Source organism: Mustela putorius, unplaced genomic scaffold (assembly GCF_011764305.1).
Source record: "Mustela putorius furo isolate JIRA1106 unplaced genomic scaffold, ASM1176430v1.1 tig00003850_pilon_pilon_pilon, whole genome shotgun sequence".
In the NCBI taxonomy this organism is placed as follows: domain Eukaryota; kingdom Metazoa; phylum Chordata; class Mammalia; order Carnivora; family Mustelidae; genus Mustela; species Mustela putorius.
The window spans coordinates 7114988-7187076 of NW_025422002.1; positions in this window are offsets into that span (position 1 = coordinate 7114988).

Below are 72089 nucleotides of genomic sequence, written 5' to 3' on the forward strand. Positions count from 1 at the left end.
ACATATAATGTATTTTTATCCCCAGGGGTAAAGGTCTGTGAATCACCAGTTTTACACACTTCACAGCACTCACCATAGCGCATACCCTCCCCAATGTCCATAATCCCATCCCCCTCTCCCAACCCCCCTCCCCCAGCAACCCTCAGTTTGTTTTGTGAGATTAAGAGTCACTTATGGTTTGTCTCCCTCCCAATCCTATCTTGTTACATTTATTCTTTCCCTACCCCCCAAACCCCCCATGATGCATCCCCACTTCCTCCTATCAGGGAGATCATATGATAGCTGTCCTTCTCCAACTGACTTATTTTGCTAAGCATAATACCCTCTAGTTCCATCTGCATCATTGCAAATGGCAAGATTTCATTTCTTTTGATGACTGCATAGTATTCCATTGTGTGTGTGTGTGTGTGTGTGTATATATATATATCTATACACACACACACACACACACACACACACAATGGAATACTATGCAGTCATCAAAAGAAATGAAATCTTATATATATATATATATATATATATATATATATATATAGATATATATATCACATCTTCTTTATCCATTCATCTGTTGATGGACATCTAGGTTCTTTCCATAGTTTGACTATTGTGGACATTGCTGCTATAAACATTCAGGTGCACATGCCCCTTAGGGTCACTACGTTTGTATCTTTAGGGTAAATACCCAGTAGTGCAATTGATGGGTCATAGGGTAGTATGCTATCTGTCTTATGGTGATCCCATGATCTCTTAACTTGTTAATCTTCTAAGGTTCGAGCATTTGACTTCTACCACATTGTTTTCAATTTCTACTGTTTTGCACATGACCAGGGTCCTCCTCAAGACAAGGTGAGAGTCTGATTTATCATGAATGTCTTATGTGTTCTGAACAGTAACTGTATACTGTTAGTGCTCAGTATTTCCTTGTCTGAATACAGAAATCAGTTAGCATGTTGTCCCACCCCAAATGTTAACTATGTCAAACATGAAGATCCCTTATGGAATTCACAGTTCACAGTTGTGTTTACATGTCTATCAACTGCAGTGCTTTTTTGGAAGAAAGTAATACTCCTTCACTCGATTAAAGTTATGTATGTTTTTAGTAAAAATTAATGCTTGCATTTCTACACTGAAATTTTAATTTTATATGTCCTAGATTTCACCAAGAAGACCTGGTTTAAAACAACAGTTGAATGTTCTTTCATTTATAATCAACATACATAGCCCATTAAAATAGCAAAATATAAAAAAAAGCAAAATATAAAAAAGAGCAAAATATAATTTCCTCTTCTATAGATATATAAATATGTTTCTGATTTATGCATTTATATATTTATGCAATCAAGATGAACTCCATCTAGTCTTTGTCTTATCTGTGTATATGTAAGCATGTATAATACTTATTTTAGAATCTTTACTGAGTGGCAAGTGGCAGCTATTATTTGCCCAGGACAGATGATTAAAACTGAAGAAATGTTTTCATATCATGACTAATGGGACAACTTATACTGTTGAAAGTACTAAATGGGGAAAGAAATATGTTATAGAAACTATTGAAGCATGCTTTTGTTGTTAAAGTAAAGAGTTTAGAATAATTATATTAAAACTTTCAAGAGGAATAAATCATTTACATGTATTTATGGGATCTGAGGCCTCAATTACTCAGAGTATTTATCTACACAGTGCTTATTCTCTGGATATTGATTCAATCTTCTGCTCTGCCTGATGAAGATTTCAGTCTCGGCCTGACTACATCCGACTTGGTACTGAGCATTCAAAAGGTTGTAAATTCTCTATTTTTGTCAGAAGAGAATGAAATAAAGGAAAGCTTATTCAAATATATAAGGGGTTCATACCAGAGGACATATACAATTTATTATGTAAGAATTCAGTGTCCTGAGGGAAATGAGAACTGGGTACAGACCCTCAGGGCAAAGCACTAGCAAATATATCCAGTTCTGTGACATTTAGCCACACCTGGACAAAAAAAGTTTTTAAGTTGTACTGCCAGTTTTTGTTAAAATTGCTAGTGAAATAAGTTAGTTATTCAAGCTTCTCTGTTACTCAGATCTTTTGAATTGTGTATTCATTTCTATTCTCTATTGTTTTGTGTTTTTTCTGCAGATTGATGAATCATAATATCTAAATTTACAAAACTGGTTTAACTGAAATGGAAAAATGCATATGTTCATACTAAAATGCAAGGTGTGGTAAGTAATTAGGCATCCTTACTTTTTGTCAATGTGTGTGCATTATAAACAAATATATAATTTAGATATTGTAGCCAGCCTTAGCCAATATCTGTAGTTATTTCAAATGTTTTAAACTATTAACACTTACAGTGCTCGCTTCGGCAGTACATATACTAAACTATTAACACTTACAAATAGAATACCCCATCTATGAAATACAGATCAATGGCAAACAGTGACTGGTCAATGCCTATAGCAAGAAAGACAATGAGAAAATTTGTCTTCTGTACATTTGTTTACTATTCTATTGCCAGGGTTAATAGAAAGATCCTCAAATGCATAATTTTACATACCAACTTGTTGCTTTCGCACTATAAATGTGACCCAACATATTTGTTTAAGCCTTAAGTGTTTTATCCTATCCAAGAATGATAATTATTTAAGTTGTAATTGATTCATAAAATACAGGGAGAGGCAGAAAAATTATTCAAGAATTTAAATGATTTCCACTTCCGTGAACATTAACCATGTTCAGATTTAGCTGTCCAGAATGTGTCAGTTTTTTCTGCTCATTGTCTTCCAGTACGTTTCTTAACATTAGGATCTTATCAGTCTCCTACAATTATTGACTCATCTGGGTCAGCTACAATTTTTAACTTTTAATAAATCATAAAATCAGAACTTGATATGAAAGACAGAAATAATGTGTTCTATATTTACATTCGATTTATTTTCTGTTTGTAAAAAATATGAAGAACCATTTAGAAACAATAGCTATTTGTGTGAATGCCCAGCTTCTCAAAATAAAACAAACTTAATGAAAGAAACATTTAAGAAACCAAATGAGATAAACACATAGGACTTTATTTCCTTATGTTGAGCTATGTGTTTTACTCTACGTATCATATCTTACTGGTGTACTTTCTTTGGAAACTGGACTTAAAGTACATAACATTAAGATGAATCTGTTTTCAGTGAATGCTATGAGGAAAGCAGATAATCCTGTGTTGATTTACAGAGCAACAGCTATCTTTGCAACCAGAGGGCTAGAAGTAAAAACTTTATCTTATCTTAAATAATAAAAATTCCTACATATTTACAGAATAAATCAAAACAAAATATCTGAAGAGATGACCTAAGCTCCCAGTCACAATGTCCATATTGTTGGTCAGAATTCCCACTGTTGATAATGAGCTGGAATCTTTCCACACTTGCCTGGCAGGTTATCAGTTTTCTTCACTGGTTTAAAATCTGCTTTCAGATACTAGTGGGTACCAATGGAGGCAAGATGACTTCACGTAAAAGGCCAGGTTATGAGTACTGGAAGAAGACATCATATATCACCCAGGACAGAAACCATCAATTACATCTACTATAGTCATAAATAATACAGATAGTGCCCAATTAACAGTGGGCATAACTTTGATTTTGTTTGTGTAGTGACAGATTCCTGGGTATGTTGTATTTTGTAATTGTTTTCAGGACTAGAGAGCAAAGAAGAGGAAGCCAGATAATTTCCTCCTCCTTTCTCCCAGGGTAATCCTAAATCCAATTTGACAGCTTTCCTGCCATTCCTCCACTGAGGAAAAGGAAGGACTCGAGAAAGATCAAAGGAGAAAAGAAGGGAGGAGTGTTCAAGTCAAATACTCTGAAGCAGATTTTACTTGCTCAGCATCCCAAGAGGTTTCGAGAGATGTTATGTCCATTGCTTACTTTTAGGTGGCTGGCAAAGCCAACATGTAGAATGAATTTAAAATGCTCACAAGCCTCAGAGTCAAAATGTTGTGCAATGTGGGATGGGTATGGACACACACACCATGATGCCACGGAGTATACATATAAAACAGAATTTATTGTGAGGAAAACTTAGAAGCAGGAAAACAATACTCAAGTCCCCCTGAGATCTCATTATTTCACACAAAGATGTGCTTAGGCTGGGTGTGGCTAAGCTGGATGCCAGAAAGAAAGGGCTCCAACAGAAGGATCCTACCTCGTGCTCCTCATATTTAAAAGAAAATAGGACAGTAGGATACATCTATTCAATTCTGTAACAGTGGGAATTTCCTGGGGAAAGGGGTGTCCTCATTAGTAAGGAGAAACCTCTGGAATTCTGGCTGGTATCAGTCTGATCTTCGGTTAACTTAGTTTAGCTCTGCTGAGCCCACTTTTTGTTTGCCCACCCAAATGGGGAGGGATTGAACTTCCAGTGCCATATGGATTTGTCTCTCCTCAGTGTCCCCAGTCCTTGGCACATTCTAGTGAAATGAAAAAAAGCTTTAATTTGCAGCCCATCTCAGTCAATAAGGTAGCTGTGAAAACAGCTCCCTGCTCAAAAAGATGCTGTCTGTATTCTATCCACAAGTCCTCAGCAGCCCTGGCCAGCAATGGAAAGCTACCCTGTACAGTTTGGAAGACAGCTCTTGAAAACCCATTCTATGTGTCGCAGTGATGTATCACCTTATCTCAGGGATGGAATTCTGCCAGTACAACCAGTTGCTGAGAGGCAAAGCTCATCATTTTGAAGGGCTAGGTGAAGGCAAATTTAATTTCCTCTAGGAGAAAATGTCACCACCACCATTGGTAAGCATTGAGGATTTGGAGAAAAATTTGGCTACACCTTCACATAAAGTTGCTTCTGGAAGAGAGAGACAGAATTTATGACTAAAGAGCCAACACATTCCCCTAAGGGGTTATTTCATTTATGAAGAAAAAGAAAAGGTATTTAAACAAGAGTTTGATAGTTTTGTTGATTGTTAGAAAACCTCCCCTGTCATTTTGGCTATAATAAGACAAGCTAAACTGAATTAAAAAAAATAAAAAAAAACAACTTTCGGTTTCTATGCCAGTTACTGAGAGAGCTGATTAATAGCTCCCCAAACAAGATCCACTAATGATTCTTCCTTCCGCAAATAAGAGAACAGTCCTTGGTTTTAGATACCAGATTTTATTTCAGATATCTTAATGAATATTGAGTTGCAGGTCAACACACACACACACACACACACACACACACACACAATCTTACATGAGGTCAGAATTATTAAACAAGTACCCTTAAGTCAAGGAGCACTTCATAAAATTTTATTTGGGAACATCAGAAATCTGTTATTTTATGTAGGGTATCTTTTAGTATAACAGATGTTTTTGAATTTAACAAATTCAATATAGCAAATGGAAAATAAATAGGAACATCTTTTTTCTTTAGTTATGATTTGATTAGACATTTATGTTTTATAAAAACACTTTGGCTAAATGTGTTCTTAATTTGATAAATCAACATGTAAGCCCTGCTTTGATTGAGGAGACATTTTTCTTTGTGTCGGTTCCTACAGACATGCTATTAAGCATGTATCCATAAAAGATAGAAGGATAAGCCCCGTACTTTCCTTACTGTGTTGTTACAAGAATTCATACATTTGTATTTGTTTAGTGGATGGTAGCTGCTATTATTACTACTCCTTTTTCTGGAAGTTTAATGTATTATTCCTCAATTAAATGTCATTTTATTGTCTTTTTCTCATTAATCCCAGTTTGCACGGTCTGATTTTAATTCTTATTTCCAACCTGTTTGCATCTCTCCCAGATTTACGCTAGTTTCCCTTTCAGTGAGCACTGCAGAAAGGTCATGTTGAACAAGACAAAACGGGTGATAGTGCTTTCTTAAGTTAAGGTGAGGAGGCTCCTTTGTCCTTACCTAAGTAATCAGCATTGTTTTGATATATTCATTCGACATTTAAAAAAAATATCTTATTTATTTATATATTTGACAGAGAGAGAAAGAGTGAGAGAGCAAATACAAGCCAGGGAAGCAGGAGAGGAAGAAGCAGGCCTCCCAAGAGCAGGAAGCCCAATGTGGGGCTTGATCCAGGATGCTGGGATCATAACCTGAGCCAAAGGTAGGTGCTTAACAACTAAGCCACCCAAGCGCCCCATCATTCAACATGTTTTAAATCATCTGCCTATCTGCATTCTTCTCCATGCCCCAGTATCCACTATATCAATACAAAAACACCATATCAATATGAAAATAACAAATTCATGAACATTAGAACTTGGCATTCTTCTAATCTACCACTTTAATAACCCCAAACACACACATGCGCACACACACACACACACACACACAAAACCCTAAACTAAGAACAATCAAACAAAGGGAGGGACTTGTCTGAAGTAAGATATTTAAAAACTTAAATATTATTCAGTTCAAAAATTTAAATTCAGTTCAACAAATAGCCATTGCATTCTAGAAGGTGGGGAACCTAAAAAAAAAAACAAAACAAAAAACAATAGTGAGCCCACCCAAGAGTCTAAATCCTTCTGAGTCTCTCTTTCTGGGCCTAGATCCATCTGTCCTACTTTCCATGCAGTATCTGGCACTAGTTTGGTTTTGGCCATGGTATTTTCTGTTTGTATTCTGTGTACATCACCTCCTGCTGTTATCCAGTGACACTTGAGGCAAATGTCTTGGCAGCCCCCACTGTATTTTCTTACCACCTCCTCTGCTGTCTTATATACTTAATGACCTTAACAGACATGGGAAGTAATCCATTTCAGAAGGGATTGTATTATACAGTGAGTGGGTGGGCTCTCAATGCATCCCTGCTTTGAAATCTTGCTTAGCCAGTTTACAAGAAGAAGATAATATTTTGTATTATTCAGACTGGTACAATTAAGCCATGATAATAATGGAAACACTTGGAAAATGGGGAATAGGTGAATTTAGCAATAGGCTTAGTTATATTTTGGGCAGGTAGTAAGTGGCCCTATTGAAATAAGGCAAAACCAATCACTTAATTATTTGATGAGCTTGTCCTACTTGTAACCAGTTGGTCAGTTAATTCTCTGCTGAATCTCAAAACACCTTCAGAAAATCAAACTAGGGTGGAAAGAATAGAAACCAAACAATGCTTGCCTATTTTGTACATAGAGTGTGAATCGACCTTTCTCTTGCTACCTTCAAGGTAATTAAGGAAGATAACTGTATCTTAAAACACTTAAAATAAACAGACAAGTGACAGAACAGATGGGGACAGAGATATATTTTTCCCTTGAGCAAGTGGAGTTATATTATTTGTGAATGGACTCCCATGGTGCTGGGGGTGGCAGGTAATTCTTACAAATGCAGTGGCCTACACGGCATATTATATAGGTCATGGAAAGTTCAGATTTCTTGCTGTGTGGGAGAACTTTTATCCTGAAAGTTAGGTGAACATCCATGGTCCCTGTTTATTTATTTCAAAGAACAGAATGATGGCTTCTGTCATTGAATATTTCTGAGCGACAAACTATTCTTCTAAATTGAGGCAAGGGCAGGAAAATCTTTCCATTCCATTTGTAAGGGGAAATGATAGATGTTTCCTTTAGGTGCTGTCCTATTTACCTCATGCACTTTAAGAGCTTGAGTTTTAAATGGTGAGAATCTATACAACACTTGATTTCAGAATGTTGTGGACTGAATTACACTGGCAAGAAACTAATATTTGCATATTCCTTTGTGTCTAATCTTGAAACAGACACAATGACTCAAGTCATTTTGGTGTTTTGGATAGAGAGGGCTTTGATCAGCAAATTTTTGGTATATATTTCTTAAGTGAATGAAGATGATGAGCTCAAGAGTTTTATGAGTGGGAGCCTGGAATGGGATAGGCAGGCACATTAAAAAGAAGGAAGGTCAGAAAGAAAATAATGCTGGGGGATGTGGGAGACACAAGCAAGGAGAAGTTCATAATTGGAAAGTTCATTAACAAGAAACAAGCAATGACAGATTTCTTGAATTCCCCTCTCCCTATTTTAATACCTCATTGGAGAAATCTCCAGAGTGAGAAATATGGCCCCCAAATTCTATGGATAAGAAAGAAAGGCTTTTTTAAAAATAACTTTATAAATTATTTGGAAATCAAATTTGTAAAATAAGTGCACAGTTTTGAAGAGGTATCCTTTGTTGTGCCAGGTACTGGATGTGGGACTTTTCGAAGTTGAAAAATGTCTCTGTGATTCAGTTTCTTTATCTGAACAAAGAGCTAATGATAGTTCCCTCACATGATTATTGATATCCACCTAACACTAAACCCATAGCATGCATGCACTTTAAAAAATTGTTATTATGGTTAATTTCTCTCATTTATGTAGTAATATTAAAATGTTATAAGAAATTTTGAGAAAATATATAAAATCCTTAATAGTAATTTAAAGAATACTTAACCTGATTTTGCTGAGCATCTAATATTTGCTAAGCATGGCCATATCTGCTGCAAATGCAAATACAAATGATCATGGCCCTGTCCTTAAGGAAGGTATGGCCTAATAACATAGGATATTAGCATTTGTTATTTCCTTCATTTTCTCTCTTCTTATAGATTTTTTAATATGGTAGTGAACATTGTGCACAGATACTTCTTTTTTTGTTTTTGTAACTTTCCATTCCTGCTTTATTCCTATCTATTCTTCATTGAACAAAGGTAGCGTCTTCCCTGCTAACCACATAATGCTCAAATTCTAAGTGTTCTAAGTATTAAAAACAACATAATCCTTGATCAACCTGAAATATCAAGAGATGCCAAATTATTAATAAGGATGAAATTATATTGATTATATTTGTAGAGACAAAATAGTTCCATTTCTTTAGGAATAGATTATTTCAAGATTAGTTGTGAAACAAAAGAATTATAAAGAAAATGTTTTTATTTTTTACCTTGTTTGTCCTCTCATATGCTAGGAGAGTTAACCAATAGGCCCAAACATGCGAATTAAAAGCAAAAATTAGGGGCACCTCGGTGGCTCAGTGGGTTAAACCGCTGCCTTTGGCTCAGATCTTAATTCCAGGGTCCTGGGATTGAGTCCCACATTGGGCTCCTCGCTCAGCGGGGAGCCTGCTTCTCTCTCTGCCTCTCCCTGCCACTATGCCTGCTTGTGCTCTCTCTCTCTCTCTGACAAATAAATAAATAAAACCTTTAAAAAAATAAAATAAAAGCAAAATTATTTTAGAATAATTTCAGATTTATAAGAAAACAGACAGGAATTTTGAAATAAAAAATTAATAAGCATTTGTCTTGGCATGGCAGATTCCAAGGATTGGGTAAGCCCAATCCTTGTTTTAATGACTTAAGTTATTTCACAAACTAGAATCTCCCTTCCTTCCAAATCCTCTGTTTCTCAGAGTCTACAGTCTCTCATGGTTCATCTCCCCCTCTGATTTCATCCATTCACTTTTCCTTTCCTTCTTCTAATGTCCTCCATGTTATTCCTTATGCTCCGCAAGTAAGTAAAACCATATGATAAGTGACTTTCTCTGCTGGAATAATTTCACTCAGCATAATCTCCTCCAGTCCCATCCATGTTGATACAAAAGTTGGGTATTCATCCTTTCTGATGGAAGTGTAATATTCTGTTTTATATATATATGGGTCATATCTTTATCCATTCGTCTGTTGAAGGGCATCTTTGTACTTTCCACAGTTTGGCAATTGTGGCCATTGCTGCTATGAACATTGAGGTACATATGGCCCTTCTTTTCACTACATCTGTATCTTTGGGGTAAATACCCAGTAGTGCAATTGCAGGGTCATAGGGTGAGCCTGGTGGTGGATATTAAGGATGGTAAGTATTGTGTGGGCACTAGGTGTGGTGTATAAATAATCTTGGAGCACTGAAAAAATAAAATAAATCTAACATAAAAAATAGAATTAGTACATAATAAGCTTTCTGAAAAACCCTTATTTCTTTACATAGCAAACTTAGTCTCTTATTATGGTAGATAAACCTTAGTCTCACATTATGAACAAATCATTTCTATTAATTTTTATTAAAAATCAGTTGGCCTTCTAATTGACATAGGACTACTTTCTAATTCCTACCTGTGGAACGTGGACTGAAATGAGAACTACTTCAAAATATTTCAGTTGCCATCATTAGTTCTGCTAGTGGAGTAATATTTATTGTATCATTTCTGACCATTCAATTTGGAAAATATTACAATGATTACATCACTACTTATATAATTGCAATAAAAATATCCATCATGAAACACTTCTGGAATTCATTAGGTGTGTATTTGTGTGAGTTTAGTGTATACCATGTGTAATTTAATTCCATGGTGTGGCATTCCCTCCCCTTCCACATGTAGACTGACTCAATCTTAAGATTATGAGGTCTTTTTAAACTTTGCCTTCAGAGTACAATAGGATATTCTTGACTCCTGCTCATTATTGTGTCTGATGGCCAGGAAAGTTCTTATTCTCAATTGAGTGTAGTCTTGTGGTTGAAAAATCCAGCTGAGAGTTAAGGCAATCCCAGGTTTGCCATTACTTACCTGAGTGCATTGGACATGATACTCAGCTTCTCTGAGTCTAATTTTCTCAACTATAATAATGGTTTTTAACTCATGATTTTGTTAGAAGGATGGCATGAGACAATAGCATAATTCTTAGCTAAGAGTAATGTTTCTGGCTACTTTTGTACAAGTTATAGAAATACGCACAGGAAAAAAATGGAATTCAGAAAAAGAAATCAACATGAACAAATGAAAATTCAGAATTAATTTTATATTTGTGTCTAAAAACTATGTTTTTAATGGAAAGAGAAAAATATGTACCGTCATAGAGTCAACTTGTGCTTCTTTAATATTGTGTAAGGTAGAGTGGGTCATAACCTCTTTGAGATAGCATTTTCTGATCTGGAAAATGTGACTAATAATCTGTACTTCATGGCCTTGCTACAATGATTAAATGAGGTGATGTGTGTAAAGTGGGTAGCATGGTATCTGGTGTATGATATGCACATAATATATTCTTTTGAAGGGTTGTAGTATAGTCCTATGAATGGGTCCAATACATTTGAAAATGAAAACTGGTTCCCAGATGAGGAACCAGCCTTGAAGACATGAATTTGGGAAACTAGAATAAAGAGGGCATTTGTAAGAAATCTGTGATATCATGTAAGATTTTTAGAGGGGGGAAAAAGGTTCCCAATCCATGGTTCCCAATCGTGGTTATGTATTTATTTCTCATGCAGAATCCACATAAATGAAGGTTCTTAGGTTCTTACTCAAACCCATTGAATTAGATTCTCTGAGGTGAAGATCTTAGAGGATGTTTATATAGGTTTGTACTTGGGCATTAAGGGAAAATTTCAAAGATGATCTCTAAATTCAGTAGAAGTTCTAAGAAGAATGCCCAAGAGACATAAAGTGTCCAGATGTTTCTGGGGTAGACACCAAGAGAGGTGAATGTTTCAATGAAAAGTTGGACAACAAAATCATATTCTATAAAAAGGATAAGAAATGATTGAAATGAAGTGGAAGTCTTAACTAGATTTCATATGATACAACATATAAAAGATAGCATAAATAAATCAAACATGTGGATGAATTTCCCTTGCAAACATGAGGGGAGAATCAATAGAAGAAAATGTATTTGCCAAAAGATGCTTTTAAAAATTTCCCCTTTAGGGCACCTGGGTGGCTCAGTTGGTTAAGTGACTGCCTTCAGCTCAGGTCATGATCCTGGAGACCCAGAATCGAGTCCCGAGTCAGGATCTTTGCTCAGCGGGGAGCTTGTTTCTCCCTCTGACCCTTCCCTCTCATGCTCTCTTTCTCGTTCACTCTTTCAAATAAATAAATAAAATCTTTTAAAAAAATAGAAAATAAAAATCTCCCCTTTTTAGAGTTGGGCCATAAAAACTACATAATAAAGAATATGGGATATGTGGTGATCCTTAAATGCATCTGAATTGTGATTTCCTATATCAAAAAAGGGAAACTATCAGAAAGCTCATATAACTGTATCACATAACTGCTAAGCAGTGGCTATTGATAAAGTATGGAAGAAATAGAAGTATATTTTTCTGTAGTGCCACACAGGATATTTATTCTCCTGGCTATTTGAAGCATACAGGGTTAGAATATCAATAACTCCTATTTTGTTATTTGCAGATGTTCAAAGAAGGATACCATAAAATGGCCCATTCGAAATGCAAGAATCAGAAGTCTACTTGATGGTCTGACTTTAGGAAAATAATTTAAAGGGATGAGGTTTTAAACATAAAACCTCCTATAAAAAGGAGATTAAAAATGATTAAACAGTAGCTTCCCTCACTGTTCTCTGCTTTTCTGGGTGGATGCATATATACTCACATTGTATCATTGATTTATCCATCTGGTGGAAACACAGTGCTGACTCCAGTACATGCCTCTCTGTGACCAGAATGCTCAACAAGCAACTTGACAATTTCCATGTTTTAGGGTATATCATCTGAAGACCCTTGAGAGAATGTTTACAGTTTTCTTAAAATTGGTATGAATTTTCACGAGGACTACTGTCATGCCAGCCAAAAAGAAAATTCACAGATAGCACTAGCTTGCATCAAAAATTAACCCTTTTAACATGTCATTGTTCTGATAATGTTGATTCACTATAGAGACTGTGAGAAAGTAATGTGTTATTAGTTCTGGAAAAATATTGGTAATGCTCCCTGGATTGTGAATTCTAAATTATCTCTGGAACATAGCTCACTTTTTTAAAGCTAAAAGGGATCCAGATGGAGCTTAAACCATCGTTTGATTGGTCAAGTTGTAGGATATCTGATTTATGAAATACACTTCAGGGGTTATGAATTGTTCAGTATCATCAGAGGGTACTCTGAGGCTGTGGATTTCTTGGAGGTTTGACTGACTAGCTATACTCTCTCCTCTTCTCAAGGGGAAGGTGACATAGTACAGTTTGCTCCAGATGGAACTTTTTTTCTGGACCACCTTCACAGATTTCTTGGCAGAAATTGTATAACTGAAGTCAAACCTTGCTTTTTAAGAGGTTGGGGTGAGAGTCGAGGAGTTATGCTACCATGTTTGTTGACAAAGGTTGGGGTTAAGTGTTAAAACAATATCTATGCAAAAAAGAGTAAGAATTACTTAGGAATATGTCTTCTGTGACGTCCTTCTATATCTTTCTATTAGAACATACTAAATCATGTTTTAACTTTTCCTTAAGGGTGCTGCAAAGCACATTTTTGTTATCTTAAAGTAGTGCTTTGTATGAAGTAGGCACTTAATGATGCTTGATACATTTATCAATTTGTTATTCATTTTATTCTATCTAAAATATTTCATACATACCTGTTTTATTCCTATTGAAAATCTTGCAACAGAATATATAGCTATGAACTAATATGATGATGTTCCTGTTTTCTTGAACCTTCCATTCAGTAGTAGTGAGATGGGAGTAGAGTGACAAACTAAGTAAGATAAATTCAGGTGATATAAGAGTTAGAAAGAAAATATGTAGTAAATGTGAATAAATAAATGAATGAGTATATGCATGAGTGAGTGATCTGAAATAGCCTATGGGCACTTTAATACTAGTTGCCTCCTTGAGTGAGGGTAAAAACAAATGAAACAAAACAAAACAAAAGAAAAAGCTGAGCTTGTTAGAGAGTGCTCTCGCTCTCTCTCTTTCTCTCTCTTTCTTTTTGAGCTCATTTTCTTTTGGTTTATTTATTTCCTTAAAAATTAATATTCACACTCTTGTTATTATAATTATTATTTTACATTATGTTAAGGTTAAGTATAGGGTCAGTGTGGTAAACATTAAACTGTGTTACCAAAGTGGTTAAATAATGCTGATTCTTCAGCTATTTAAAAATAGACAGTACTTTTGTGAGTTGCTTGGTTTAGGTGCTAATCTGCCTGAAGGCAGGAAGATAAGCAGGATGACCTCAGAAAGGGTCCTCCAGCCAAGGCCTCTCATTTCTGCACTCAGCATTCAACCCAATCACAAACTTAAATGATCTAGTAGCACCAAGTGACCAAGTAGGTGACTACCTACGCATACTAGGTAGAGAGAGTGAAATCCTCTGACATCAATGTGTGTGAAATGGGGCACTCTTTCATTCTGTTCACACTGCAAAATCAATTCATTTGGAGGTCTTTTCCCTTTCTTCTCCAATACGTATTTCGTTTAGAAGAAGAATCCAAAACACAGAGCAATACTAATCTTTGAGATTAGTAAGAGAGGGTCTTCAAGGCTCTAGGCTTTGAACTGCATCTTTCTCGATGAACCATCACTGATAATAAAGTTCAAAGACAATGAAAATGTGAAAGCATGTTCCTTGGACAAGGGTTGCTGATCTTGTTTATGACAAAGGCCTCAGGGTTCCCCCACTGTTCATCATAACAATCTACAAACAGAAAGATGTGGTCAACTTAAGTCGTAGTCCATAATCTCAGATGGTCCAGAAAGTCATTTATCTATTTTTAAAAAATGAAAATAATTCTGACTCCATTGTTCCTTACCATCAAATAATGGGAAAAGTAATATTATGTATTATAGGAATTGGCTGCCCAGAGTTGTGCAACTGTCCTGGAGACTCTTTAGTGTCATGGGCCTGGACTCATCCATTGGACCATTGGCCATTGGGCATTCATCCACAGGGCCAATAAGATGGCCATTGTACTACGGGCCAGAACTTTGATGCTTTGGTTCTCTGATTGTAGAAAATATAATTATGGAAAAATTGAAAATCCCTGTGCCTGGTCTCCAAGCTTTTTAGAAACCATAAAACCATCTCCTTTCTGTTCCTGCTGATTGACTGAGATACTGATAACATGACCTAAAGGACCCATTTTCTTTGTCTTATTTACTTATTTCTTCGATCTCCAATGCCTTTCTAGCCTTAGTAAAATCTCTTTATCTTTCTTCTTCCTGCCTTTGAAGGCATTCACTTGCATAATTATTTAAAAGTTTTTTTTTATAAGAGACAGGAAAAGGGATTTCAACTCTAAGTGGCTTCTGACTTCCACTCTGTAAACATCTGTAACTAAGGGCCTGCCTTCTAGCTTGTAATGAGGGAATGGAAAAAGAGAGGAAGAGCCAGTACAAGTTAACATCTCAGTAAATTATTCTTGCACAAAAACATTGTGTCAGGAAAGAAGAAAGAGAAGGAAAGAACATTTGGTTCAGTCAAGTTTAAAAAGACTAGAAGAATATAATAACAACATCTTACTTAATATTTCATATTCCCCTTCTTGACTATTTTCAACTATATTGTCTATCCAAATCAGAACTGCACACATCTCTCCTTTCTTTGGTAGGCATGCTTTAAAGAGTATTAGGACAGGAAAAACTGAGTGCAGGTTTTCATTGAGGTAAATCATCCCAAAATACCTATTCATAGTGGAGTGAAATCTCTTCTCTGCTGAAAGCAGGCATGTTTCCTGCCAGTCCTCTTTAGCTGCAATTTAGTGGGCCATTTCTCCAATACTCTGTACAAAAATGTTGGGGCAGGCCATGATGCACTGGATGCTGAAACAGAACAACCCATGGATGGGTACCCATTTGTTAGCAGCAGAAGCAGCTGGGGAGGCTTGGTGGTGGCCAAGATACTGAGCCTGATGGGCTTTGTCTATACCTGGGTGGGAAAGGGAACCCTGCCACTAAGCAGGTAAATGCAAAAAAGAAGTATAGCTGCCAACACCAAGGTCTGCACTCTAGATGTGAACTCTAGACATGTGAGCTAGGCCAAATAATTCTTCTGATTGTATTTTTTGAAGGTTGTCAGTGTGATGTGGACCCATAGGCACAACAGAAAGAGGTAAAGTTTGGTTTCCTTGAGCAGACTGCTTTTCAGGAGGGGCTGAGGAGGGGAGGAGAGAAGATAGGATGAAAGTAAGAGATTACAAATAGTCTACTATTTACTGCTGACTCTGACTGAGGCTGAGATCCAAGGAGAGGTAGTCAAGGTTGAATCAAGTTCAGGAAGGAGTGCAGGTCTGAATGAAATCTTGCTCTGAGGTGAGAGTAATGTAGTCCCGACTCTCCAAGATCAAGACATCAGCCTGACAGAGTTCTTAAGGCCCTACTGTGCTTTGGAAATAGTAAGTCTAGCTGTTAAAAATGTAAGGACACTAGCTTTAAGATACCCCAATAATTGTTCTTGGTCAGGAAGACTCTGAAGAATATAATATATTTATCTAAAAATGGTTGAACCTATATAGACCAGGGATGGGTACACTTTTTTCTTTAAAAGTCTAGATTCTAAATATTTTAGGATTTGCAGGCTACATATATTAACAGTAACCTGCCACACTAACCCCATCCCCCCACCCCTTACCACCAGTTGCCTGTTCTGTGTTGTTTATTTTGTTTTGTTGTTTACAACCCTTCAAAAATGTGAAAAGTATTCTTAATTTGAAAGTTTTATAAAATCAGGCCCTGGACATAATTTTACAGCCCCTTATCTAAAACATCTCAAACCCAAACTGGATGAGGCCTTAAAAAAACACATGGTTAGGAAGATACAATAAGGAGTGAGAGTGGAAGGAAAGCCAGAATATTCTGAAAGGCTGCACTTCAGAGGTAAGTGAGGAACAACTACTGTTGTGTGAGCTCCTTTCAAATACACAGAGCATTCTTGTCCTTACAGAGTCAAAGGCAGCACAGAAGCAATTGCCCCAAACTGAAGAGGCAACCCTACAGCCATTGATCAAGGGAAGTTTGACTGTCATCTGTTGTAATAGACTATGACATCAGGTTGGCTGTAGGTCTCTTATTCAGAGTGTGATCTAGTTAATTTTAATTCTTGCCTTTTCTCTTAAAATTCCCATTGGAGATTTTGCTGGCATTTCATCAGGCACAAATAAATCGGAATCTGCGTGGACCCTAGTTCCCTACTCCAAAAATGAGCATCCTGACAGAAACAGCTCATAGGTTTATCACCCTGGAATTAGACCATTTCCTCCCACCCAAATCACATTTATTCCCATTGTAGTATTAAAGACCCAACAAAATTCCATATTTTCTTTTTCTTCTCTAGACAAGTCAATTTTTTTCTTTGAGTTTGAAGATGACTCTTTTCTGTGCCTTTTCTTGTCTGTCATATGCAAGTGTAATTTGTGGGGCCCAGTACAAGATAAAAACCTTTTGTTCTAATGTTATAAAAAATTTCAGGACAGTAACATCAGTACATTAAACTAAGCCCGGAATCATTCTAAGCCTGGGGTCATATGCCACTGCACAGGTACCATCTCCTTGAACCTGGTCCTGAATGGAACATTCCCGTAAGATTCACAGGAAAGATGTACGTAAAAATTGTAAAGCACAACATAAAAAAGTATTTTAGCAGCCTTTGTTAAATTTCTTGATAAATAATTTGTTGTTAAACTTCTTTAAGTGTTTTCATAATTTTTGGAAAACTATTTTTATCTCCCTATCTTGTAGATAAACTAAAAATCAGGAAACCAGTGTTTCATTTCTTCTACAATCCTCCCTCCTCTAGGCTCATGTCTAGCATGTTGTTGTTTGTCATCAAACAGGTGTTCAGTAAATAACTATCTAAAATCTAAATGGTCAAGAGAAAAAATATATTCTCCTGTGATGTCTTTAGATTCAGGCAATATGGAAATGTGCTCAACTTTTTATGTTTTTGATTATAAAAATTTTATAACCTTCTCTAGAACTAAATTAATATAAACACTTCTGTTTATATTTGACTTATTTAATTTTTTACAGTGGTGCTAGTACTAAACAGAAGTTCTTTTCAACAGTCAGAGGAAATTATTGTGTTCATTGACTGTGTTATTTAGATGAAATAAAACTCAATGACTAATGGAATTACTGGCCACATTATAACAGGTATTTGATGTGGGTTCCTGTGCAAAGTGATTCCTATCCAAACACCACAGGTCTGTTTTAGAGGTTGAGGAAGGAACTAAATAAACCAAAATAAGGATAGTTTATTTAAGTCATTTATGTGTAAATAAGAATGTAGTTAGTGTCAAAGGTCTATGTTTGTCAGGAGCAAATTGCTTTTTCCCTTCTAACGCTTGTAGGCAGAATTGCTGAAACACACAGTAACCAATCAAAGTCTAACTTGCTATTAAATACAAATGAGCTATACATATAGTCTAGGAATTCCTTTTCAATAATCCTGTTGGCTTTCCTGATTCTGTTATTGCTTATTATTATTATTATTATTATTCTAGTAGCCTACCTCAGGAATAATTTCAAATGAATATCCTGCAAACACAGGAATTTTAGTGGAGTGCAGACTAGCTGGAGGTGATGTTAAAAGCAAGTACTGGTAATCATATTAATATTGCTAATGCTCTGAAGAAATAAAGCAGTTGCATGTATCAGAGAAACTCTGGATATAACCATTTAGAATATTCGGGTTGTTAAATTAATAAAACTCTTTTGTGAGTTTTTTTAAAATACAAAACGAGTATGCTTTCCACATATAAAGATTAATATCAATAACGTGGAGTGTGGAAAATTCTTTCCTTTACATAGATTAAAAAATAAATACAAAAACCTGAAGACCGAAAGTTTTTTTTAATCATTTTGCTCCCTTGAACTCAAGGGATATACAGATAGTGAAAGTACTTTCCTTCCAATATATTTATTGAGCGTTTTAAGATTATAGAACTGTGTGGTGCATTTCCATAATATCACAGAAGTAAAAGATGGTGCTTGTCTTCATACAGTTTAAAATTTCACTGGAGTGACAAAACAAGCCAAATAAAAGCTAAATAACATTTTTAAATAGTGGAGAAATTTAAATGTCAAATAAGTGAGGCAGTCATATTTGTAAGAATTCTGAAGTAGATGCTTTCTAATTTACCTTGAGCAGTTAGGAAAGTTGCTATTTGCATCCTTTATGGATATAAATTCATCTCTTTTCAACTAACATTTTTTTGGTACTTCATTCTTAGATACTCATATATTACTTTCTGGACACATGGGTAATTTACAATTTTTTAAAACAGAAATTATTACTATGTGTCCATTATTCCAGCCCTCCCTTACATGATGTCTGTCTATATCATTACCAGTCAGGTTAGTTATTAAGTTTGTAGGAAGAGAGAATAATATTTACTGAGTTACTTTTCTGTCAAATCTCACCTAGAGACTTTTGAATTCCTGACACTTTTTTTTTTCTTTTAGAATAACCATCATGATAGTTAACGACGCATTATTGTTAAACCACTTCAGCCTAACTCCCAACATGACCTGCTCTAACATCCAGCTTTAAAAATTGGGCTTATCTTGTAAGATGATCCGACACATCACACAGAACGGCAACAGAGCATCTGGAAGGAATTTTTCAGTTTAGTAGGATCACAGGACCAAAGGAGAGCAACTGAGTCCTAAGTTCCGTGCTTTCTCCTCAAGGGAAAGCACTGGGCGGGTGGGAGAACAGCCCCTCGCGAGGCGAGAGAGTTCTTCTCGCGGGGTTTTGGGAACGCGCCATGTTCTGAGGCTCCCAAGCAGCTGCGGGGTAGCGGGGCAGGATTGGCTGACGTGGCTGGAGTTGCCTAACCTTATTTAGAAAGCTGGAGGAACGGAGGAACCTAGACTGTGGAACCTCGAGTTGGCCTGGCATTTTGAGGATTGGCTGACGGGTTACATTGCAGTTCTGGTCAGGCGGAACATTTAAAGGAACACGGAAGTTTGGCGTGCTGAGGCGACAGTCAGGGGCGGCTGAGTCTTGGCCCTCGGGGTTTATTCGAGCAGAACCCTCAACCGTTTCTTCACGTATTCCAGGTGCACGTGTGGGAGACGCACGGGCCGGGGCAGAGTAGAGGTGGAGCTGGACAAGTTGGCGCAGCCAGGTGGGTACCTTCGGTACTGCCCTCACAGGCCGGTCCTGGAGACCAGCACTCAATTAACGGTGACACAGAGCGAAGTCCATCCGGTGATGAAGAATGCACTTAGGAGGCTCGGGAGCAGGACTGATTAATTCTTCGTGGAGAGGTCAGGAAAATCGTTACAGAGGAGATAATATTTGAAATAGGTTTGGAAGAAGGAGTGGAAATACAGCTAGCAAAGATTAATGGCATTTCAGTCAGAGTGAATCGTGTGGGCAAAGGCAAGGAGACCTGAAACTACGAGATCTTTTTCTTGATTTTAAGCCTGAAAGTTTCTTTTATTGGTAATCTGAGCTTTCTGAGCCTAGGAGGAAAGTTTCAAGAAAATGGGTGTGTGTGTGTGTGTGTGTTGGGGTGGGGAGGTTGTCAGAGAGGAATCAAATGTCTGTCTCCTCCGTCTCCTCCTTCCACTAGGGAAGTCCTGTCCCCGTTCCTGAGGGGATGCACTTTTACCTGTCAGCTGCCTTGACTGCTTCGAGAGGAGTGGGCCATGTGGCAACAAACTACGATAACCAGGTACTCACTCCCAGAAACCCCGCCCTTGAGCGTAAGTGACCCAAGAAGGAATAAGGGATTAAATCATTCATCAATACGGGTATATCATCAAAAAGTGTCATCTAACTGTTTCTTCTTCCTAGAAGGTCAGACCACTCAGGCTTTCTAGTCTTTTGGAACCTCCTTTCACCTTTTCCTAACAGATTGTTTTGTTTTCTGGAGTTAGCTAGAGGTGCTTTTTGTTGTTTTCAATTCTGAGAGAGTAAGGAATGAGAGAGCTTCCTCAGGCAAGTTAAGAGGAGGTTGAGGATAAGTTATGACTAACTAAGTTATGACATAACTAACTAGTTATGCCTAACTTAGTTAGAAGCTTAGAAGGAATGGGGTTATGGCTAAGTCAATGGTTAAAGTGAAGGCTTGAAGCAAAATCATAGCCAGCCAAGGTGGTGGGAGCTACTTGCTGGAGTTTTCTGTTTAATTCTCCACTTGTCTATTATAAAGTCCATTTAATGACTCATGACACATCTGTGGAAAGATGTGAGGCTCAGGTATGCATTAGATACTTCTATTGAATAGCTCAACATGGAGACTTGATGAATGCTGACACAGTCTTTAGTTAAAAAAAATCATCTCTGAGTTTTGGTGCAGTTTAACATAACTCACTGAAATGATTTCAAAATAAAGTGGGAGATTATTTTAGCACTTAATGGCTTTCATTTTCCTCTGACTCTTCCAGACAAACTGAGTCTAAAAACACCTTTCATCTCTGTTAGTTTTTCTTAAATCAATTTTTGATTGAATCATTAGTTATTAATGTCACTGTAATTTTTCCCTTCTGTTGGGATTCCAGTTTGGAACAAAAATTTATTGTTTGTCTTAAATTATTTGAGTGGTTTTGAATAAATGCATGCATACAAGGGGGTTGAACTTTTAAACATGTACAAGTAACAAAAGCAAAGCTAGTAATTTGAAAATAACCTGCTAATTTGGATGTATAGCAAGTTTAGAGAATAATTTACCTTAGTTTATATAAATGTGTTTACTTTCCCAACAAATTTACTAAAAAGGTAGCTGTAGGAAATACATTCCCAGTGCAAAGGAGGTCTTTTTTTTTTTTTTTAAAGATTTTATTTATTTATTTTACAGAGATCACAAGTAGGTAGAAAGGCAGAGAGAGAGGAAGGGAAGCAGACTCCCCACTGAGCAGAGAGCCGGACTTGGGGCTCGATCCCAGGACCCTCGTGAACTGAGCAGAAGGCAGAGGCTTTAACCCACTGAGCCACCCAAGCGCCCCACAAAGGAGGTCTTTATAAAGGTAATTCCTTTGTTGATTTAATGTTTTCCTTTCGTAGACAGTTGTTTTTTCACTTAAAGAGACTGAATTGTTTTATCACATAGATTCAAGTAAATTTGGGGTCATACTTGTTATTTATTGCCTGATGTGATGAATCATCATTTTGCTGAATGCCTACGCATTACGAAATGCTTTTGCGGATGTAAAAATGAACAAGACACAATCTTGTCCTCAGCATACGGTGTAGTAGGAAAGAAAATATGAATCACCTAATTATAACACATGAGAATATGACACAAGATAGCTGAGTGTATACAGTAGTAATTCAGAAAGGGTTAAAAAACAATGGATTGAGGTAATTAGTAGTGACTTACTGAAAGGAATCACATTTCAAATGGTCCTTAAAGGAATTGCTAAAGGAATGGTATGTTTTCCTTAACTAGAGAAAGGAGAAGAGACAATTCAGGAGAGCACAAAACAGGCTCTCTTTTGGTAGTTGTGACCTGCCAGATATTAGTAGGTAAGATAGGGACACCTGCCTGGCTCAGTGGGTTAAGTCTCTGCCTTCAGCTCAGGTCATGATCCTAGGGTCCTGGGATCGAGCCCCACATCGGGCTCCTTGCTGAGCAGGGAGCCTGTTTCCCACTCTCTCTCTCTGCCTGCCTGTCTACTTATGATCTCTCTGTCAAATAAATAAATAAAATCTTAAAAAAAAATTAGTAGGTAAGATAGAAATTGGGGCATTGAATGGGTATTTCCGGCCAGCTTTAGCTAACATTTGTCTCAGCATTTGTAAGGGAATAGATTAGTGTCACAACATCATCACTGTCAGCACCTTCCTATCCTCTCTACCATTTCCACCCCCAACATCCATGCACACTGGATTTGGCATATAAGAATGAGCGAATTTTTCTTAGCATTGCCACAGACCAAACCCTAACAGGTTGACGTCAACTTGAAGATACTGCTTAGGGACAAAGAACATACAACACTTGCATTAAACGTAGAATATTTTAAAAAATAATTAAAGGAAAGCTTACTTGTGATGGTTGTTTGTTTGTTTTTAATTGGGCGAAGTCACTTTGAGCCAGGAAAGCCTATGCATTTGTCTGGTCCCTGGATTTTGTAGGCAGATTCATGTTAAGATTTGTGATTCGGAAAGATTCATTTATCAACAAAATGTAGATTGTATTGGAGGGGAATAGTAATGGAGGTGGTTAATATTTGATGTGTTTCCATTTAGACATCAAAACATTAAGCATCAAAGCTCAATAATACAGACTTCATTTTGTATAGCATATTGTAGTTCATAATGGACCTCTCTCTATGCATTTCCTTATTTCATATTTATAATATTATAAGGTGGGAAAGATTGCTTGCTCTTTTCTAGAATACTGAGACTTGAAAATAAAAAGTATTGAACTAGTTACTGAACTAGTTAATGGTGGAGACAAATTGCTAAATTGCAAATCTAACTCCATTTCTATTCTCTGCTTTTATGTCATGTAAAGATTAACATTTTGTTGTTATATCCATGATAATTACTGCCTTCCCACCTTTCACTGCCTTGAATAAAAATGGTTTCTGTAGGTGTTTGTTTAAGATGATAGAATAGATAATAATGCATACTGTACACTGTTCAAAACATATAAACATGCACAGTGAAATATAAGTCTCTTTTCCTTTCCCCAAGTCATTTGGTTCCCTTCTCACAAAAATAAGTTGCTATATTTATAATAATATTTATGTATCTTTCCACACAAACAAAGTGTCTTTTTTGTTTTCACTTAACAACACTAGGGAGGGAATTCCGTAATAGTACATCCTTTTAAATGACAGAATAGTTTGCCATTGTACAGATATAGCATGATTTATGTAACCAGTACTTGTAACCACATGTAGGGTTTTGCTGGCCTTTTGCTAATATAATCAATGATGAAATGAATGTTTATTCGCACTGCTATTTTTATACATGAAAATAGTATATACATAGTCTTTCTGCAGGTGAAAATTATTTTTAAAATGCAAGTTCTGTAGTCCTTTTTATTTAATGGATTTCAGCTAAGTGAGTAAGTAGCTCATTCTTACGTTATGTTTTAGTAGCACTAAATATACGGCTGATAGAATGTTTTTAGCTCAAAATTGCTATATTTCCTGTCTTCTGTATGAAACCAATAAATGCTTGAGTTCTACTTGTAGTGTAAGACTGAGAATGATCATCACATAGTTATTTTGGTCATCCTAGCCTCTTTATACAAGGGTTAAAAGTGTATTACTTCATGCTTCTTAAACTTCAATGTATAAGGAAATTATCTAGAGTTCTTAAACTTCAGTGTATAAAGAAATTATCTAGAGATGTTAAAATGCAGGCTATGCATCAATAGATCTGGTGTAGGGCCTGGGAGTCCATATTTCTAACAAGCCTCAAGTGTGGACCAGACCACAGAGCACTAAGCAGAAAGGACCTTGGGTGAACTGAGGAAGGGTTATTAGAAGGGCTTAGTGGACAGTGGGCCAGAAACAAAAGTTTTAGATTTAACTTTCCTATTCTTTTGAACTATAGTTTTTCCAGCTGGCCAGTGAAGGCTCAATTTACCCATTTGTTAAATTGGTGTAAAATTTCCAGTGTGCCCAACATATATCAGAGGGTTGAATTGAGACTTAACTCTGAATACACACATACTCAATTTTGACATGCTGGAGGGTTAAACACAGGTTCAGAGACAATAATAGTGATTTTGTATGACACCTTGCTTCTGGAAAGAGATTATATGAGTATGTTAAATCTTAACATGTTTTAAGTAACATGAGAAAACATAACAACATACAAATGTATGAAGTAGAGTTCAAACCTATGGATATGATTGCATAGAAAAAAATAGAGGAAAAGAATGACTATTAGCAATTATCTGGGGGAGAAAAATTATGTTGCAGATTTTTGTCTTATTCTTTATGATAGTTTTTCATAGTTTTATGGATTCTATAAATGAGTGTGTATGACTTTTATGACAAAGAAAAACAGTTGAAAGTTAAGTAGCCTCTAAAATGTGGTCATTATCTTTTGGGATTTGGGATACATTGTTTGGGATTATAGATTTGGGATACATTGTTGTGGCACATCATCATTATAAAAAGAGATAATAATGAGCTAATGTTTATTGAATTCTAATTATATACCAAACATTGAGTCTAGTCCTTTAAGTATGTGAGCTCTTTATCATAGCCCTGTGAGTTAGCCCCATAACATCTCTATGCTTCAGAAGGAAGTCTTTTTAATATACACGTTATACATACATGGTAAGCCTGTGACCTGACTGGAAGCTATAAAAAGCAGACAGCAGAGACTGAGTCCAGCAAATCCAGACCTAAGTGTCTCACTTCTCCCCTATGTGAGACACTCCATAATTGCTCAGCCTATTTATAGGCTGAAAAGTCTGATGGAAAGCCAGCTTGTCATCTACCAGCTTGCTTCTTAATATTTCTGGTCCAGCTGCAGTGGCCTTGTTTCTGTTCCTGAAATTCCATTAGTTTCATTCCTATCTTGGAGCCCTTGAACCAGCTACTGCATCTGCCAGGATATTCTGCCTTCCCAACCTGTACAAATTAAATGCCTATTCACTTGTGGCCTTGTCAAAAATAGAGTTTGATGGGGTTCAGAATATGCTATCCCAAGATATGGCACTGTGGTATATTGACTGTTTGAAGCTGAAGGAATCTGAGAAATGGTAGGACCAATAAGGACTCTCTGGCCTCCCCTTTATCTCCTGAAGCAGGTGATAAGACCCTCATGTGAGAGGTGCCCTCCCTATACCTGGAGAAAAGGAACATTCTTATCTCCAAAGACAGTGATACCAAGGGGAATCTGAACTAGTAGGCTTCACTAAGTTTTTTTCCAGCTTGATATCCTTAGCTTATACCCTTTTGTTTTTACCACATCTTTGCATGACATTCCATTCTTCATCAACCCAGTCTAAAAATGCTCAGATTTAACCGTCTCTTCAGGTCCTCATTTTCTTTTGAAGGCACTTGTGTCATGCAAAACTCACATTAAATACATTGGCGTGCTCATCTCTTACTAATCTCCACTACCCCACCCCACCCCCACTCACTCCCCCCCCACCCCCGTCCAGTTTACAAGGCCCCATCCAGAGAACCTTAGGAGGGTAGGAAAAAGAAGCTCTTCTTCCCTTCAAGGCCTTACTTTTAAAGATAATATTCTACCTTGATTAGTGTTCTTATAGTGTTCATATGTATATGTTCTTATCTAACTAATAGGAGTTAGAACTGTTTAAAATTAAGTAATTTGTTTGTTTGTTTCTTATCTTTACCTTCCACAAGAATGTGAAATTTTCGAGGTCTCTGGGACTTTCTTTGCCTAGCTAATTAGGTCTGGATTTGCTGGACTCAGTCTCTGCTGTCTGCTTTTTATAGCTTCCAGTCAGGTCACAGGCTTACCATGTATGTATGACAGTGCATATGGTAGAGTCCTTGGGAGAGCTTAAATGTAATGCCATGTTTCCAATGTGTGCATATTCCTCAGGGTCAAGAAGGTAGGGTAATAGAGAAGGAGAACTTACTTGATCATCTCAAATGTTGTATCTCAGTGTTTCTGAGGTGTAGAGAAAAAGATGGTGGAAAGAAGAGTATACAGGGTGAACACTTGTGATACCTTCTTGCATTCACCTTGCCATGCTGGTGTCAGGAATAGATGTGCTTTGGATACTTCTGGATAAAAACAAATTTTAAAAATTGCTTATTCTTCACATTTGAAATACCTTCAGGAAGAATTAGTCAGTAAATCCAGTTATCTTTAAACTTGGAATGTTGTCCTCTTACCCTTTGATATGTTCTGAATAACATACAGCATGAAAATGGATAGCTGAAAATAAAAATTCTACTTAGGTTATTTGGGGAAAGAGATGACAAAACTCCTATGAAAAGGCTATCATAATTGTGACTCTTGTGTTCAAGAAAACACATTGCTCATTGGGTTTTCTAGGGCTTCCAGGATGCTCTAGAAAAGAAGTAATACCTTCTAAACCTTATGGTATATACACTATGGGTTCTGCTGAAATTTTTAATATAAAAAGAGTTTGGTAGATGTATTTAGAAGGTCATTCTTTTATTTGTCTTGAAGTGAGTTGACCAGGGGAAGAATTTTTTGCCTATATTTAAACCTGTGGTTTGCAGTAGTATAGAGAATCTTAAAATTTAAAAAAAGTAGAGGAAAATTTATAGCCATAGGGCCATTTCCTTGAAACTCAGCAGTCTTTAAACAAAAGGCTTCAAGCAGTAGAAGGTACCTTTGCATTTCTTCTGGTGTCTTCTGTGATGGGGATCACTTTGAATTTCATTAAAAAATGAGTTTCAACTAGCCTGTTTCGTTTAATTAGCAGCATAGAAGAGATGAAGAGTGCTAATATATTAATTTAACAGGAATAAATAGACCAGCTATCCAAAGCATACCAGACAGTGGACAACATATAAATATTTTTAGTATTTATAACAATGTTAAAGTTTCCTTTGGCTTATTAAATTGCCTTAAGAATTATGGTTATTTTTATCATGATGGGATGAATCTTCTAGACAGTTTTTAAAGCCTTCACAATCCATAAGACACAATAAAATTCTTAAGTTTTTTTTTTTTTCTTCAAATCCTCCATTAAAGTCAATAGACCTTTCTTATAGTCTTTAAACATCTAATAATACATTGGTGGTTGTAATTGCCTTGAAGATAAGTCATTTGTATTAACCCACTTCAATTTGCTGCTGGTACAGTTTCTGTGAAAGAGTATACAAATTATAATGCAAGATAATCATCTCCTAACCTATTCAGCAAAATAAAGTTTTAAACCTTAATGAAAGTTGTAGATAGATTCAGTCTTTACAGCTTCTTTCAAAACAAGGCTTTTAAAGAATATATTTACTACCCGTGTCAAACAGAGATAATAATCTTGGTTCCCTATTACTGTTTTTATGACATTAAATGAAATAGAGTAAGTATATTGGTTGGGATTGTCTTCAGTGGCAAGCAATTAGGAAACCAGATAAATTGTGGTTTAAATGCATAAGTACTTACTTTTTTCATATAACAAGAAGTCTAGCAGGCTGACTACTATAGGTGCTCAGGGGTGCCATCGGAGACTGTGCTCTTATATTTGTCTCCTTTGCCATCCAAAAGACTATGGCTTTGAGTTCACATTCTAATATGGATGCTTTACTTCCTGATGCTGTGTGTGTCTTTCAGACAGAAAGAATGAAAAAGAGTAAAGGACAAGTGGCTGGGATGTGCACTGCCTGTGGGAGGTTGCATGGCTCAGCAGAGTTTATGGAGGGTGGAGGGGGAGAGGGACTGATGTCTTTGTGTTCTGGACCAACCAACCAGAGGGGAGCAGACTGAGGCTTCTCTCTGAGAAGGAGGTCTGGGTGCAGTTTGCTTTGCACTAAACCTCCAGAAAAGCTGCAAAATGCCGCCAAAGAACAAAAACCTCCAGAGAGCAAAAGCCTGAAAAACTGGTTTCCACAGAGCTCAGGAGCAAGACTGCCTGAAAAATAATGCAGCAGGCTCCTCCCCCAGAAAGCCAGCCAAAAGAATGAGAGGACAACCACCACAGAGTCCCCATAAACTATAAAACCCCAATATCAAGGGAAAACAACATATTAAACTTATGGTATTACCCTAAAACCTGTATATTTCATAGATGCAGCTTTTACTTTTAATTTGTTCTCACTATTCTTGGTCTTTTTAACTTTTTTTAACCTACTTACCATTACATCTAGAGGTTTAATACAACATATTCCATAATAACCTTTTAACTTGAACTTTTTTCATACATATACCTGTATTTTTTTTTCTTTTCTTTCTTTCTTTCTTTCTTTTTTTTTTTTTTTTACTATACATATAGATATAGGCTTCAAGGTAATCCTCTTTCCCTAATCAATAGTACCCCTATATAGAAACCAGTCTTAATCTCCCTTTTTCTCTGGAAAGTTGAACCCTTTAACAAAGATAGCAAGATATACCCAGGAAGAATCAAAATAACCTTCCCATCTTTTTCTTCTGTCATTGTTTCTGTGTATTTGTTTTTGTTCTGGTATTATATAAATCTTATCCTTGGGGCTCATTTTGGCTGGGTTCTTTTTTTTTTTCTTCTTGTCATTTACTTTTGTCTTTTTGTTTGTCCATTTTTGTTTGTATACCTTATAAATCTTACCTTTGGGGCCCATTCTGGCTGGGTCTTCTTCTTCTTTTTCTTCTTCTTTCTTCTTCCTTCTTCCTTCTTCCTTCTTTCTTCTTCTTCTTTCTTCTTTCTTCTTCTTCTTCTTCCTTCTTTCTTCTTCTTCTTCTTCTTCTTCTTCTTCCTTCTTTCTTTCTTTCTTCTTCTTCTTCTTCTTCTTCTTCTTCTTCTTCTTCTTCTTCTTCTTCTTCCTTCTTCTTCTTCTTCTTTCTTCTTTCTTCTTCTTCTTTCTTCCTTCTTTTTTCTTTCTTCTTCTTCTTCTTCTTTCTTCATTATTATTATTTTTTTGTCTCCTCTTTCTCTCATTTTTTCTTTCTCCTTTCTTTTTGGTGGTGACTTCTGATTGCTCAGAAGCATTCCAGGGTGCACCTTGCCTGGATTGCAATGGCTATATTCAGCTACACATCCCCTCAACCACCTCTCACCAAGATGACTAGGAGGAGGAACAACCAACAGAGGAAAAATTCAGAGATGGTGCTCTCTCCATCAGAGCTATTGGACATGGATATAAACAGTATGTTGGAAAGGGAGTTCAGGGTAACAATTATCCAGGCAATGGCTAGGTTGGAGAAAACTATTAGTGACAACATGGAATCAACTAGGGCAGAAATGAAAGACACCGGGGAAGAAGTTAAAAATGCTATCAATGAGATCCAATCTAATCTAAATACTCTAACAGCTAGAGTAACTGAGGCAGAAGATAGAATTAGTGATCTAGAGGACAAACTGATAGAGAAAAAGGATCAGGAGGAGGCCTGGAAGAAACAGCTTAGAAGCCATGAAAACAGAATTAGGAAAATAAATGATGCCACAAAATGTTCCAACATCAGAATTATTGGGATCCCTGAGGGGGAGGAGAAAGAAGGAAGATTAGAAGATACAGTTGAATGAATTCTCCATGAAAAATTTTCCAATCTTGGGAATGGAACCCCTTACATATCCTATAGGTAGAAGGAACATCCCCCAAGATCAACAAATCTAGAAAGACCTCAAGGCACTTGATTGTAAGACTGACGAATCATAATTTTAGACATGAAGTTTTGGGAGCAGCAGGGGGAAAAGATTCCTTATGTACAGAGGAAGGTCCATCGGAATAACAGACCTGTCCATAGAAACCTGGCAAGCCAGAAGGGGCTGGCAAGACATCAAGGGCACTAAATGAGAAGAACATGCAGTCAAGAATACTTTATTCAGCGAGGCTGACATTCAAAATGGATGGAGAAACAGAGCTTCCAAGACCGGCAAGATTTAAAAGAATATGTGACCACCAAGCTGGCACTACAAGAAATATTAAGAGGGCTTCTATAAAAGAACAAAGAATCCAAGAGTGTCATAGAACAGAAATTTACAGAGACAATATGTAGAAACAAGAACTTCACAGGCAACATGATGTCAATAAAAACATTTCTTTCAATAATCACTCTCAACATGAACAGCCTAACTGCTCCCATAAAATGGCACAGGGTTGCAAACTGGTTAAAATGAAAGGACTCGTCCTTAGTTTGTTGTACCCAAGTTTTCGTGACCGAGAGACCACCAAGGAGCCAACACTGATGCAATTACATGAGGGTTTATTTTACAAGCTTAAGCTTGGGCTCAAGTATACCCAACACACCGGAGTAGGGACTTGGACCCTGAACCAGATTACAGAGTTTTTAAAGGCAGAGTAGGGGTGGACTCGGCAATGAGTGAGGACAAAGGGGATTATGGATGATGTAAGTCTCTAAGGAATTTTGGAAGCAAGGTCTCCAGGACCTTGAGGGGCTAGCTATTGTTGGGAGAAAGGTTATTTATTACCAGTAATAAAAATCTTCTCATGAGACCCTTTAGATGTATATCAATGGGTCATGTGCTTGGGAATGATTGTTGACACTATCTTGGAGGTTTAGAGATAAAGTTTCCTAAAGGAATTATTAAAGTAGACTTAAAGGATCCTGGTTGGACCTGTTGGAGTAGGGGGGTTTGGTCAGGCTAGGATTGTCCTTTGCAAATCTTCAAGGTGAGGGCAGTTGAGTCCCTAGGGGAGCACACTGTGTTTCAATGGCTTGTCAGTAGGTAAGGGATTTTAATGATTTTCTTCTGCCTCTGTTTCCCACATCAGTGTTGTCTACAAGAAATCCATTTGGAACTTAAAGATAAATCCCGACTGAAAGTGAAGGGAAGGAGAAACATTGTTCACGCCAGTGGGCCTCAAAAGAAAGCTGGGGTAGGGGCGCCTGGGTGGCTCAGTGGGTTAAGCCTCTGCCTTTGGCTCAGGTCATGATCTCAGGGTCCTGGGATTGAGTCCCGCATTGGGCTCTCTGCTCAGCAAGGAGCCTGCTTTCCTTCCTCTCTCTCTGCCTGCCTCTCTACCTACCTGTGATCTCTGTCAAATAAATTAAAAATAAATTAAAAAAAAAAAGAAAGCTGGGGTAGCAATTCTTATATTGATAAATTAGATTTTAAGCTAAAGACTGTAGTCAGAGATAAAGAATGACACTACATCATTCTTAAAGGGTATCCGCTAACAATTGTAAATATTTATGCCCCAATACAGGAGCAGCCAACTACACAAGACAACTGTTAATCAAGATAAAGGATCATATCGATAGGAATACATTAATAGTAGGGGATCTTAACATGCCACTCTCAGCAATAGATCATCCAAGCAGAAAATCAGTAAAGAAATAAGAGCTTTAAATGATACATTGGGCCAGATGGACATCATAGATACATAGAGAACATTCCACCCTATATCAACAGAATACTCATTCTTCTTGAGCACACATGGAACTTTCTCCCGGATAGACCACATACTGAGTCACATATCAGGACTTAAACAATCCCAAAGATTGAGAATATTCCCTGCAAATTCTCAGACCACAATGCTTTGAAACTGGAACTCAACCACAAGAAAAAGTTTGTAATTCAAACACTGGGAAGGTAAAGACCATCCTGCTGAACAATTTTGGATCAACCAGGAAATCAAAGAAGAACTTAAACAATTCACGGAAATCAATGAGAATGAAGACACTTTGGTCTAAAACCTCTGGGATATGGCAAAGGCAGTTCTTTTTTTTTTAATTTTTTATTTTTTATAAACATATATTTTTATCCCAAGGGGTACAGGTGTGTGAATTGCCAGGTTTACACAATTCACAGCACTCACCAAGGCACATACCCTCCCAATGTCCATAACCCCACCCCCCTTCTCCCAACCCCCCTCCCCCCAGCAACCCTCAGTTTGTTTTGTGAGATTAAGAGTCACTTATGGTTTGTCTCCCTCCCAATCCCATCTTGTTTCATTGATTCTTCTCCTCCACTTAAGCCCCCATGTTGCATCAACACTTCCTCATATTAAGGAGATCATATGATAGTTGTCTTTCTCAGCTTCACTTATTTCGCTAAGCATGATATACTCTAGTTCCATCCACATTGTCGCAGATGGCAAGATTTCATTTCTTTTGATGGCTGCATAGTATTCCATTGTGTATATATATCACACCTTCTTTATCCATTCATCTGTTGATGGACATCTACGTTCTTTCCATAGTTTGGCTATTGTGGACATTGCTGCTATAAGCATTCGGGTGCATGTGCCCCTTTGGATCACTACGTTTGTATCTTTAGGGTAAATACCCAGTAGTGCAATTGCTGGGTCATAGGGCAGTTCTATTTTCTACATTTTGGGGAACCTCCATGCTGTTTTCCAGAGTGGTTGCACCAGCTTGCATTCCCACCAACAGAGTAGGAGGGTTCCCCTTTCTCCGCATCCTCGCCAGCATCTGTCATTTCCTGACTTGTTGATTTTAGCCATTCTGACTGGTGTGAGGTGATATCTCATTGTGATTTTGATTTGTATTTCCCTGATGCCGAGTGATATGGAGCACTTTTTCATGTGTCTGTTAGCCATCTGGATGTCTTCTTTGTAGAAATGTCTGTTCATGTCCTCTGCCCATTTCTTGATTGGATTATTTGTTCTTTGGGTGTTGAGTTTGCTAAGTTCTTTATAAATTTTGGACACTAGTCCTTTATCTGATATGTCGTTTGCAAATATCTTCTCCCATTCTGTCAGTTGTCTTTTGGTTTTGTTAACTGTTTCCTTTGCTGTGCAAAAGCTTTTGATCTTGATGAAATCCCAATAGTTCATTTTTGCCCTTGCTTCCCTTGCCTTTGGCAATGTTCCTAGGAAGATGTTTCTGTGGCTGAGGTCGAAGAGGTTGTTGCCTGTGTTCTTCTCAAGGATTTTGATGGATTGCTTTCTCACATTGAGGTCCTTCATCCATTTTGAGTCTATTTTCGTGTGTGGTGTAAGGAAATGGTCCAATTTCATTTTTCTGCATGTGGCTGTCCAATTTTCCCAGCACCATTTATTGAAGCACCATTGGATAGTCTTTCTTGCTTTGTCGAAGATTAGTTGACTGTAGAGTTGAGGGTCTATTTCTGGGCTCTCTATTCTGTTCCGTTGATCTATGTGTCTGTTTTTGTGCCAGTACCATGCTGTCTTGATGATGACAGCTTTGTAATAGAGCTTGAAGTCCGGGATTGTGATGCCACCAACGTTGGCTTTCTTTTTCAATATCCCTTTGGCTATTCGAGGTCTTTTCTGGTTCCATATAAATTTTAGAATTATTTGTTCCATTTCTTTGAAAAAGATGGATGGTACTTTGATAGGAATTGCATTAAATGTGTAGATTGCTTTAGGTAGCATAGACATTTTCACAATATTTATTCTTCCAATCCAGGAGCATGGAACATTTTTCCATTTCTGTGTGTCTTCCTCAATTTCTTTCATGAGTACTTTATAGTTTTCTGAGTATAGATTCTGTGCCTCTTTGGTTAGGTTTATTCCTAGGTATCTTATGGTTTTGGGTGCAATTGTAAATGGAATTGACTCCTTAATTTCTCTTTCTTCTGTCTTGTTCGTGTAGAGAAATGCAACTGATTTCTGTGCATTTTTTTTTATATCCTGACACTTTACTGAATTCCTGTACAAGTTCTAGCAGTTTTGGAGTGGAGTCTTTGGGGTTTTCCACATATAGTATCGTATCATCTGCAAAGAGTGATAATTTGACTTCTTCTTTTCCAATTTGGATGCTTTTAATTTCCTTTTGTTGTCTGATTGCTGAGGCTAGGCCTTCTAGTACTATGTTGAATATCAGTATTGATAATGGACATCCCTGCCGTGTTCCTGATCTTAGCGGAAAAGCTTTTAGTTTTTCTCCATTGAGAATGATATTTGCGGTGGGTTTTTCATAGATGGCTTTGATGATATTAAGGTATGTCCCCTCTATCCATACACTTTGAAGAGTTTTGATCAGGAAGGGATGCTGTACTTTGTCAAATGCTTTTACAGGATCTATTGAGAGTATCATATGGTTCTTGTTCTTTTTTATTCATGTGTTGTATCACATTGACTGATTTGCGGATGTTGAACCAACCTTGCATCCCTGGAATAAATCCCACTTGGTTGTGGTGAATAATCCTTTTAATGTACTGTTGAATCCTATTGGCTAGTATTTTGGTGAGAATTTTCGCATCTGTGTTCATCAAAGATATTGGTCTATAGCTCTCTTTTTTAATGGGATCATTGTCTGGTTTTGGGATCAAGGTGATCCTGGCATCATAAAATGAGTTTGGAAGTTTTCCTTCCATTTCTATTTTTTGGAACAGTTTCAGGAGAATAGGAATTAGTTCTTTAAATGTTCGGTAGAATTCCCCCGGGAAGCCGTCTGGCCCTTGGCTTTTGTTTGTTTGGAGATTTTTAATGACTGTTTCAATCTCCTTACTGGTTATGGGTCTGTTCAGGCTTTCTATTTCTTTCTGTTCAGTTGTGGTAGTTTATATGTTTCTAGGAATGCATCCATTTCTTCCAGATTGTCAAATTTGTTGGCATAGAGTTGGTCATAGTATGTTCTTATAATAGTTTGTATTTCTTTGGTGTTAGTTGTGATCTCTCCACTTTCATTCATGATTTTATTTATTTGGGTCCTTTCTCTTTTCTTTTTGATAAGTCTGGCCAGTGGCTTATCAATTTTATTAATTCTTTCAAAGAACCAGCTCCTAGTTTTGTTGATTTGCTCTATTTTTTTTTTTTTTTTTTTTGGTTTCTAGTTCATTGATTTCTGCTCTGATCTTTATGATTTCTCTTCTCCTGCTGGGCTTAGGGTTTCTTTCTTGTTCTTTCTCCAGCTTCTTTAGGTGTAGGGTTAGGTTGTCTACCTGAGACCTTTCTTGTTTCTTGAGAAAGGCTTGTACCGCTATATATTTTCCTCTCAGGACTACCTTTGTTGTGTCCCACAGATTTTGAACCGTTGTATTTTCATTATCATTTGTTTCCATGATTTTTTCAATTCTTCTTTTATTTCAAGGTCGACCCATTCATTCTTTATAAGGATGCTGTTTAGTCTCCATGTATTTGGGTTCTTTCCAAACTTCCTCTTGTGGTTGAGTTCTAGTTTCAGAGCATTGTGGTCTGAAAATATGCAGGGAATGATCCCAATCTTTTGATACCGGTTGAGTCCTGATTTAGGACCGAGGATGTGATCTATTCTGGAGTATGTTCAGTGTGCACTAGAGAGGAATGTGTATTCTGTTGCATTGGGATGAAATGTTCTGAATATATCTGTGATGTCCATCTGGTCCAGTGTGTCGTTTAAGGCCTTTATTTCCTTGTTGATCTTTTGCTTGAATGATCTGTCCATTTCAGTGAGGGGAGGGTTAATGTCCCCTACTATTATTGTATTATTTTTGATGTGTTTCTTTGATTTTGTTATTAATTGGTTTATATAGTTGGCTGCTCCCACGTTGGGGGCATATTTAAAAACGATTTTAAAATCGTTAGATCTTCTTGTTGAACAGACCCTTTGAGTATGATATAGTGTCCTTCCTGATCTCTTATTATAGTCTTTGGCTTAAAATCTAATTGATCTTATATAAGGATTGCCACTTCTGCTTTCTTCTGATGTCCATTAGCATGGTAAATTCTTTTCCACCCCCTCTCTTTAAATCTGGAGGTGTCTTCGGGCTTAAAATGAGTTCTTGGAGGCAACTTATTGATGGGTTTTGTTTTTTTATCCATTCTGATACCCTGTGTTTTTTGACAGGGGCATTTAGCCCATTAACATTCAGGGTAACTATTGAGAGATATGAATTTAGGGCCATTGTATTGCCTGTAAGGTGACTGTTACTGTATATTGTCTCTGTTCCTTGCTGATCTACCACTCGTAGGCTCTCTCTTTGCTTAGAGGACCCCTTTCAATATTTCCTGTAGAGCTGGTTTGGTGTTTGCAAATTCTTTCAGGTTTTATTTGTCCTGGAAGCTTTTAATCTCTCCTTCTATTTTCAATGATAGCCTAGCTGGATATAGTATTCTTGGCTGTATGTTTTTCTCATTTAGTGCTCTGAAAATATCATGCCAGCTCTTTCTGGCCTGCCAGGTCTCTGTGGATAAGTCAGCTGCCAATCTAATATTTTTACCATTGTATGTTACAGACTTCTTTTCCCGGGCTACTTTCAGGATTTTCTCTTTGTCACTGAGACTTGTAAATTTTACTATTAGGTGACGGGGTGTGGGCCTATTCTTATTGATTTTGAGGGATGTTCTCTGAACCTCCTGAATTTTGATGCTCGTTCTCTTTGCCATATTGGGGAAATTCTCCCCAATAATTCTCTCCAGTATACCTTCTGCTCCCCTCTCTCTTTCTTTCTTCTTCTGGAATCCCAAATATTCTAACGTTGTTTCATCTTATGGTGTCACTTATCTCTCGAATTCTCCCCTCGTGGTCCAGTAGCTGTTTGTCCCTCTTTTGCTTGGCTTCTTTATTCTCTGTCATTTGGTCTTCTATATCACTAATTCTTTCTTCTGCCTTATTTATCCTAGCAGTGAGAACCTCCATTTTTTATTGCACCTCATTAATAGCATTTTTTATTTCAACTTAGTTAGATTTTAGTTCTTTTATTTCTCCATAAAGGGCTTTTATATCTCCTGAGAGATATAAAGTTTGCATTAATAATATAATGATGAACAATATACTCAGCAAATTCAACATTTAATATTTTGCCATATTTTCTTTTTCTAAATAGTGCAACTATATATTTACAAGCTTTAATAGAATTTTTTTTTTTTTTAGGATTTTATTTATTTATTTGTCAGAGAGAAAGAGCACAAGCACAGGGAGAGGCAGGCAGAGCAGGCAGAGGGAGGAGCAGGCTCCCCACAGAGCAAAGAGCCCAATATGGGACTCGATCCTAGGACCCTGGGATCACATGACCTGAGCCAAAGGCAGACGCTTAACCAACTGAGCCACCTAGGCATCCCAAAAATTAATACTATCTAATCTGAAGGCATCAGGATCCTTCATCCTCAAGTTCTTTAGGATACCTCTCTTAAAATGAAGATGCTCTTACATTACCAAAATACTATTACCACTCACAAAAATAATTAGCAACAATTCTTAATGTATAATATACAGTCCACATTCAATTTTTTTTAAAAAGATTTATTTATTTATTTATTTATTTATTTGACAGAAATCACAAGTAGGCAGAGAGAGAGGAGGAAGCAGGCTCCCCGCTGAGCAAAGAGCCCAATGCTGGGCTTGATCCCAGGACCCTGAGATCATGACCCAAGCTGAAGGCAGAGGCTTTAACCCACTGAGCCACCTAGGTGCTCCAGTCCACATTCAATTTTACCACTTTGAATTCAACTCTCAAACTCATGCATTGAATTTCTTTATATCCCTCTGGTTTTTATTATTGTATGGCAAGTACATATTTCTTTGTTTCTTCTATTATCTTGACTTTGTAGGCAGACTAAGACAGTGTTTTGAAGCATATTCTACACCTGGAATTATCCCATTATGTGTGTCTATTATTGCATTCATTCTTTCTTGTACTTCCTGTAAAGTTAATTGATTTCAGCACATTTAATAAATAAAATCTCACATGTCCATGATAATATGCTTAGAAGGAAAAAAAAGGAGAGAAACAGTAAAAGCAAAAAACACTAAAAACACTAAAAATCTTCACCTAAACTAAAAACACTAAAAATCTTCACACACACACACACAAAAAAAAACACTAAAAATCTTCACCTCCAGATCACTTTTTTACTTTGAAAACTTCTAATCAAAGTGAAATAAGCATTCAGCCTGTTGGTTTTTTTTAAAAAGAGGAACTGTATTTTATGCCAAAGATGAGAAAAAGTGCTTCTTCATAAGAAATTCCAGTCAATAACTGTAGATGGAAAGAAAAGAATTAGAAAATCAGCATTCTACAATGCCCAAGGAATCATTGATCAAGAAACAGATGCTAAAATGATTAGATGAAAGTTTGTTACAGAACCAGCAGTTCAGTACCACAAAAATATCCCACCTCTTTCAGGGTACTTATTCATTATGAAGGAAAAAATAAAGTTTTGGAATAAAAAAATCTGTTGGGGGGGTGTCACCTGGGTAGCTGAGCTGGTTAAGCACCTCATTCTTGACTTTGGCTCAGGTCATAATCTCAAGGTTGTAAGATTGAGCCCAGAGCCCCACAGTGCTCCACACTGGGCTTAGAGCCTAGTTAAGATTCCCTCTCTTCCTCTCCTTTTGCCTCTCCCCAGCACCTGTATGCTTTCCCCCTCTCTCTAAAAAAAAAAAAAAAAAGAATCTGTTGGCCCACCTTAATTGGCACCACTAATATGGAGACAGTCTGATTTCATGTCCTTTTGATATGACACAATGTAAAATACACTTATCACCTACAAAAGGATCTTACCAAACTTTTCTTTTTTCTTTTTTTTTTTTTTGAACCTAAAGATTTATTATTCTAATTAGGTGATTGACAAAATAATCTCATAATAACAATTTGATAAAAATAGGTTTTGTTTGTTTCTTTGTTTTTTAGGTTGTAAGTAAACTTGAAACAATGATTAAATCAGCCTGGTAATAGGTGTGACCATTTACAGCTGAGCTGGGTTAATTGAAAAAATTGCATACTGGAGAGAAAGGGACAGGGAAATAACTATACCTAAGTACCCACACTTACATGTTCAAACCATTTGTAACTAAAAAAGCTCAGTGCCTCTGTCTACTGTAATTTCTTCTCAGGGCCTCGGTTTTTCCACAGATATGGTAGGTTTTAAGTAACTTACTTCTCACATTATATACCAAAGTTCTATGAATTTTTAAGTCACAGGAAATGTTCTTCTAATACAGTTTAGTATAGTGGTTAAGAATAGGGACTTGAGATCCAGACTACAATCCAGAGTCAGATTGTAGAATCCAAGCTCCCCACCTGTCATATCCTCCTGAAGCATCAGCTCATTAGTCCATAAAAGACACAACATATACCAAGTTTACCTTCTGTTTGGGAACTTTTATATTTCACAAAGTATATAGAATTCACCGACATTATACACACTGTTCATGGTCTGAGGTGCCACCGGGTACCAGGAACATCTTGCTTTTATTCCCTGTAGCATTTCTTTTATCAAAATCTGCAGTGAAGTTCTGATTTCCAAGAGATAATAAATACGATTATAAAAAAAAAATAGAGATTCTGAAATTACCTTACCTACATCATGTTTATAATAAAGATTTATTCAGTTAATGCATATAAAATGCTTAAAAAATGACAATTGCAAGTAAATATTCAATACACATTATTAATATTAGTGTTGGTGCCTAACACACTAATTTACAATGATTGCATTTTACTTGATATGGGGTCTGAATTAAGACACTGCTGGTATCAATTACACTATAGAGTTACAAACATCACTGTTGTCAACATCTTGTAAGAGGCATCTGACACATCAGTGAAAACTGTGCTAGGCTTTAGACTGATCTGACATCTGAAAGCCACTTTCCACATCCTTCTCCTTTTTATTTCTCTATTTAGAGGCAGTAAAATCTTTAGCAAGAGAAAACTAAGTGACACACTTCTTGCTATGAGAAGTTAATGGATACCAACTGGTGGAGCATCTAGCAAAACTCTTATGAACAAGACAGACTCAGCTGGCATCACTGCTCTTGTCCTTTACTCTTTTTTGTTTGATTTGTTTGCTAAATTTTATTTTACTTTATTTTCAGTGATCCATAATTTGTTGCTTATGCATCACACCCAGTACTCCAAGCAATACATGCATTCCTTAATATCCACCACCAGGCTCACCCAACTCCCCAGCCCTCTCCCCTCCAAAACCCTCAGTTTGTTTCTCAGAGTCCACAGTCTCTTATGGTTTGTCTTCCCCTTCACTTTCCTCCAACTCACTTCTCCTCTCCATCTCCCAATATCCTCCATGTTATTCCTCATGCTCCACAAGTAAGTGAAGCTATATGATACTTTACTCTCTCCACTTGACTTATGTCACTCAGCATAATCTCCAGTGTCATCCATGCTGATACAAAAGTTGGGTATTCATCCTTTCTGATGGGGGCATAATACTCCATTGTATATATGGACCATATCTTCTTTATCCATTCATCAGTGAAGGACACTTTGCTTCTTTCCACAGTTTGGTGACTGTGGCCATTGCTGCTATCAACATTGGGGTACAGGTGGCCCTTCTTTTCACTGCACCTGTATTTTGGGGGTAAATATCCAGTAGTGCAATTGCAGGGTCATAGAGTAGCTCTATTTTTAATTTCTTAAGGAATCTCCACACTGTTAAGGAATCTCCACACTATTTTCCAAAGTGGCTGTACCAACTTGTTCCCCTTTCTCCACATCCTCTCCAACACTTGTTGTTTACTGTTTTGTTAATTTTGGCCATTCTAACTGGTGTAAGGTGGTATCTCAATGTGGTTTTGATTTGAATATCCCCGATGGCTATGATGATGAACATTTTGTCATGTGTCTGTAAGCCATTTGTACGTCTTCTTTGGAGACATGTCTGTTCATTTCTTCTGCCCGTTTTTTGACATGATTATCTGTTTTTGTGTGTGTTGGGTTTGAATTCTTTATAGATCTTGGAAATCAGCTGTTTGTCTGTATTGTCCTTTGCGAGTATCTTCTCCCATTCCATGGGTTGCCTCATTGTTTTGTTGACTATTTCCTTTGCTGTGCAGAAGCTTTTGATCTTGATGGAGTACCAAAAGTTCAGTTTCACGTCTGTTTCCTTTGCCTTTGGAGACATGTCTTGAAAGAAGCTGCTATGGCTGATGTCAAAGAGGATACTGCCTATGTTTTCCTGTAGGATTTTGACAGATTCCTGACTTATGTTGAGGTCTTTTATCCATTTTATCTTTGTGTGTGATGTAAGAGAATGGATGAGTTTCATTCTTCTACACATAGCTGTCCAATTTTCCCAGCACTGTCTTTTTTCCACTGTGTACTTTTTCCTGCTTTGTCAAACATTAGTTGACCATAGATCTGAGGGTTCATACCTGGGCTCTCTACTCTGTTCCACTGGTCTATGTGTCTGTTTTTGTGCCAAGACCATGGGGTCTTGGTGATCACAGCTTTGTAGTAAAGCTTGAAATCAGGCAATGTGATGCCCCCAGTTTTTTTCTTTTTCAGCATTTCCTTGGCGATTTGGGGTCTCTTCTGGTTGTCAATTTCTTCCTGATTCAGCTTTGGAAGTTTATAGGTTTCCAGGAATGCATCCCTTTCATCTAGATTGCTTAACTTATTGGCATATAACTGTTGATAATACTTTCTGATGACTGTTTCTATTTCCTTAGTGTTAGTCATGAGCTCTCCCTTTTTATTCATAATTTTATTGATTTGGGTCCTTTCTGTTTTCTTTTGGGTAAGTGTGGCCACTGGTTTATCAATCTTATTAATTCTTTCAAGGAACCAACTTCTAGTTTCATTAATGTGTTTTACTGTATTTCTGGTTTCTAGCTCATTGATCTCTGCTCTAGTCTTAATAATTTCCTTTCTCTTCCACGGATTAGGTTTAATTTGTTGTTGATTCTCCATATCTTTAAGGTGTAAAGATATTTTGTGTTTTGGGGGTTTTTCTATTTTTGTGAGTGAGGCTTGGATGTCCACAAGAGCCAAAAGTTGAAAGAGCCAGGATATCTTGCCCTTCAATGGGCAAATGGACAAAGAAGCTGTGGCCCATATACACAATGGAATATTACTGAGCCATCATAAAGATGACTACCCAGCTTTTCCTTCAACTTGAATGGGACTGGAGGAAATTATGGTGAGTGAAATAAGTTAAGCAGAGAAAGTCAATTATCATTTGGTTTCACTTATTTGTGGAACTTAAGAAATAACATGGAGGACACTAGGAGAAGGGAAAAATGAAGGGGGAAAAATCAGAGTGGAAGATGAACCATGAGAGACTACGGACTCCAGGAAACAGAGAGTTTTAGAAGGGGAGGGGGTGAGATTAAGAGTCACTTATGGTTTGTCTCCCTCCCAATTCTATCTTGTTTCATTGGTTGGGAGAAGGGGGTGGGATTATGGACATTGGGGAGGGTGAGTGCTGTGAAGTGTGTAAACCTGGTGATTTACAGACCTGTACCCCTGGGGATAAAAATATATGTTTATAAAAAATAAAAAATTAAAAAAAAATAAGGGGAGGGGTTGGAGGATGGGTGAGACTGGTGGTATTAAGGAGGGCATGGATTGCATGGAGCACTGGGTGTTATATGTGAACAATGTCTCATGGAACACTGCTTCAGAAACTAATGATGTACTGTATGGTGACTAACATAACACAATAAATACAAAAATATAATAAAAACAAAAATAAAATCAGAGCCTGATAGTAGTTACAGCAGTAAAATCATTTTAATCAGGATCTGTTGCAGCAGGGAAGAGATATAGTTTAGAACTAAGCCCAATTTTTATTTTAATGTGGGAAAGTAGGAATATACAAACAGGAATCAGGGTTAGGATCAGTGGATATAAGATTACTAAGTGGAAACATGGGTAAAGGAGGATTCTGGCAAAACCATTCTAACAGGATTCCTGCTGAAGGCAGGCGAGGTTGATTAGACATTACCAGGAGGATGGTGATAATGAGGAGTTTTATTAGATACCAAGGTGGAGGTTCTGACAAGATTGACTTAGTTGGATCCTTGCTAAAACTGGGCTCTTGAGGAACATGCCTAAGGGCTGGTCTTAGTCATGCTCAGAAAACCTAGTGAGAGTTTAGTCAAGAACAGAGGTTTGCCAGCATACTGCTTTCTTTCTGTGGAAATTTCTCTCCTCTTTATCATTACTTTTTTTTTTTTTAAGGGAGAAAGAATGACCATGCAAATTGGAGGTGTAGGGGAGGGTAGAGGAAAGGAAGAGAGAGACTCTTAAGCAGGCTCCACACCCAGCACAGAACTGATTTTGGGCTCGAACTCAGGATCCTGAGGTTATGCTTGAGCCAAAATCAAGAGTTGGACATTCAAATTGACTGAGCCACCCAGGTGCCCCTTATTTCTAATTCTTAATTTTTCCCTTTAAGCATAACATTCTCAGCAAAGATTCCTTAATTAGGTCACATCCTGAACTGCAAGATTTAATTATTCTTCCTAGTAAGTATGTATTTGTATGATTATTAATTGTAAAGGCCATTGATTAATGATCACTTTAGGATATAAGTCATTGAGGACAGGAACAATTTCTTTTTTGTTGTGGTAGTGTTGTTAGTTAACTGCATTTATTTTTACCTTCTTTCTCAGTATTTTATCCCTAATCTAGCAAGGTACCTGGTACTTAGTAAGCACTTAAGTACTTTATTGAATGGATTGATCAGTTACTGTTCAGACTTAGTTGCTATTATAACATCAATGTGAAGAATGAGACAGGTTCGAAAAATATTGTTAATGGACACATTAAATTACAAGTTGGGATAAGTTATTTTTCTTTTCTAATCCATTGTCTTTTGTGCAAGTAAAACCAGATCATAAGAAATAAGACATAAAGCATATTATTTAGCATCTTAAAGTTTTAGCTGGATGTCTTTGGGAATGTTCTCATTTCTTACCATATTTGAAAGTAGTTTAAAGTATAAGTAATGAAGTAGCCATATGAGTTTTCATCATTAACATGTAACTTAACTCACTTGAGTCCCCTGTTTTGAGAACTTGGGCTGACTATGTTATTTCAGATAGAACCTAAATTCTATAAAGTGGTCAGTCAGGCCCCCTAATATCTTGTCCCAGTATTTAACCCAAGTTATTAACTATTTATGTTATTATTCTATTATTTTTGTGAAAATGACTTATTTTGGATTTTGGATCTCATTTTTCCCCCCCTGTGGCTTTCTAACTCTGAAATTTTTAATGAGTTTATTTCCTTAATTCCCTTATACTTTGTACATTAATTCAACGGTTCCTTTTTCTTGTAACTATTTTCCAACCAAAACATAAATTGACTTTATATAATTATTTTATTTTTCCTACAATCTCTCATGTAACATATCCTGTATAGTGAACACTTAATTAAAACAGTTTGGGTATTGAGATGCTTTGGGAGGGAGATCTAGATGACAAAGAGAATTCTTAATTGCTCCCATCTACAATATGTATAATACATGATTTAAATCATAATTCAGTCTGAAGTTTCCATTCAGTTTAACTTACATAAATATCTGTCTGCTGGTTTTTATATTTTTAAATAAAGTTAACTAAGATTTCATGTTGGAACCTTCATGGGCAGAGAACATATATAAATGTAACCTTCTACAGTTCATCTGCTTGAGATTTGGTGTTTACCAGATGAGGGGTGATTAAAATATTTCCTAAGAATAAAGTTTGTATTTGTTTAAAAACAAGAAACCTCTCAAAATGAGGGGAAAAGGTCAGCCTCATTAAACTGAGCTCAGTCCAAATGAGCTAAATTTCATTTTCTACCGTACTTATTTTTCTTTAGTGAACAGAAAAATGAAAATATATTTCATGTTGTATCCTAATGGAGCATGAAGAAGGAAAGGGAGACAAAATCCAGAGCAGTTTATTTTCATATTCGTTCACTGATATGAGGTGATCCATCTCTGACTTAAGCTTTTTTACTGATTAGGGAAGGGTTAGGTATTATTCAGGGTGTGTAGATAGATGCCTTTGCTGAGTTTCCTAAAATGATTTAAACTTTATTGAATTCTGGTTTCAGAAGAGCACTTTATATTTGTTGACTCAGATTCTGTATCTAAGGAGAAATTAGGCAATAATTTAAGGTGATTTTCTGAATAATTCAAGTCAAAGCACTGGCTACTGAGAATGGTATAGTGTTAAGGTAATTGATAACTCTTTGATCCTTGTTTTTGAAATGAAACTTTAATATGGGTTTTTATTTGTATGTTCATTGATGAGGGTACAGAGGGGTGACAGAGGACAAAGCAAAAGCTGACATCCTGTAACCTTACCCTGCCCCCACTCCTGGGTGGGACATATGTGGCATTCTTGAGGAATCTCCCAACTATCTTAATGTTAATACCTTACTAGAGGGAAAAACCTTGACAGTGACAAGGCCTCAAGGCCTCCAGTATCTTGTAGGTCCTCTTTTTTGAAACCTCCCTTTTTCTTTATGTCCCTTGACCCCATTGTATATAACCTGCCACCCCTCACATCCCCAGTGCAGCAGCTCTTTCTGCCCATGGATCCTGTCCCTGTGCTTTAATAAACCACCATTTTGCACCAAAGATGTCTCAAGAATTCTTTCTTGGTCATCAGCTCTGGACTCCACCCCGCTGAACCTCACCTATATTCTAAAAGTTCATCATTCGTTACCATAAATTTGTATGTTATTCTGTAGTTTTTAATTTTGTTTATTTCTTAAAATAGATATTGCAAATTACTTTAGGGAATGGGAAATAAAGGCTTTAAGTTGGGATTTATAAAAGTCTAATTTTAGGACATGGTGATAAAAATGGTGCCTGGGTGGCTCAATTGGTTGAGTGGTTGAGGGTTTGCCTTCAGCTCAGATTGTGATCTCGGGGTGTTGGGATCAAGCCCTGGGTCAGGCTCTCCAAGGGGGAGAGGTTTTAGCTTCTCCCTCTATCCCACCCCCTGCTTCTGTGTGTGTGCATGCCCTTTCTCTTGTTTTCTCTGTCTATAATAAATAAAATGTTTTAATAAAAATGGCCGAGGAAGGGTTTAGTATTTGAAGTCAGAGGTGGAGGATATACAGTCCTACCCAGACACACTTCAGAAATCAATTACAAGTTTAAGTTGTTGCCTGAGCTTTTAATTGAACAGGGATTCTAATGACCCCCTCTATGGGTTCATTTAATTGCTAGAGCAGTTCATAGAACTTAGGGAAATATTTTACTTACTAGGTTGCTGGTTTATTATAAGAGAATATAACTCAAGAATAGACATAAGGAAAAGATGCATAGAGTAAGGAATGTGGGAAAAGATACAGCGGTTCCATGCTCTTTGAGTGTGTCCCTCTCCTCAAATTTGCATGAGTATACCAGCCCAAAAGCTCTCTATACATCTATTCTTTGGGGTTTTAATGGGTCTTCATTACATAAGCATGACTGAATAAATCATGAGCCATTTGTGATTCATGATTGAACCTTTAGTCCCTTTCCCTCCCCAGGAGCTCAGGAAGGTGACACTCAAAATTCTAGCTCTCCACTCACATGGTTTTGTTCTCCTAGCAACCAGCCCTCATCCTTAGTTTTTTTCCCAAGTTATTTCATTGACATAAACTCAGGTATGGTTGAGAGAGGTTTGTTAGGAATATCAAGACACTTTTATCACTTATCACTTGGGAAATTCCAAGGGTGCTAAAAGCTCTGGGCCAGAAACTGGGATGAAGACAAAACATGTTTCTTTTTAAAAAATTTTTTTTTAATTTCTTTTTTAAGATTTTATTTATTTATTTGACAGATAGAGACACAGCAAGAGAGGGAATAGAAGCAGCAGATTGGGAGAGGGAGAAACAGGCTTCCCACTGAGCAGGGAGCCCTAGGTGGGGCTCAATCCTCAGACCCTGGGATCATGACCTGAGCTGAAGGCAGATGCTTTGTGGCTGATCCACCCAGGCACCCCAACAAAACATATTTCTTATAAATCACAGTATCACAATGGCTAGCCTTTATGTAAAGGGGCTTACCATAAAGAATTGGCTCATGTGATTATGGAGGCTGGAAAATCTAGAATCTTACAGGCTGGGCTAATAGGCTGGAGACCGATGAGTGCTAATGTTTCAGGTCCAAACTGAAAGTTGTCAGGCTGAAAGCCTAGGAAGGCTGATGTTCTCATTTGAGTCTGTAGGTGGTCTGCTGTAGAACCACTAAGAGCCATGTTGCAGATGAGGTTAGAAGACAGTCTTATGGAGAATTTTCTTTATCTCAAGAAGCAAGTCTTTTTGTTCTTTTCAATCCTTAAATTGATTGGATAAGGCACACCTATATTATGGTGGGCAATATGCTTTATTCCATGTCTGCCAACTTAAATGTTAACCTCATCTAAAAACACCTTCACACTCAGAATGATGTCTGACAAAATACCTGGGCACCTCATGGCTCAGCCAAGTATACACATAAAGTCAAACATTATAGTAAGTTATATATGATTTTGCAGGTGCATGTTAAGTGTTTTCCAGAAAGCAGTGAAATATTTTATTTTCCAGTACCACAATTTGTAAGGCTCGTTCCAGATGACACAAAGTCATGTTTTGAATGATTTTTCTGGTGTTTAGAAGAGTAGATTCTTTTTAAGAGAAAGTGATGGCAATTTTGTCTACATTGCATTTTATAGTTTGCAAAGCACTTTCACATACATTACCATTTTTGATCAATCAGCACCATTCTTTTCAAAGCTTTAGCTACAGGTCCTGCCACCAAATTATTGACATTGTCTAACACAAGCAAAGTGAAGCCAAGGGTCAAATAATTATTCAGTGAACCTGGTCGATAACATAAGCCAGTATGAGCAGTTTAGCCAAACACAATCCTGTCTTTAATTGAAACTTCTTTTGTCTGAATTAGTGGACAAATGCTTCCTTTTAACTGTGCTGTTTTGCAGAAGGTTGTGATACCCACATTGTAACAGCTTGTCACCTTGAAATTTCCAACATCTAAAATCATTACTGGAACATTGTTAAATAAAAGTATTTTTGGTGGTAGTGAATCAATTCATGATCAGATTAAACTCTCCTCAAATAAGCTCGAGACCTAAAATAATACTAGTTCAAGGTGTGTGTGACCACTTGTTCATTTGTTGGCAGATTGCTAAGTACTGTCTCTCCTTTGTCTCCTATTTGATTCCTTTTGCAACCTTTTCCAATTTGGGTTTGAAACAACTACTATTTTAGATTAAGCCATAACCTCTCAGTGTCCACGTAAGCACCTTCTTTTTATTCATTGTATATCTGACCAACACACGTTACCTTTCTCCTTCTCTTGCTACATTTGTACTGATGATTTATGTCTTAGGTTTTTGCTTAAGTCCTTCCCAGTGGCCTCTTTGTAGGCTTTCCTGTGTTCAATTCATTCTACACATTGCTTTCATGAGTATCTTTCTAAAGTATGAAAAATTAATCATTACTGTCCTCAAAATATTTAACAGATGTAAAAAAACAATAATAATACTGCAATATGAGATGGGGACAAATTTGTAGAAATAGAGCAGCATTTCTGTTTTCAGTAGTGGACTCAAGGTTTGAACACATTTCACAAGATGATAAGGCTGTAACTTTTGACCTTAGAATCATTAAGTTATATCTGGCTAAAGGCAAGATGGGTTCCAGAACCCAAGATAATACTGATCTAGAAGTAAGGGGTTAACTCAACTCTACAATGAAGTGTATAAGAATTATGGGTCAGGAATAAAGAATGGTATCATGTTGTTGTATAAGCTGATAAACTAAATGATCCGATCTGTGGTAGTGATGATCTACTATGCTAAAGTATACTATGGAAAATGCGCATCTGAAAATGTCTGAATAACACCATGACCTGCTTTGCCATATCCTAACTGTACTTTCTTGAGGTAACACAAATCTTAAATGATTTTATGCCTTAGTAATGTAATCATATATTGTCCAGAGCTGAAACTAATTTAATGGAGAATTTATAGTCACCAAAATCATTATTACTTCTCAATGGAATTCTTTTTTTTTTTAAGATTTTATTTATTTATTTGACAGAGAAAGATCACAAGTAGGCAGAGAGAGAGAGAGAGAGGGAAGCAGGCTCCCTGCTGAACGGAGAGCCCGATGCGGGACTCGATCCCAGGACCCTGAGATCATGACCTGAGCCAAAGGCAGTGGCCTAACCCACTGAGCCACCCAGATGCCCCTCAATGGAATTCTTAATTTTGCTCTGCTCTCCATCTATCAGTAGAACAATAAAATAATAATTTCACTTGTATCATCTACTCTTTATCCTATATTATCTATCCTTCTAAGTTCTACCTCCTTATAATACTTGACAACTGTCCTGATCACTGAGGAATTTTGATTTTAGCATGAGAATATCTGTTGTTGTCCCAGCCCACCCCATCCAGCCTCACTAAAAATTCTTTGTGTCGGCTGCATAAAAAAACAAGACTGACCACTTTGTGTCTTTGCTGCAAGGTGAGGAAATGCAGGTTCAAGAATAACATTGCCTGGCCTTGAGCTCCTATGGCTTAAATAAGAGCCTGAAATACCTGGTCAGCTCCATTGGAGCCATTCTTACATTAAAACTAGCTCTTCAGCATTCAAGTAGTTAGTCACTTAGCTTTATTTCATAGCAATTAGACAGTTAAGTATCTTATTTGTTACAGAATATAGCATGAAATGTCAATAAGCTGAACATTAGATCAAGGCAGAAATAAGAATATGACATGGCAACCAAAAGAAGAAAAAAATGTTTTTTCAAGAGACACTACAATTGTCTCCCAAGTTTATTATTGCCATTGATCACATTTATGAAAATAACAGTTATAACACAAGTAAGAAGGTTACAATATAATGTAAAGAATTCTCTCTATATACAGTTTGACAACTTTATTTCCGCTACAAACTGGTGTTATGGTGCACATAAGTTATCCTGCAGCAGGATACCACTGGTGGGTTATGTTACTATATGTTATTTTTTATCAGAATAACAATAATGTTGCAGACTATTTATTGAAATATCTAAACCCAACTGGGGAAAAAATGACTTCTGCTAAGTCAGCTGTATTTTCCATACTCATCTTGACCATTACTTCTTATTATTAGGTTTTTGGGAAGATTATTCTCCTGCTGACAGGCTTTCAGAACTGTAATCCAGAGGAATAAAACTAGATAACAAACAACTACATTTAAATGTTGTAGCACAGAGTCCATTGTCTTCATTTCACATGGTAAACATTCTCTTCCAATAAAAATGATTCTTCTGGGCTTAACTTAAAATGTTTCTTTGTTCTGATATATTGGACCTCTTAGGAATAGTAACTACTTAAATTTTTAAATTGTAAACATTATAAATGTTACTTGATGATGCTGAAGACCATTACTGAGGTTTGAGTTTTTATTACATCTACTTTAGTGTATTTATTTAATTTTCATAACAACCAGATGAGCAAACAGAGGTTTAGAGACTTACCTACAATCGCAGTGAGCAGGAGATGTCTAAATTTAGAGATCCTTCATTGAACACCTCCCTCCCTCCTTTCCTCCCTCGCTCCCTCCTTTCCTTCCTCCTTCCTGCCCTCCTATCCCCTCCCTTCCTCTCCACTCCCCTCCCCTCCCTCTTTGTATAATTGACAAGCAGCGTTATTGTTTTAGGAATACAATGTAATGATTTGATATTTGTATATATTGTAAAATGATCGCTGTAGTAAGTCTAGTTAACATCTGTCATTGTACATAGTTAGATTTGTTTTTTTTAATCTTGAGATGAGAACTTCTAGGATTTACTCTCTTAGCAACTTTCAAATATGCAATGCAGTATTATTAAATATAATTGCCGTGCTGTACATTACATCTTCATAGTTTGTTTTATAACTGAAAGTTTGTACCTCTTGACTCTAATCATTTGGCATACGTCCCTACCCTCTGCTTCTGGTAACCAGTCTGTTTATATCTGTGACCTTCTTGTTGTTACTGTTGTTGTTATTGTTTTAGATTCCACATATAAGTGAGATTACGTGATATTTATTTTTCTCTTTCTGACTTATTTTATTTAGCATAATGCCCTCAGGATCCACCCATGTTGTTGCAAGTGGCAAGATTTCATTCATTTATGGCTGAGTAATATTTCTGTGTGTATGTGTGTGTTTGTGTGTGTGTGTGTACATGGGTATGTGTGCACATGTGCACACATGCTTGTGTGTGCATGTATATTACATTTCCTTTATCCGTTCATTCATCAGTGTTTACTTAGGTTGTTTCTATGTCTTGACTATTGTAAATAATGCTGCAATGAACTTAAAGGTGCACATATCTTTCTTAGTGTTTTTGTTTTCTTCAGATAAATACTCAGAAGAGGAACTGCTTTATTGAATGGTAATTCTATTTTTAATTTTTTAAAGACCCTACATACTGTTTGCCACAGTGGCTGCACCAATTTATTCTTCCACCAACAATGCACAAGGTTCCCTTTTATCCACATTCTTGCCAATGCTTGTTTTTTTGGTTTTGTTTTGTTTTGTTCTTTTTGTCTTTTTGATAATAGTTATACTGCAGTAGCTCATCATAGTTTTGGTTTGCATTTCCTTGATGATTACTGATGTTGAGCATCTTTTCATGTACCTACTGGTCATCTGTATATCTTTGGAGAAATGTCTGTACAGCTCTCCTGCTAATTTCGAGTTGAATTGTTCGTATTTTTGTCATTGAGTTCTACGTATATTTTGAATATTAACCCCTTATCAGATCTATGATTTTTAAATATTTTCTCCCATTCAGAAGGTTGTCTTTTCTTTTGTTGATGGCTTCCTTTGCTGTGTGGAATCTTTTTAATTTGATGTAATCCCACTTATTTATTTTTGCTTTTGTTCCCTTTGCTTTTGGTGTCAAACCCAAAAAATCATTGCCAAGATAGATTTCAAGGAGCTTAGCTTACTGCCTATGTTTTCTTCTAGAAGTTTTATGGATTCAAGTGTTACTTTCAAGTCTTTAATCCATTTTAACTTAACTTTTGAATCATTTTCTTTCTCTCTCTCTCTCTCCCTCCTTCTCCCTCTCTCTCTCTCTTCTTTTCTTTTCTTTTCCTTTCTCCCTCCCTTCCTTCCTTCCTTTATTCCTTCCTTCCTATGTATTATTTGCCCCAGGGATGCAGGTCTGTGAATCATCAGGCTTAAACATCTCACAGAACTCTCCATAGCACATACCCTCCCCATTATCCATTAACCAGCCACCCTATCCCTACCCCCACCCACCAGCAACCCTCAGTTTGTTTCGTGAGATTAAGAGTCTCTTGAATCATTTCCATTCTTTTTGGATTGTCCAGAGGAGTGATACTACCCTCTGTGTAGTGTTTATTTATCAGAAGTTCTTAAGTCTGCTGTTTGGTTATGCCCCTTGAAAGAGAGGTCTTAAAGATGTGTTAGCCGAGATAGCATTACATGAAACTGTTCAAATATAAATTATCAGTTGTACATCTGGGCAAATAGAGTAAGCCACCACAAGCTTCCAAGACTTCTTCCAGTGATGGTGTTCCATATGGATGCTTCATGCCATGGTACATTCATATCTGTAAATTAACATAGTTATGGAAGCTGGTACGGAGCCAACCAAACCTACATGATATGCATGTAAGAGCAGGTGTCCATTAACATTTTATATCAGTCATATTTCAGGCCAATTTTACATTTAGTTCTGATCTTCATCTGCTCCACTTTATAGGAAAATATAATCCTGATGCTCATTAACACTTTACTGTCTAGTCTGAGTCTTCTAATCTCTATTTTCCACATTCAACATACTTGTTTTCTGGATCAGTCTCTGTAGCTTACAAAAACATATTGTGACATATAATTAAAGATAACTAATTATGTAAAACAATACTATATGTGTAACAAAGCTATGCATGTGTGACAGAAAGCTAGAAGCTCAAAGTCTATAAAAGTGCCTTGGGAAAGATGTACTATTACCATTTGCATTTTTAAATGGTAGGTGTCATGCAGATTCTTACTGATATTTTAAGTAGTTTGGAAAAAGCATGTAGAAATGAGGACACACAAAAATAAAACTGAAGCCAAAGAAGAAAAGAAACATATACTGGAGAAGAGAAATTTTATTTCATTTTGATGAAGTGTTTTCAAAGTTCTAGGGAGACTTTTTCTTTTAACCTCCTATGTTATATTTATCTCCTGGTTTCTGAGGTAACCAAGAAGAAAAAGAAGATAAGAGGAGAGAACAGAGAGATATATTTTCTTTTCTCCTTGAAGTCTTTTTCTTGGATACATATAAATGCAGCACAATGGCTGAAAGAATCATCACATTTTAAGGGCAAGTGGAATTTATAAGAAAAGATAAATAGCTTCTTTCCCAAGCTCTGTTTCCATCTCATCAGTAGTAAAGTAGGTATCTAAAAGATTTTTTAAAAAACAGGAAATAATAATAATAGTTATTATTATTGGAGAGAGAGGTGGGAAGGGCAGAGAGAGAGCAGAAGAATCCTAAGGAGGCTTCCCACCTAGCATGGAGCCCTATGCAATGCTCCATCTCACAACCCTGAGATAATGACCTGAGTGGAAATCAAGCTAAGTTGGACATTTAACTGACTGAGGCACCCAGGCACTCCTAAATAGGAAATTATCAACATTGCTTTGGATGCTTTCGTGAATGTATACTATTGCTATATTTGAGACCTCATAATATTTAAGGTATGTCTTCATTCCTTTAGTTCTTTGTTTTGAGAGTATATTATTTAAAATAACCATATGGCAAAAAAAAAAAAACATATGGCACTATATAATTAAAATAAGTTCATTTTTATGGAAAAAATGACATTTTTGTGATTTGAGTTCTATCATAAGTCATTTAACATTTTAAGTAATGTCTTTTTAATGTACTACTGCTGTATTTATGGACAACTCCACCATTTGTTCATCAGCCATTCAACAATCATTTGGTAAGACACTTCTAAAAACCTGATATTTTGTTCATTGCTGAGATTATAATGATGAGTTAATATTTTCCTATCCTCTAAAAGCTTAGGCTTTATAGAAGGTGCTTATTAGACTTAGGAAAGTGAAGATCTTGTCTCTGATATATACCAAAGATTATACACCGTGGAGAGTGACTCCTTCCTTTAATAATCAAATCTAGACCCAACCCAGTCTTTCTTTCTAAAGCCCTTTCTCCTTGGGTTATTTGGGATTAATATTAATGTCCTGATTTTTGTGAGCCACAGTAGAGAATATTCAAATTTTATACCCAGATACTCTCATTTTTTTTAGCATAATTTTATCTCAAAGTTGTTCTCAAACACAGTTTGTCATAGGTTTTGAAATGAGGTTAGTAAAGGAGAAATGATACAGCTAAACTGTCAGTCCTCCATTTTTAATTCCTAGAGTTAAAATTTGGCACAGTTTTCCCCAAGATTTTGATTCTTTTTCTTTTTGTATCTGTTATTCTATGTATTTTGAAATAAATTTATATTAAAAATTGGAAACTTGGCAAGCTTTCAACAAGAAAGCTTTTACCAAGTTTGAAAATTATTTTTCAGAACAAAATAATGTTATAGGTAGACAAAAGATAGTTTAGCCAACTAAGCTTGAAATGTAAAACACCTGTGTGTGTATATGTGTGTGTGTAAATAAAACAAACTCTTTGAGAGAGGTAAATATAAACTTACCAGTTTAAGAGAAAATGTTCTAGTTTATGAATTTAATGTATTTGGGTTTGCTACATTGCTTTAAGTCCAGTTTGGTGCGTTATGGTGGTTGGAAAAAATTAAAGTTCTTAATATTGTTTAAACATCTGCTTTTGAGGAAATGTATCCTTTCCTTTTCCAGATATAATACATATAAAATACTCCATCTGGGCTGAATGCCAGGGAGGCACCATGCTTAAGTAATAAGCTCAATTATCTTGCTAATAAACAGCAACTAGAAATTGAACTCCTGTTGGCAGATATATAGGATACTTAAACACTAAGTGGGATTAATTAAACTCTAAAAGGACTTACATTACAAACAAATATAATAATAAATCATCATATAAATATTAAGTATAGCAATTATCTCATTTTCTCCTCTTTTTAGTTAATGAAGTTTATGTTTTTGAACTATCAAGAGAAAAGGTTTTAAAAAATAGTGGAGCGCTTACCTTCAAGGATCTTCTGAGGCATAAATGTCAAATTCTAGACCAATGAAAGATGAATGTGATAATAAATATTTTACTTCCATTGCCAAAGGACATGAATGTGATAATGTATCAAGCAAAAATTTTGGGGGGGACACAGTGGATGGCAGTTGAGATGGTTCAGGTCAAGTACATTGAAGAGTGAATTAAGATCAGTGTAACATATTTACTTAGAAAAGTATTACTGTTTTTTCTATAAGTCTGTTTAGGCTGCTATAACAAAGTACCATAGACTGAGTATCTTAAAAGCAACAGAAATTTATTTCTCACAGTTCTGGGGGCTGGAAGTCTGAGATCAGGATGACAGCATGGTTGGGTGAGGGCCTTTTCTGGTTTATGAACCTTCATCATACACTCATAAGACAGAGGGGGCTTGGGAACTTTATGAGATTTCTGTTACAAAAACACTAATCCCATGCATGAAAGCCCCAACCTCATGATCTAAGCACCTCCTGTATGCCGCATCTCCAAATACCATCACATTGGACTTTAGAATTTCAGCATACGTATTTTGAGAGGACACAGTCAGACCATAGTAATGGCCAAGGAAATACAGGAAATTTCAGGGCAGAATTGTGCTATATTTAGTCATGATACCATATTTGGCATTCACATTAATGAATTGACAAAATCCTGAAAATTCTAATAACCTTAACTCTCAATGGAAGGAGATATTATTTCCCTCCCTTTTATTATATAGAATGTTGAGGGATTTTTGAGGGGTTGTTGAGAATGTTGCTGATGGGGAGAAAAATGTGAAAATCAATATCAACAAGTAGATCTGAATGTTTCTGATAAAGTCCTAAGTTCTTAAATTCATCACAGCTTTGGTTGTGATGATGGTGGGCAGGGGTGGGAGTGGTGGTTTTCTTCTCCTAAGGACAGAACTACATTTAGTTGGAGCAAATGTCAGAGGATATCTAAGTCATCAGAATATGTAAGAGAGATGTAGTCTTCCCACAAAGAATATTCAAGATGCCAGTGTGGCTCTTATCTCTCGTCTATCCCCTGTCCACACCACATACTATAGAAGAGTGAAATATCTGTACTATCCCCCTATCAAATTATAACTCAGAAAAGACAAGTAAGTGCCAGGCAAATTTTAAATGTAATAAACAAAATTAATCTCAACTGTATCAGAATAGGTATAAAACCTGGACAAAGTTATACATGTTGGGTAGGAAGAAATGAAATACCATGGAAATGAAGCAAACATGGCAGAGGAGAGGGGGTGTAAAAGCAGAATATAATATGCAAAAACTTGTAAAGATTTCAGTCTGTAATAAAGTATAACTCAGGTACTTAAATAACATCCATGTGAGTGATTTACACAGGGATGGAACATAATCAGGAAATATTTTCAGTAAAGTGATGTGACATAATAATAGCTAACACAGTGGTTAATGTATTTCTCCTCTGAGCAGTTTACATGTATTAACTTTATTATTAACTTTATTCTCATGCCAGTCCTAGAAGGTAGGCTGTGTTTTTCATTTTACAGATGAAAAAACTGAGTCACAAAGATGTTTAGCACAAGGCACAAGGTTTTACAATGACTAAGTGATGGAACTGAAATTTTAAATTAAGCAGTTTGGCTCCAGAGTCTGTGCTCTGAAATGGAATGATAAAATGCCCATTAACAAAATTACACACACACACACACACACACACACACACACACACACAGGTACACTGCAAATGTAAAAAAATAAAAAAGATGAGTAAGAAGAACTAAATAGCATGTTGAAGCTGAAGCTGAAGAATAAAAGATTGAGACAAATAACTTAACTATGATAGTTTTGGTTATCTCTTACTGCATAACAAACTACCCCTCAAAGTTTAATAGCTTAAATTCATAATTATTTTAAAGGTGGCAGTTCTGTGAGAGACTGTTCAGGCATAGCTCTATGATTATGGTTCCTCTCTCTTCTGCCTGGTATCAACTGGGAAGGTTCAATGGGGGATGGAGAATATAGAGTGGCTTCATTTACATGGGTTGGACCTTGATGGCTTCTTCATGACCTCTCTTCACATTGTTTTCCACAACTCAGCAACTACATAGTAATAGAATGAGGCTTAAAGCTGAGGCAAAGAATCAAGTTCTGCCACATTCTATTGCTCAGAGTTAGAGGTAGGTCAGATTCAAGAGGGGAAGAAGCAGACACTACTCCTTAATTGATGAAGTGGACAAGTGGCTTTGAAAAATTGATGTAGAATGGTAGGGATTGTTTGGCAATCTTTGAAACAACTCAGCAGGTAAAGAGTATTATACTACCTGATAGTTAATAGCTAGTACTCATTTTAGCTGCTATTTTCTAGACTCTATTAAATATGGCATTTGTGAATTTATTTGATCCTTACTAGAACCCTAATAGGTTGGTATTACTATAATGTCTGTTTCCATTTTGCATGTTAAGGAAAGAAGGATATATGGTCCCTTTTCAAAAACTGAGCTTCATGTCTGTGTCTGTGGATCTACACAAGCCCATGCTTTTAATTATATAGGTTTATGATTTTTTTTGTTACTTTAGTGGGTATAATTGCTTTTTAATATTCTTTGTTATTCTGGCATATGCACTTTTGATAAGTCAACTTTAAATTAAATTGCCATATTTTCCCCATATAATCCCTTTGAGAGTTTGATCAAAAGAACATTGAATTCATAAATAAGTGTGAGGAGAAATTACATTCTTAGGATATTAACACTCCCAACTAGCATTATGGTATATCTAACAAAAATGACTAATCTTTCGCTTTATATTGTTTGGAATAATTTGTGGTGAATTTTAATTCTGTGGATTTTGAAGTTCTGTGTACTATTTGGATCATACTTGTTTTTAATGCATCGTTTTTCATTTTTTATGGTTGCTCTATAGAAAATATATTCTTGTGAATGCTTTTTCAAAATATCTTATTAAATTCTTATCAGTGTTAATGCATTCTTAAATTATTTTCAGGGATTAAATGGATCTAATTTGAAAATAATTTATATGTTCTTACATTATTTACCCAATTTCTTACTCTTCAGTATTGTATTCGCTTGTTCATTTTGCATTAATAATTGTAATTATAGTTTCATCTTCTATTTAGCCAAGTTAGTAATAAACACTAAATTATATGAATTATTCTCCTTTTTAAAAAAAATGTTCTAGATGTTTTTTCTCCTTTAATTTATTAACTTGATGGTCTATATTGACTTTTTAATGTGAATCCATCTTTACATTCCTGGAACAAACCTTTCTTTTGTATGGCATATTATTATTTAGTTTAGTGTTCAATTTATTTACTATATTTATATATGATTTTTATTCATACTCCTAGGTTAAACCAATATTTTACTAGCTTATACTGTTTCCTTTTAGTGTACATACATTTAGAGTTGTAACTTGTTGATAATTTGACACATCTAACATTATGAAATATTCCTCTTTCTGACAATATTTTTTTGTCTTGACATCTGTTTTGCTTGCTATTACACAGCTCCTTAATTGTATGGTGTATTTCTGTCCTTTAGTACCTTTAGTACAGATCTCTGTCTTTTTAGTTAAGATTCCTTTCTTGTAGACAATACATAGTTCTTCCTTATTCTTTTATCCAGTTGGATTTTCTCTGGCTTTGCTTTGGAATTACTAAAATGTAATTATCGATGTGGTTGGTTTTAAAAGCTCACAGCACATACAGTAATGAACTCGGATTGTTAATGTAATTTTAAGAGCTAAATGTAGAAAATTTTTGGAAGTAAACATAAGAGCAAATCTTTTGACCTTGAATTTGGCAAAGATTTCTTAAAGTAGGACATAAATAGTAAGAATAACAATAGAATATAAATCAATAGGTTGAGCTTCAACAGAATTAAAAGCTTTAGTTATTCAAAAGTCATTGTTAAAAAAAATGAAAAGACTAGGAAAAACAAATATTAACAGATATTTTTAAAAATCTGACAAAGTACTTATATTTAAGTAATATAAATATTGACTTGTAATTAACAAGTCAATAAAATAATGAGTGAGACATATGAATAAATGCTTCACCAGAGATTCTATGTGAATGGTACATAAGGAAATAAAAAGATGTTCACATTATTAAGAAATTACTAATTAAAACCCAATGAGGAACTGTTGTAGATATCTTAGAATGTCTAAAACTTTAAGAAGCTAGCCAAACTAAGTGTTGGGGAAGATATAGAGCAACTAGAATTATGTTTTACTGCTGGTGGGGACAGAAAATCTTACAAGCACACTGCAATCAGTTTGACAATTTTTTTTTCTTTTTTTGATTTAAAGAAGGAGCTAGCAGGATGGGAGGGGCAGAGGGAGAGAGAATTTCAAGCAGGTTCCACACCCAGCATGGAGCTGGAATAGGGGCTCAATCTCATGATCCTGAGATCATGACCTGAGATCATGAGCTGAAATTAAGAGTTGGATGCCTAACTGATTGAGCCACCCAAGGCATCCCTCAGTTTGACAGTTAAATTTACCTCAGCCATATGATTCAGCCATTACATTTCTAGATCTTTACCCATGAGAAAAGAAAACATGTATTCATGCAAAGACATTCATGGACACAAATAGTCATCATAGCTTTATTTGTAATAGTACGAATTGGAAACAACCCACATGTCAATCAATAGGCAAATGAATAAATCTATTATGATATACTCATGTAATGGAATACTAATCAGCAGTTATGAATAAATTGAAGTAATGCTTGCAACAACACAAAAGAGTGCATATCATATAACTGCACGTTTTGCAATTTCTTCTAGTTTGCCTATAGGTGACTACAGATGTATGAGTGATTCTAACCAAGGTTAGAAGAACCACTCATTTGAGCCCAAGACTAACTTACCAACTGTAGAATCATAAGCAAAGCTTATTTTCTTTAAACTAGTAAATTTTAGGATGTTTTGTTACATAAAAGCTAGATCACGGTTGCATCTCTGGGCAAAGTTTTCTTCATATGTAAAATGGACATGAGGAAAATTGCACACCTGTAAAGGCTACTTGACTTGGGATTTGGGTAAAAATCAAATGAAGTAATGTGAATGTCCTCTAAAAATTATAAGATTAAAAAAATACTTCATAAACATATTTTAGTTTTTTATTATAAAATTTTTCAGAAATACTTGTCAATAATATGGTTAAAACACTTCAGAGTTTAGGTTCTGAAATTTGGAAATCAGATTTCATTGAGTTTACCTTGAGCCCAGAAGAAGATAAATAAAGCAACATAGCATAATCAAAGTAATGTAAATTGTAAATAGAAACAAAAGTATTGTGTTATTCTAGTTCAGAGATACTAATAATAGTATAATCAATTAAGTTGTATTGTAGTAATAGGAGATAATTTAATTCAATAATTAAGATGTTTCTCAGATTAAAGGGCCCAGTATGAAAACTATGCTTGTCATTGGGGGAGCTGAACACTGAGAATTTCCATTAAATTTATTTTTAATGAAGCAAAAACTTGGCTGAAAAAGTTCTTATATGTAAACACATAAAATAATAGTTTCAGTTTTAAAACACAAATATTTTTCATTTGTTATTTTATTTATAAGATACCCTTATGCAAGCTTCAGTCACTATTTTTCTATTAAATGTAGAAATACAGTCTTTCAGCTTTTGTTAAAAGATACAGGGTTTATGCATTCTGGTTCTAAGTTATGCTTATAAGGACACCTGGGCATCACATAGTAAGTAATATTTACAAATTTATTTTAAGTCATTAAAATCCATTAATTTGCTATGATTTGGTAATAATATAAATGCCTTTTCTTTTTTTTAAGATTTTATTTATTTGAGAAAGAGAGAGAACACAAGTGGTGGGGTGGGTTAGAGAGAGAAGCAGACTCCCTGCTGAGCAGGGAGGTGGAGGACGCAGGGCTTGATCTGAGAACCCTTGGATCACAACCTGAGCCAAAGGCAGACATCTAACCAACTGAGCCACCTAGATGCCCCTATAAGAACATTTTGACAGGAAAATGAGGTTCAGGCAAATTTACTTCCTCAATCTTACATAGTATGTAGGATTTACTCAAGGAAGTAATTTAGAACGAGATATCTCGATTATTCCAGGATTCTGTCTTTGCCAGCAAGCTGAGTATGTGTTCACTATTCTTATACTCATTTTGACCAATTAATCAGTGAAATGTATTGAGTTTTTAATAGAAAAAGTATGTATTTTTGATCTGAATTGTAAATACAAGAGAGAATAAGGGTCCTTGATATCAAGAATACCCACATCTCAATGGAATTAGAGGATGCAGACATAAGCAGTCAAATGACATGTTACAGGGTAGAAGAGGAGAGCTGGATGCTTGCTAAATCTATTATTTTTCCCTGGATATGGGGCTAGGTGATGTTTCCATAGCCCTTTGCATCCATCTGGGGTTATATGACCAGTTCTGGATGTTAGAATGTGATCATGTACCAGTTATGCCTACAGAATTTAAGAGAAGGTGTACCTTTATTCCCTTTCTTTCTCTCTTTTTCTCCCTCTCTGTTTCCCATCTGCCAACTGGATATCATTGTCTAAAAAATACTGGAAGATACATGTTGAAGATGATGGAGTTTCTAACATCCTCACTGACCTACTTTGGACTGTTCTGTGAGCCAAAAATAAACCTGTTTTGGGGTTAAGCCATTGAGATTTGGGGGTGATTCATTATTGATCTATCATGACCAATTCTTAAACACATTTACTTCATTCACTTAACAAATATTTACTAAGTGCCTACTAGGTTACAGGGATTATACTGAAAACCCAGGGGGAGAAGTAAAAACAAGACAGAATTCTGCATTCACAGAGCATGCATTTTAGTGTGGGAGACACAAAGTAAACATATGTTTATATAATGGAAATTGTATTGATTATGACCTGAACCATGCAATAAGTAAACTAAGTTACATGACTAAGAGTAAGTGAGGGCTATTTCAGAGGGAGTGGTCAGGGTATTCTTGGAGAAGGAGGTAGTAATGAAGCTAGACCTAAAGGATTATAAAAAACACAGTAAGACAAGGAGTCTGGGGAAAAGGCTTCTAGCAGAGGAAATATAGGACACAGAGAACTGTGTCTGGAAGAACTTGGCAGGTTCAGAAAATTGAGAAACTTGCATAAATTGAGTAGGAAGAGAGGGCTTATTGATTTGAGACTGGAGAAGCAGGCACTGGCTTTTTGTAGGATTTTGAGGGGGTATTTATTTACTTTTATGTTTATTCTAGGTGCCATAAAACATGGAAGAGTTGTTCTCAGGTGTGTGATATGGTTTAGGGTAATTTATTTGAGTTAACATGTGGGACGTATACAAATATTTTAAACCCTATATACATGTTAATGATGGTGGCAGAAGCTATTGTTATCTTTTAAACTATGACTCTGGATACTGTGGGATATACAAAAGGAGTATGGAGGTAAAAAAGAAACTAGAGAGATCACTTAGGCTACTCTGGTGTCCTAGGTGATGACAGTAGCTTGACCTAAGTTGGTGAAAGAGGAGATCGTGAAAAGCAGTTGAATTGCAGGTACAGCATGACGTGAATGTGGGAACAGGGAAAGAGAGAAGCAAGGAAATGTCTCCTAGACTTGGTGTTACTGTCAAGAGGTACTACTATTTTTTTTTTTTTGAAAGGGAGTCATACATTCCACTTTTGATGTTTTAGACTTCAGATGCCAGTGTAACATCCAAATGGAGAGGCCAGATAGGCAGGGGAATATTTGAGGCTGGAGCTCAGAAGAGAAATCTGGGATGGAGATCTATATTTGAAAAGTGTTAGTGAAAGGATAAGCTTAAAGCCTTGAGACAAATGAATCCCTAAGAAAAGACTATGGACAGTAAAGAAAAGTAAGCCAAGAACCAGTCCTACAGGAAGTCACGATTCAGAGGTCTTGAATAAAAGAAGGAAATACTGAAACTCTGTCCTTCGGTTTGTGCCTACACAAGTTCTAATTACTGTTAAGTTTCTGAAGCAAGCTAAGCAGCTCCATGGATTTTGAATATACCATTCCATCTGTCCACAGTTCCTTACCCATCCATTCCTCTTCCCTTTCAGTCATTCCCTGTGGGTTAGAAAATCTCTTTCTCACCTTTCTCTTGTTTCTCAGTATCTTCTTTCCTCTTCTTGCTGTGTTTGTCTGGTGTTCTCTGTTCTCCAGTCAAGATCCCTGAGGGAACCAGACTATTTGGCCATGATAATTACAAACATTCTGATTCCCAGGGAGAGTGTAGCAGTCCACCTCAACAGTCACCTAACTAGTATGTGGATGGTAACCCTTCCTGTAATTATCAGTGCTTGTTTCTGCATTGAGTAGCCCAGTCTCTTTTTTTTTTTCTTTTTTTAAGGTTTTTTTTTTTTTTTTTATTTGAGAGAGAGGGGAGGACAGGAGCAGGGGGAGGGGGACAAGGAGACTATGCACTGAGCACAGAGCTCCATGCAGGACTCATTCCCATGACCCTGAGATCCTGACCTGAACTGAAATCAAGAGCCAGACCCTCAACCAACTGAACCCCCCAGGTACCCCCCACCCAGTATCTTTTGTTTAAACAAATGGATTCTTTAGCTACTAGGAGCTTTGAAGATGGCATTTAAGTGACAAGTCTAGGAAAATATTTACTGAATTGAAATTATTTCATCCTGCCATTTCATTTGTGCCAAACTACATTTGTCAAAATTTCCTTACCCTTTCTTTTCATCTATATCACCATTCTGAGAAGTGATTAGTGATTATCTTTCAGAAGTCCTGCAGAAATCTAGAAGGAACTGGTTAGAAAAATGTTAAAGTTTGATCATTTTTGCCAGACTTCTCCAGTTACTCAAATATTCTTGTCCCAGAGCTTGGCTAAAATGGAGAAAGGAGGGCAAGAGTGTATAGTTTAATTTTGTGGTTACAGAAATAGGTAAAAAATGTGATGGTCCATTTTTGAGGTGTGAGAATGTGCCCTCACTTTTATTTTTAGGTGTACAATTTTTGTTTTATTTTGTTTGTGTTTTTACCACTTAGAACTGCCATTTGGGGGACTATCATACAAAACATTTGATACAAAAAGATTTTAGTTGGAGATGGGAATAATTTTGTTTTCCTTATTCTGGATGGACCATGACCTAAAATATTAGGTTATATTTGGACAATCATGTTTGTAAAGCCAGAGCCTGTTATCATATCTCTGACATTTGGGTGAGTGTTTTATTTTTAAATGCTGTTTTATGGAAAGAATAAGAAACACATTACCACACTGCTGATTAAAGTTTGGGGTTTTTCCTTCAGAAGACTATCTTCCTAACTCCTTTGGAAATCATTCTACTAGTTAGCTCAAAACCAGGTCTTTGGCCTTGTTGTCAATAAATAATACACTCAGAAGTTTTTTAAACATTTTTTTTAATTTGACAATAGTGTTAAGTTTAAAAAGCATTTTAAATTAAGTTTATATCCTTGCAATATTGAGATGAACATTGGATTTCCCCACCAAAGAGTATTGCCTTTCTTGGCAAATGTGTTCTATTTTTCTGGTAGTCTATGAATATTCATTCATGAATATATGATCATTTCAGTATATTTCAGATGCTCATTAAATATTCATATATTATACATTCATTGTGTGATAAATGTACTACAGTTACATGTTAAAAATCAATACAACTTTCAACTGAAATAAACTATTTGCAGGTCTCATCCAGAAGCTTTGGTTTTATAGATTGCCAATTTAAGAGGAAAAATCTCGGACTGCTTGTGAATTCATGAATGTCATAAATTTCACTGTGAAGAACTATTCAAGCCTCTGCCTGTGGAGTTAATGGTTGGCCTACTCCTCAGCTCCTGCAGTGCTAACTCCTCCAGCCCCCAGGCTACTTGTTCACAGAGTGGGTCTTTATGGAACATGTAAGTAGACCTTGAGCTCTTGCTGTGGGCAGCCTTGTAACACAAAGGCTCTTCCTCAGACCCAACAAAAGACACTGCTATGAGGAAAGGTGTTAAGTGGTAGGGAATCTTAGAGTTTGATAGGGTAGTAAAACTCTTTGATGGTGGTCATGGGGTTTTCCTGTTTTTATTGTTTGCCTCTTCTTACATAATAACTGAATTTCTTATTTTCTTTTAGGAACCACTCTTCCAACCCTCAGTCATGTGGTTCGTATGGCAGCCCTGCTCCCATGGCTTATAGGTAGTTATGGGAGTCAAGCCCAGCCAAACAACTCACCAAACCACAGTGCCCATGGTGATTAGTCCTGGGTGTTCAATCAGAGCCAGATCATTGAAAACATAGAAACTAGTTTGTTTCCTTTTTTTTTTTTTTTTTTTTCTTTTTAAGTAGGTTCCATGCACCCAGCTTGTAACCCAACACAGGGCTTGAACTCATGGCCCTGAGCTGAGATCAGAAGTCAGATGCTCCACTGACACTGCCACCCAGGTACCCCTAGTTTGTTTGCTTTTTAAGCTATAATTACAACAAATTTTTCTTCCTCTATTCTACCATTCAGTCTTGGCTGCCACAATCAGAAAGAAAGTGTGAGGATGCTTTTTTTTTTTTTTTTTTTTTTTTTTTTTCAGACAGTAACAGCTGCATGTCTGTCAGATGCATTTTAATTTTAATTTTTTTATGAAATTATTAGGAGACATGCTGAACCTCTTTACTGAGATCACTACTGTAAGGATACTTAGATCTAGGAGGCAGTGGGCACTTCCTTTGTTACCATAGGGGTTGTAAGTATCTGAAATGAGAAAGGTAACACAGAGAAAAACAGATTCAAGAAAGAGACAGAGAAGTTCTCTGACATAGTTGGAATGTATAGATCCAAAGTACCTGAAATTGCTCCTGTTCCCTATCATTTCTGTTTAGTGTATGTGCTCTATTATTGCAATTGAAGCAGAATTGTTTTGTTGTCTCCTCTTGAAACAAGATTGGAAATAGAGCAGTGTTTTCTCTTCAGTTTTAGATTATTATTTTACTATTTCAGAACAGTTTCAAATTTATACAATTTGCAGTAATAAAAATAGTATGAAGAAAAATCACATATAGCCTACCCAGATTTACCTACGTCAACACAGCCAATTTGCTTTTTTATCTGTTCTCTCTCTGTTTATCCCTAGATATATCAATGCATGTTTCCTAAGGGTGATATCCTCTTAGTCACATCATAGTACAGTTATCAACTTTATAAATGTAGACAAATATAATTTCTTAAATTACAGTGCATTTTCTAATTTTTTAAAAAAGATTCTATTTGTTTATTTAGAGAGAGTGAATGTGGGGAGGGGCAAAAGAAGGGGGGAGGCATATTAAGCCCACTTGGCATTGAGTGAGGAGCCTGAAGCAGGGCTTGATCGCAAGACCCTGAGATCATGACCTGAGCTGAAATCAAGAGTCTGCTGCTTAACCAACTGAGCCCCCACCTCCCGCTACCCCCTGGCATCCCTGTGCATTTTTCAGTGTAGCAGTATCCTCGATAGAATCCATCCCTATCCTATCTTCCCTAGAACCAGTCCAGAATCAGGTATTGCATTTCTTTGCCTTGTTTCCTTTGCTTACCTTAGTCTGAAACATTCCCATGCCCTTTGTTTTTTGTAACACTGACAGTTTTTAACAGCACAGTTTGCCTTTCTTTTTTTTTTTTTGTTATAGAACATTTTGTTGTTGTTGTTGTTTGTTTGTTGTTTCTCACAGTTAGATTGAGTTTTCATTCTCAGCTGGAGTACCATATCAGGGATGCTGTGTCTTTCTCAGGTACAAAGTAGCCATATGAGAATCATTTTTGATGATAACTTTGATCACACAGTCAGGGTGTTTTCTGGCTTCTCCAATATGTAGTTACTTTTTTTTCCCCTGACTTTCTGTTGCTAGTCAGTCTGTGAAGAGACCTTTAAGACAATGAAGACATCCTGCTCCTCATTAACATTTCCCAGTAAACTTAGCATCTTGATCTTGCCTGATCTAATTTTTATCATGATGGGTACAAACTGACGGTTTTGTAGTTCCAGCCTTGCCTTCATGTTTACTAATCAGATTTCTGCAAGTACATAATTTTTTCACTTAAACTTTTTATTTGACATCATTCTAGATGAATATGCAGTTGTAAGAAATAATACAAAGACAGCCCATTATCCTTTATCCAGGTTCCCCATTGGTGACATCTTTCAATATAATATAAAAAATAGGGTGCTGACATTTTACAGTCAAGACACAGAATATTCTCATTACCTCAAGGACCCCTTATGTTGCCTTTGTATAGCTATACCCACTCTGTTTGTATTTCCTTACAGTCCTTAACAAATCACAGTCTGCTTTCCATTTTTAGAATTTGCTCATTTCCAGAGTGTTATGTAAATGAAATCACCCAGTTTGTGACTTTTTGGGATTGATATATTCCCTGATTCTAATTCATGTGACAGAGTAGTGTTTCCTGTCATTAATGCACCATTGACATTTGGGTTGTTGCTAGCATTTTTATTATGAAGAAAGCTACTATAGATGTGCATGCACAGGTATCCGTGTGAACAGAAGTCTTTATTTCAATGAGATAAATGCTCAGAAATGCAACTGCCCTGTCATATGGTAGTATCATTTTTGGTAGTCTAATAAATGGCCAAATGGTTTTAGGGGTGGTCATACCATTTTACATCCCTACCAGTTGTGTGTGAGTTCCAGCATTTGGTGTGGTCACTGTTTTTAGTGTAGCCATGCTTACAGGTGTGTAGTTGGAACTCATTATAGTTTTAGTTTGCATTTCCTCTACATACATTTAGAATTATATAAGGCAGAGTTTTAGTTTTGCTTCAACCATGAAATGTAACTAGAAACTTAGTAGGAAAAGGAGTCTATTTTATTACCCATGTTTTTGCTTACAGTGTTCTTTTATCTTTTCTGATGTCCCAGACTTTCTCCTTAGTTTCTTTTCCATTTGGAGAATTGTTTCTTTTCTCTTTGGGGCTTTTTTGTAGAGTAGCTTGGCTAGCAAAGGGAATCTCTTAATTTTCTTTCATCTGAGAGTGTCTTGATTTCCCCTTCCATCCTGAAGTATATTTTCACTGAGTATAAGATTCTGGATTTGAGTCCTTTTAGATTTTAAAAATATGCCCCACTTCCTTCTGGTATCCATGTTTTCTGATAAGAAACTGAAACTGAGATCATTTAAATTGTCCCCCCTCCCCCACCAGCAGAAGTACAGACTTCCATTGTGTTCTCCAATGATGTTACAGTAAGGTGATCTTTTGGCCGGCCACCCTACTTGACCTTCTCTGATATTCCCTTTACAGGGATATTAGGGCACCTCTTAACTGCCTCATGAGGTCAAGTCTAGACTCTCCATTCTTCCTCTGCTCATGTGGGTATGGATGGGGCCATAGTATTATTCTGTGGTATTAGGATTATGTATAGCAGTTCTTGTCTAAAAGTTTTCTGTCTAGGGGTGCCTAGGTGGCTCAGTTGGTAAGAGTTAACTGTCTGTCTTTGGCTCAGGTCATCTCAGGGTTTTGGGATTGAGCCCCAGTTCAGTCTCTCTGCTCAGCAGGGAGTCTCCTTCTCCCTCAGCCCCTTCCCCCCAACCCATGCTTTCTTTCTCCCTCAAATAAATAATTTTTTTTTTTAATGAAAATTTTTGCCTTGTTAGGATTCCATTGTTCTGGTCTTTGGCTAGATGGATGGGCTCTGGTGGGGCTTTTTTTTCTGTGCCTTTTGGTGTTTCTGGCTTGCTCCAAATGGAGGACATGTAGTACAAAAGAAACCACAGGGAGGTTACCCCCATAACTTTCCTCAAGTCCTTGATTCCTAGGTGGCCTGCCTTTCATCCTCTACCTTTCAGTATCTTCTTATTTTTGTCTTATAAAAATCCAGGATTTTTAGGTGTGTTTATCAGGAGGAATAGGCAAGGCATGTCCATTCCATTTACCCATAAGCTGACATCACCAGTAGATTCTTTTTAAAATTTCTTCCTAGTGCTCCCCTCTCTGTTGTGTCAAGTTATCACTCTGGAGAGTGGCCTTTGGGTCTTCTTATATATAATATATTGGCCTTCCATGGAATAAAGAGAATATGGATGAATAGCAGGCACGATTTGTTGAGGGTGCAGTGTTTGTTTGCTATTATGTTCCAAGAGAGAAAATAACTTTTTTTTTTTTTTTACTTAACATTTCTGCTAGATTTTTACCTCTTAGTGAAGTTCCCAATATGCAGTAGAAATTCAGTAAATGTTTTGGAAGTAACTTATCTTGGAAACATCTGAGGACAGAGAAACACAATTCCTATTTGGTTTTTCAACTTGACCCCCAGCTCTCAGCATTGGCTTGTAGATCTCAATTCCCCTAAAATGTTATAAACTTAAATTTGACTATACTGAAATTGCCTTTAAGGGGAAAATTCTATGATTAAATTTATTGTTAAAATCTCAAATGGAAGATTATTCTCAAAATTTTGTTGTTGTTCTGAGGTTTTTTTAATAGTTCCCTCCAAAAGATGTGAAGATATGCACCATGTGATCTGCATTAGTAGGTAACTTAATAGCAGTTTTGGGGGGAACCTTTTTGGTTGCGACTCTTATTACTTCATTGCTGGTACCTTCCTGACTTTATGAAGTAGTGGGAGGTGAGAAAGAGCAATTGGATGTGTATGATAAGACATGCTGTGTTTAAACCAATTTCTATATCAAACTACCTTTGGAGACTTTTCATACAATAATAAAGGAAGTACTGTAGAAATAGTTAATTTTTTTTCCCCATAGTGAATCTTCCTCGTGAGGGAGGGAAATGCTACTAAAAAAGAACAGCATACTGAAAAATGATTCAAACAAATGTGCTATTCGAAACATGCAATTAAAATAAATTAAAGTGGTGAGTAAAGATGTGATGCTTTATTTCTTACAATTCATCTATGAACATCCATACTTTGGGACTCATAAAAAGGATAAATGAGTTTTCTTTTTATTTTATTAAATCTGTAAGTCATTGGAAAATACACAGACCCACACTTCTTTGCCCGAATCCCTTTCATCTCTGAGAGAGGCTAAAAGTAATGGCTCAAAAATATTCCCCATCTTGTCAGCGTCATATAAAGCTATTGATTGCTTGTTTCCAACAAATGGTGATGAGCCAACTCTGAAGCACTCCATGTCCACACCCCTCCCCTTACTAGAGCTCCATTCTAGCTGCTTTTGTGTTTTCAATCATTAGTTTGTAATCTTAATACCATGCATTTAGCTCTCAACAAGGTATATAAGGTTTTTTTTTTTTTTGAGGAAGAAAAATAAACATTTTATGTGTTGAAATCATGTTTAATAATTTAGAATCACACATGGGTTTCTGTTCTTAGAGACTGCAACCAAATTCCTTATCAGTAGATTTGATTATTGAAAGCACAGGATAAAAGTTAAGTTGCAATGTATAAAAATGCTGATGAAGAACAGTGGAATGCTGTGTGGCACAGCTTTGATCTACACATGAACTTGGGTGGCCTGTTTTCGGTCATTACTCAGAATTATTGATACCCTTAGATCAATGAAATGTTTTCCTTTCAGCTTGTTTCAGTTTGTACTTCTTTCAAAGAATGAAGTTTTACTGGTTGTGCCTTTGTTTGACCTCCTTAAAACCTATTAGTTCAAAATCCACGTGAGAAGATTTTATTGCATTTTGATATTTTAGATAAATAAAAATATCTGCTTGGAAGGATGGCCTTTCCTTTCAGTGCAGTGGTATTGCCCCTTTTTATTAGATTCTTCTATAGTCCTGGTTTTTAAAATAAGAATTTTCCTTGATCCTGCAACTGTCTTTCCTGATTTTGTTGACCATTTGACATTAGAGTTATTCAGGTAAGGACATCTCTTTTCTTCTTCCTTCCGTTCCCTCCTTCCCTCCTTCCCTCCCTTCCTTCATCCTCCTTCTCTTCCTTTATCTCTTATATGACCAAGTTGTTAAGTGACAATTAAAACCCACATCATTTCACCTCGATGTCATTTTTGAGTATATCCTCCCCCTTACTCTTCATGTGCAATCAATCATCAAATTGTATTGATAGCTTTCCTATGGTATCTCATCAGTCTGTTTCTCCTATTCCAATTGTTGCTACCATAATTAAACACTTGTAATAATCACTGATTTTCATTGCCTCCAATCTTGGCTGTCTATAATCCAAAGCATTCTTTACTTCTAAGCTTCAAAGGTTCAGCTGCAGAAATTGAATGTAAAATGATACAATTTTCTGGGAAGAAAGTACACATATTTTGATCTAATTTTCAGAGGGAATCTATGACTTAAAAAAATGAAGAAAAGTTAAGGATTCCTGTGATAAACTGTCTTCTGGTGTACAAGTTTTTAATGTTATTCTATACAAGTCTATATGAATGTCCAGAGTGGACAGTTCATTTGTGCAAAATGATATTTTTATGCTAGGTCAGTTATATACTACAGTTACCACTCTTAGATATATTTTGACTTTTATATTTTAACAGTTATTTTCTTTAAAATTTCTGTTGTTTGTCTATCCAAAATCTTTAGTGAAACCAACTGCCAATCATTAGGGCACTGGTTGAATCAATAATGCTATATCTACTCAATGGAAGACTACATAACCATATAAAGCAAATCTACCTGGCTTAACATAGAAAAATGGCCAAGATGGGAACTAAATAAAAAAGCAAACTGTAGAAGAGATTTAGAGTAGATAAATAATTTTGTTGAGGAAATAAGTATATGTATAATGTTAAAAATAAAATTCAGCTGAGTAAATTTTTAAAAATCTTATTGGTGTTATTTGATTACTCAAGAATTGGCAGGATCCCATCTAATAGAACAGAGTTCTGAGGAGCTGTACAAAATGAGGTACTTTCATGGGCAAATGGGAACAAGGACGATGGAGTTACACAAGCAAAAAGCGGATTGGCTGTAGCAAGGTAACTTTCCTTAGGAGACAGCAGAGGTCCATCAGGCAAATTATTTTACTAGTACTGACCAGATAGGTACTGCTGGGTTTAAGAATTTATCTGCCCCCCCACCCCGTCGGTGTTCCCTCTCTCACTGTGGCTCTCTGTCAAATAAATAAAATCTTAAAAAAAATTATTTCTAAAAGGAGACAAAACTGTAAAGTCTCAGTTTCGTGACTTGGGCTTAGC